This window comes from Cebidichthys violaceus, unplaced genomic scaffold, assembly GCF_023349555.1.
Source record: "Cebidichthys violaceus isolate CVI_PGR_0920_01 unplaced genomic scaffold, fCebVio1.0.p SCAF_42, whole genome shotgun sequence".
Classification (NCBI taxonomy): domain Eukaryota; kingdom Metazoa; phylum Chordata; class Actinopteri; order Perciformes; family Stichaeidae; genus Cebidichthys; species Cebidichthys violaceus.
The window spans coordinates 1,650,455-1,722,357 of record NW_027176617.1 but is presented as its reverse complement, the minus strand read 5'-3'; the positions used below and the strand labels follow the sequence as shown (position 1 = coordinate 1,722,357).

Here is a 71,903-nt window from a genome sequence, read left to right as displayed (position 1 = left end):
GAGATCAGTAACGTATCTGGAGACCGCACCCTGCTGTCCACTCTGACACAGCAGCTTTTACTGCATGTGTACATGTGAGTGGTGTTATTACAGTCCATCTTGTACATTTAAGCCTCACATCTATGTCAATGTACTTAACCAATTACCGCATGGCTTGGCCCGAGAGTTCAATGCCACTCGATATGAAGAAGTGGAGTGAGAAGCTAAGCAATTAGCCACTAGAGGCCCGCAGAGCTGACGAGGCTTTGTTAGTGACAAACAAAGGCTCAAAGGTAACTCACTGCTGTTATGAAAAGAAAAGTGATGATAATGATGACATTCTCCTGCTAAGCAATATATTTCTGATTGAGTAATGTTTTTGAGATGACACATTAGCTCTGAGCTAATTATTATCTCGTCATTTCAATCAAATTAATGCATTTATTGCTTATTTTGCAGCACCTTTTGAATGTGATGCAGCCGTTTGTCCCTTTGGTCCTGTGTGATTCACGTTATAGCTTCTATGTGATTGATGAACTAGTCTGTGGGTGTATTGGAGCAGGTGTAACGTCATCTCTTCTGTACAGATGATCAGTGCAGAGGCTCCGGTCCTGTTCGCCAAGGCAGCTCAGATCTTCATCACAGAGCTCACCCTCAGAGCGTGGATCCACACCGAGGACAACAAGAGACGCACGCTACAGGTCAGAGACACTCATAGAGACGTATGAACCACGTATGACACACGTATGTATGACACATGTTTCACCTCGAACAGATTAGGCTTCAGTTGAGCAAACCAAATGTCAACCTTTGTCCTCTTTCTCCTTTGTCTTCTTCCATCTCCATCTATTGTAATAATTACATAACCTCTGTCTTTCTTTCGTACATTTCTTTTTTAACTCCTCTCCAACACCCTTGCATCATTTGGGTGTCTCTGGTTTGTTGCTGTCTGTTCACTGGGTGCCCATGTCTGTGTGCGTATACAAGCAGAGGCCCCCGTACCAGAGTCCCCTTGAGGACTTTTCCTCTGTGTAGTTCTTTCTCCCTCCACTGACTTTGAAAGCACAGCCAGGCGGGTGTCCGTGACCCACTTTTCCCCTGCGGTGCCATTTTGGCTGCTCTGCTGTCCCGAAGTTGAATAAGATGGACTCTGGAATGATGTGAGGGAGGGAAAAAAGGGGCGCCGAGAACGTGAGAACGCCGATGGGAACAGTTGGGGAAGATCAAGACGAGAGTCTCACCTGGATGTCAAGAGGGGAGAATGCTGGAGCAGAACATGAAAGCCCTTAAGTCTACTTTATCCATTCACATACCTCTGAGAGATTAGCAGCCCATGGATATATGTGTGTGTGTGTGTGTGTGTGTGTGTGTATGCCAACGCAGGTAGAAAAAGAGACGGTGTAATCACCCTCATCGTAGTTGAGTCTTAAATTGAAGACCTACTTTGGAAGTTTGTTCACTTTGCTGTTGTCTTGGCTAATCTTGGCTAGTCCTTTTTTTAGCATGAAACTCTCAGGTGTAAGAACTCCACACTGCATGCTTTAAATAGAAACTTAATTTACTGTGCAGGTTTACATGTTAATTACATTTTGCACCACGGATAGCTACGTGTGACGGTTGAACCTCGTAGATGTGACTTTCTTGTCCCTAACTGGTGAAAAAACGGCATCCTCCATTTCCACATGTTTAAACACAAGCGCACACACACGCAGCGCCCTAATCCTATTGTTAAGAGGGCCGCCAATAGGTCACCATAGCAACGCTCATCAATAGAACAAGTGTAGATGTGACCCGGTGTTACCAGATATTAATCAAGCTTCTATTAATAGCCTCTAGTGAAGGGAGGGCCACAATGGGGGGTCCTGACAGCCAATATCCTGTGGAAAATTCCACAGAGACAGCACACTGCTGCTGTTATAGGGAAGCGTATAGCTGCAGAGCCTCAGCTTATGAGGGCAGGAAAGCGTCATTCCTGTTAATTTTCCACCCATCACACATTGTTTTTTTATTGTTTTTTGTGAATTAATTTACCTTTTAATGACTGTTGGGGTAAAAAACAAACTTGTTGAATTACAAATCCTCACACTTCAGAAGCTGGAACAGGCAGATGTTTGGCATCTTTACATGAAAGTGACAAATAATGAATCGATTATCAAAATAGTTAGTAGTGGATTTAGCTCTAAACTCATCCTCTCTTCCTTTGAGCTCAGTTATCTCAGCTAATACCTGTTCGAATATGACTGGGAGCTTAATTTCCTTTCCACAGCAGCCTCTTGTGTGGCTATTTTGGGGGAGTTGACCGTAGGCCTTGAGGCATGTTTATACATAGCTCGCTGCATATATTGAATTAGCATAATGTAAGTCTGACCTCATCGCTTGACCCTCTGTGTCTGTTTATGTTTTCAGAGGAATGACATTGCCATGGCAATAACAAAGTTTGACCAGTTTGACTTCCTGATTGACATCGTGCCCCGGGACGACCTGAAGCCCCCCAAACGACAGGTACGGAGTCGCACGCTGCACAAAAGCAGATGTCTCCAAAGGTGTTCAGATTTGTAAAGATAGCAGATCTTCATCTCAGGTGCTTTTCCATTGTTGGCAACCTGGAGGTGCTGTAAACATCCTTGACTGGAAGCTGGGGTTTTGACAGCAAGGGCTTTCAGTCGGATGTTTGCAGCATCTTATTGCCTCTGACAGCCAACCGTAACTCCAGCGATGGCAGTAGTTTGAACAGTTAGAAACTTCATCAGGCCTTTGAATATGTCCTCTACCTGAGGGACCAATTCAGTAAGGATCATATCAATTGCAATCTCTTACAGAAAACGGCACGTTGCACTGAAGTTTTACTCAAGCAAGAGATACAAATCTAGGATACCAGATGGAAGAGTGAGATATTTAAATTAGTTGTCAAGTAGACTGTCTCCAGGCATGTAAACATCCTACACTCTCAGCTGTGTTGTCATGGAGCTGGGAGAAGGGTGTTTACTCTTCTGGTGATGGAGAAACCTCATTGAGATGAAGCCCCGCTCATTATCAAGCAGAATGACACAGGTCGGGGTCTACTGATAATTTGATTCATAATTGTTAAAACTGGCTCCAAGCCCCCATGTCAGCGAGCATCTAACCTGCTGAACTGTGCTAAATCGGTTACTGTCACAGTCACTTTATTAGTTCTACTAAAACAATATTACAGTAGAGTCACAAATGGTTAAAGGTTGTTTTTGTTGGTGTAAATAGTTCTGGACGATACCTCCGGGCCTTCAGTCAATGCTATCGACCAGTGTGATGCTCGTAATGGATCTCACGTCCAGATTACGTCACTCTTCTCCAGCCACATCCCATCAGTTATTAATCAGACCTCTACCGTTACACCTGCAAAAATAATTAATGGAGATGTAATGGACTGATAGGCCTTCTTCGTGTGTGTGTGTGTGTGTGTGTGTGTGTGTGTGTGTGTGTGTGTGTGTGTGTGTGTGTGTGTGTGTGGTTGTGTGTGGTTGTGTGTGGTTGTGTGTGGTTGTTTCATCATCAGGAGGAGATGCGTCAGTCAGTAGCTCCAGCAGAGCCGGTGCAGTACTACTTCACTTTGGCCCAGCAGCCTGGAGCCGTACAGGTGCAGAGCACACAACAGGGCCAGCAGCAAGGCGCACAAACAGCCACCACCATCCAGCCCGGACAGATCATCATCGCTCAGCCGCAGCAAGGACAGGTAGTACTAACGCCTTGTTTGAAGAGCTTAGAACGCCGTTTGCCACTTAAGTAGTCGCACCAAGATTTAAATAAACTGCAACACCTAAATGAAAACACAGCCGGGTGTGAGGATTTTAGGCCATAATAATGGCTATGTGGAGAAGCACACGGACTACAGCTGATAGGCTTAACTGCTGCCACAGACGCAGAAAATACCAGTTAATGAAGCCTTCACTGAACTTTAAGAAAGTGTGTGTGTGTGTGTGTGTGTGTGTGTGTGTGTGTGTGTTTTTCTGTGGATGTGTAAAACATGAAGGATTATGTAGCAAATTCTACACTCCACCTCGTCTTTTGAATCATGCTGCAAAAGGCTTGTTTCTCAAGTCAACACACCTGACTTTATTATACCATTATACCATTAGCCTGAGCTCACATTCAGTAGCTGACCGCCAGCAGGATTATCTGAACCTCAGAACACACCCAGGCCACATAACTAACGGCACACATCATCTGAAACCCTGCAGAGGAAACATTTGATCTGAACAGTTATTTACTTATATGAATTACAATGAAAATCAAATGAAATGTTTCTAAATGTTCTGTAACTGATTACTTGAAATGTGTTTATTTGTGTTCCTTGTCTATTTTTGCAATATCATAGCCAAACTTTACACATATACGTACAGTGAGAATCATGGTTGACTTTCTGAAATCATATAGTTAGTAGTGTACGCTTTGCACACAGCAAAAAAGAGAAAAACCATTGACAATTTCATTATCACAGACACATTTTTACTGTTTTTTTTTGACGTTTCTCATCCTAACTAGTGCTGTTTGTATTGGCTACAGAGAAATGAGCTAAAAGAAACAAAAACTGGGAATCAATAGATGTTTCTTACGGCAGCCTAATAGGTCCATTGTAGGTTAAAAGCATTACAGAGCTTGGTAGTGGTTAATATTCCGAGAATAAAATCTGAATTTACGAGCAAAAAGCTTGGATATTCTCTGAAGTTTAAGTGGTTAACTTACGAAAGAAAAAAAAAATCACAAATATATGAGAAAAAAACACGTTTCCAAAATGCCGTCGTAGTTCGTTAATGGTCTCTAGAGCACACACCCATACAAAAACACACGGTCTCTCTCTCTCTCTCTCTCTCTCTCTCTCTCTCTCTCTCTCTCTCTCTCTCTCTCTCTCTCTCTCTCTCTCTCTCTCTCTCTCACACTCTCTCACACTCTCTCACACTCTCACAGGAAGAACATGAAAGAAATATCTTTTGGGACCTTCACCTCATCTTTTAGAGAGGACATTGGAAACGTTTTTTTTTTAGGATTTATTTGATAACCCATCAAAATACAATGTCCACCGTGGCTGGTGTTTCTACGGTTTTGCCCAATTCCTTGTTTTTTCTTGCAAATTTATGACCTTATAATCTCAGATAATCAAGTTTTTTCTCGTAAATTAACAAATTTAATCCTGGGAATTGTGAGTGTTTTCTTTGAATATTACCACACTTCCCCAACTCTACATTTCAATTTATTTATTTTTTTATCTACAATGGCTCTAAAATGCCGTCGTAGTTCGTTAATGGTCTCTAGAGCACACATGCATACAAAAACACACGGTTTCTCTCTCTCTCTCACTCACTCACTCACTCACTCACTCACACTCACACTCACACACACACACACACACACACACACACACACACACACACACACACACACACACACACACACACGTACGTGCTCATGAGTATTGGGGAGAGTGTGTTTCCAACTCTGGATCACATTTTCTCATTCTATTCTGTCGGGCCATCAGATGCTGCAAGGTGCCACCATGCAGCAGTTACAGCAATTGCAGGTGCAGTCACAGGGTACACCAATCACACCCATTTTCAACAGTCAGTAAGAGAATAAACATGCATATTTTGGGACAACTTTCAATTGTCTTTCTATCTAATTACCGTATTCCTACTTTTGCTGCTGAGCTCTCTCTCTCTCTCGCTCGCTCTCGCTCCCCCCCCCCCCAATTCTCCCTCCCTCCAGCTTTGTCGCTGCATGTCATGTAGCCGTGCTGCTTCATGCTGCTTCAGCAGACTGCCTTTAGCTGAGCTGTCATGCTCGTTTAGACCGGGCCTGATTCACTGGCACTGCTAGTGCTGCAGTCCCCGCTGAGAGCAGGGAGGTCACAGTGTGACACTCGCCTTACGTAGACTCCATTGTAGGCTATTTACAAGGTAGCGCTTTAAAAGGTGGGCCTTGAGGGAATAAGTGAAAGTTGAACATTTGACTCTCCCAAAACAGGTATTTGGTTTGTTGATGTGCTTTTGAGGTTAAAAACTTCTCTATGAAGCTTCATCACAATCCCTCTGCCATTGCAACCTGCTTATTCTAAATTATTTCCCCCAGTTTTGCGTATAATACGTAGGGTATATGTTTTGTTGTATACCACCTGTTCCTCTTGGAGGTTAGGGTTTGACGGACACATTCATGTTTTTTGGAGTAAAACAGAGCTGGTTAGGTTTTCACCACCTACCAGGCATGTTTGGTACAACAGATTTGGTCTATGGAGTAAAGTGTTGGCAGGAAATACTTAACAATTAATATTTTATTTATTTATGCCTCTGTGTGTCTGTGTGCAGAGCTTTCGATGTCACTAGTTGTCTCTGTTGTACCAATTCTCTTTTCTTAGGTCACCAACTCTCTCACAATTTCTTATGAAACCACAGCTGACATTACTTAAGCTGCTGTAAATGTCACTGTGATGTATATGCATTTTTCTAAATCTGTCCAAACTTCCCCCATTATTTATTTTTTTCCTCTTTCTGACTTTCACCTCAGCTTCTTTATCATTCATAAGCATGTCATTAAATGTCATTTGCCACTTGTATGTCACTGTTTTGCTGCTCTTAACATTTTAAGCGTTCAACGCACACACACTCCACACATGCTTACAGCCACGTGTTAAGTTGTTTCAATCGCTGCTTTTCTCACTGTGTGTCTTTCTCTCATTTTCTCATTCTATTCTGTCGGGCCATCAGATGCTGCAAGGTGCGACCATGCAGCAGTTACAGCATGTGCAGGTGCAGTCACAGGGCACACCCATCACGGTAAACACACATGCACATTTGCATTTCTATGTACACACACACACACACACACACACACACACACACACACACACACACACACACACACACACACACACACACACACACACACACAGAGGCTTGTGCCCTGTAGGTGACTGCTGTCTACAAGCTCCGTACTGCTCAGGTGACTGAGGCTTGTAGGGGTGAGATCAGGTGACCTCTCCTAGATTGTGTGACAGGCGGAGGACAAAGGGAGGTCTGCGTTGTCACCTCACGTCCCCACATCTTTTGTGCCTGCCTGATAATCTTTTACAGACTTTTAAAAAATATTCAAGAATACACAAGTTTCATGGTGCTGGTTAACATCTTATTCTAGGGAAGTTAGTGATTTCCTGATACTTTGCTTTGTGTCAATCATAAACTACATGCCCGTAATGCGTTACTTCTGTCTCCTTCTGTCCGTGTTTTTTCTTTTTTTCTCTCTTTTCTCTCTGTTAGAGTGCTCCTGTGGCGATGCAGGTGGGTGAGGGCCAACAGGTACAAATTGTCCAGGCTGCCCAGGGTCAAGCTCAGACAGCTCAAGCCCAAGGCCAGACCATGCAGGTCATGCAGCAGATCATAACCAACACAGGAGAGATCCAGCAAATCCCGGTAAGAGAGAACGTTCAACGGGGGAAAAAAAGCGATGGGAATCAGTGGAGGGAGTTGTGATGGAGCAAAGAAGCTAAAACAGTGAATGAAATGGCTAAAATTGCTTTGTGTTTGCTGCATGTTTGACATTGTAGTACTGCACAAACACAGTGTTCTAGTGAGTTATCCATCCGTCACTGTTTGATGGGAATTACGTTTTACAAAGTGAATGATTCTCGCTGCGGTTCTCCAGAGAAGTAAAATGGCTGTGACCGCTGGGTTTGAATGACCTTTGCTCCAAACCAAACGTTGTCTCCCTCTTGTGTTGGTATTGTGTAGGTGCAGCTAAACACGGGCCAGCTCCAATACATCCGTCTAGCCCAGCCTGTGTCTGGAGCTCAAGTGGTCCAAGGACAGATCCAGACTCTTGCCAATGCTCAGCAGGTAAGCACATTAGCAACAAGAATAGCATCCATAAAACAAATTATGTAATTCCCAAACATTTAAATTCTTTGTGTGTGTTTAATTTAACTTTCAGATCACGCAAGCAGAGGTACAGCAAGGACAGCAGCAATTCAACCAGTTTACTGACGGACAGGTAACGAATGCAATGAATGTGTCCAGTGTGTTAAAGTTGTTACAATGAGTGACTTTTTAACGGAATGTTTTTTCATTTCACTCACTGTCCTTATTTCTGGCTTGTCAACATTGTTAAAATGCACACATTTTGCTATGAACCAGCTGACAAAAAATTAACTTAACCTCAAATTAGACCAGTAAAGCTTTATTTAGTTAAAAATGTCTTTTTCAAGACTGTACTGGCTAAGAAAGTCAACAATAACTGAGTTACAGACAAATAACATCAGACAGAAAACACAAAATGTGTCAGAAATGTGTTTATTAAATCATGAATAAAAGTTTAAAACGGCCAGAGCACCTTGTACCCTGTGTAAAACCATGTAGTTAGCTGTCATTGCACTTAAATCCAACAACCCACAGACCTTCAGCCTCTCTCTTTTCTCTCTGTTTTACAGCAGTTGTATCAGATTCAGCAGGTGACGATGCCAGCAGGACAGGAGCTGACCCAACCCATGTTCATTCAGTCCACCAACCAGACAGTCGACGCACAGGTCACGCAGGTCAGCACCGAGTGAGCCCGACAAGGAACCTTTTCTCCACACACACAACACGCATACCAGCCCAACAGATGCCACCAAGACAAAGGACGCTTGACAAACTTCAATTATAAGCACTGCTCATCTAGACGAGGGACCTGACATCTTAGAACACTCTTTGTAATAAATTTAGTACACTGGATTAAAAACATCAACACCAACAAAGGGACCCGGATTGACTCTCTCAAAATGACATGTTAAGTTGCATCCATGCTTAGACAGGGTTGACTTTTTGTACTTCTGTCACCGACCATTTGTAGAGAAAATATGCATCCACTGCCACCACAGCAGTCTTTCCGCTGACCGACTCAACTATACTTCCATGTCAAAACTTCAAAGGTTTTTCAAACATGAGTGTTTTATTCCTGGCGCCTTCCTTTCTGCTCTTTCTTTGGAAGTGAATTGAGAAAGTGTCCGTCTCTCTCTACACACGCGACATGCTCCTGGTGTATCTGTGGTTGAAAGTAGCCGTGAGATCCTTCACCTCCTGAATCATACCCTCTTTATTGTTTTCCATATCGTTGATGTATGAAGTGAAGCCATATACCTCAGATATCACTTTTTAATGAACGTTAATCTAAGGGATCTTGAGAAGAGGTTGTAAGTTTCAATGATTTCATGTAGTTTCTCTCTTGTTTTTCCACATTGTCGATGGAGCATGACTTTATGTTGTAAGGGGCTTCAAACTGTAGAGGGTGTGTGTGTGTGTGTGTGTGTGTGTGTGTGTGTGTGTGTGTGTGTGTGTGTGTGTGTGTGTGTGTGTGTGTGTGTGTGTGTGTGTGTGTGAGTGTGACGGTCGTCTTTACTCTTCCATGTTGTTCCTTTCATTCACTCTGTCTTCAGAGCAGGGAAGCTCTTCTCTGCCTCTATGCAGCTTCACTCAACCCTCTTTAGAGCAAAAACAAAAAGAAACCTTTTCATAGAACTCCCCTTTTTTCAATACAATTGTTTTTCTTTTGGTTTTGAGATGATGTTTGGCCTCATATCCTCCTGCTCATTTTTTGTACAGTAATGATTATTGTCAATGTTCTTATTATTGTTGTTTTTGCATGTAGTTCAAACTGCCAGCATGACATGCAATAGATAGGTACACTTTTTATTTTTGATGTTCCTTTTTGTAAACAAACTTTGTTTGTGAGAAAAAAAATAAAAAAAACATAACTTGTCTAAGAGTCCTGTTTTCATATTGTTTTTCTGAGTCTGTCCTCAAGTACTAATCTTTGTTTTTATTTGTTTTATTTTAGGTGAATTAAGCACTTTAGTAGTGTGTGGACTGTAGGCAGAGAGACAGGAGAGAAATGCAACAGCACGCCAAGAGATAAGACTTGAACCAACCAGTCAGCATCCTACTGTGTTTCCAGGTAGACACAACCCTCGCAAGAGCCACCAAAATATCAGTGAATTATTAATTGTTGCTTTTATAGTAACAAGTATCTAATAGGCAAACAAAAAGCATTTTAAATTGAAGAAAATTGGTGGTTTCAACAGTGTTGGTGTGATGCTTGTGTTGTTTTCCCAAATGGCCATAAGAGGGCAGCACTGATCAAACAAACCGTAAATGCCTCTGATATCCCGTGTTAGGGCACCTGATTTATTGCTGAACAAGGGGTTAACAATTTTTCACCGAGAGCATTGTTTAAGAAGCATAGACACTAGCACAAATGTGCAATCAATATGTGCCCACGTTGCACCCAAACCACCAATCACCAAACTATATGAACACTGCCGCCGGCCCTCCTCGAGTGCAGGGAAAGCTTCATGTGCTACAAAGGACAAGCGGTTAACAATAGAGTCACGAGTTATTTGGCTGGAGACTGCTCAGCTCCTGGGAGATCAGACTGCATTCCTTGTCCAACCTAAATCTTGAAAGGAAGAGAAGTACTAATTAGATAGGCAGCGAGATCAAGATGTCCCACTTAACACCAAGTAAAATGTCTCACATTTAACGATGTGTCAGCTCAAAAGTTGCAAGTATCACTTTAAAGGTATTTTCCCCCTTCTTCTCTAGTTAAGCCACAGTAGTCGGAGCCACACGCAAACATTAGTCAAACCAGAGGGCCCTTTCTTAATCGACTTAATCACTGAACAATAACGGCATTAATGAGTGCAGACTCATGCTCGGCTCTTTCTAATAAGAGCAGCGAGGATTGTGAGAATGTTCAAGCTTAAGTCGAGCATGAATCGGATTGTCTGGTGGTATTTTTCTTGGCCGGCTCATCTGGTCAGATCAAGGCAACCTTGGCGAGATGAATTAGGGCAGACTTGCCTTGGCTGCAGTCTGGACCTTGTGATTGGGCCACAACGCCCGTTGGTCTCACCGAGTCACAGACGAATCCCTAACAGGAGTGGACGTCCACTTTGTGTTTGATCCACTTTTCTGCCTTGCTGAGGTGTCGGGAGAGTTTCTTTTAATCACTATCAAAACCACGATGCAAGCTTTTCCCAGGTCCTGACATTTCAGTGTTGTGTAAGAGTAATGTCCAGTGATCCACGTAGTGAAATCCTCTTTGTATGCGTCTCCCTTCACAAGGAGCAGCAACAGACCGGTGATGTAGACGCACAACAAGTGCATCAATTAGTGCAATGAATTCGAGAGAAAAAATGTATTCCTTAAATCAAATTATAATCCTTGAAGTTTGTTTACAAGGTTATTAAATGGTTTGATTCTCGACTAAAAAGGACTGACTATACGTCCATGTATTCAGTCTGAATTGATTTTAAAAAAACTATTCCTATTATTTGCACAATGATAAATGATGATAAAACTACAGCTGCTGACATGGAGCCTTGAAGGTGAGTCGAACAGTTGAACTGTGGCCTTCTTAATACACCACAGCCTGAATCATTCAGGTTAATTCAGGACAATTAAGAAACATTGTGTTCATAAAGCAAAAGCCGCCCCAAATTAATCCTTCAGGAGGATTTACACTGTAGGAGTTGAGTAACTTTCGGCTCTGAACTCTTTCGTAATCTCTCTTCTGTTGGCTTCAGATCTAATACAATAATCTAGCCTCACTCCATAGACAGACCTTTTCACCCTGTAGACCTTGACCTTTTAGGTCATCTGAACCCTGAATCTTTTGAAATCAACCCGGTTGTAACATACTGCTGCTTGTGCGTGTTGGCTCTATCTTTTTATAGCTCAGAGTTGTGTGGGTTACTATTGTTGCCTGACAGAAGTGAGGTAGTGTCTAACCTGCAGGTTAACAACACGCTGCATGCTCTGTCACTGCTGTAAAAGCCCTCAGAGTGGTACATTACATTACATTATATTACATTACATTACAGTCATTTAGCAGATGCTTTTATCCAAAGCGACTTACAATAAGTGCATTCAACATTGGTAATCAAAAGAACTACTAGTCACCAGAAGTCATAAGTACATTTCCTTTTCCAAACAAGCATCTAAGAGCATGAAGCAGAGCATAACTCAGAGCCAAAGTACAGGGCAGAAACAAGAAAAACAGTTAGTGCTATAAGTAATACGAATACAATAAGTGCAACAAGCTAGTATGAAAACAATAAGTGATAAGTGGAAGGCTCAGGGTAGCACTTCCTGAAGAGGTGGGTTTTCAGCCTGCGCCGAAAGATGGGCAGCGACTCCGCTGTCCTGACGTCAGTGGGAAGTTCATTCCACCACTGTGGGGCCAGGACAGAAAACAGCCGTGACCGGGTCGATCGGCCGCCAGGACCTCTGAGCGACGGGGCAACCAATCGCCCCGAGGCAGCAGAGCGAAGTGGTCGGGCGGGGGTGTATGGCTTGACCATGGCCTGGAGATAGGAAGGAGGTGCTCCTTTCACTGCCCTGTAGGCTAGCACCAGAGTCTTAAACTGGATGCGAGCTCTTACAGGTAGCCAGTGTAGAGAACGGAGGTTACAAAGGATCCTTTGACTGGTCATGAATGAGCCACTGAGGGAACTAGTGTAATTTCCTGACTCACTCACTGGATGTAGTGGTTGACACTTAATATATTCATGAAGCAGAATAGCAGGTTGATTAACACAGGAACACTGCCTCACGTCAGTTGACATTTATACAGCGTCTACATGGCGGTTGGAGTGCGTTGTTCAACGGGGAGGGATTCTTGCTCCAAACACAGTACTGTTTGACACAATGTCATCATTTCATCTCTCCTGAGACTATAACCAGACGTATCACAACAACATAAACCCAACACAACAGACACTATATCAACAATTCAGTCCTCCTCTCTTAGTCCCTCTGATGTTTTCCATGTAGAAAATCTGTTAAAGGGGAGGAAACTGATAAAAGAAAGAAGAGAAAGAAGATTAAATAAAGGCAAACAAGAGTGTGGTCTGGGAAAGCCATTAAGTGGCGTAAATAAACGTCCAAGTGCACAGCGGAAACAAAAGGTTGGTGGGGTCGGACGCAGCGAGTTTGTACTGTACTATGTGTAGCTCACAATTGCTGATGCGAGTATTTTTAAGTTCCCATAGATTCCCTGAGTGGCTGTCAAGTCCTGTAGCTCAGCTGGCTCTTTGGGGCGTGAGTGAATGCTCGGAGTGAGAAGTGCATGTGGAAAAACAACAGCAAGGGGAAAAGGTGGGCGTGAAGGGAACACAACAGCCGCCTGCTAACACTGGGCCCCTGTAGTCTGCCCTCAGTCATCCCCGAATATAATTCCACCCAGACTACCTTCAAATCTGTGTATATGAGAGTTTGCGCCCTTCCTTATGGTCTGGTTGTATACATTTGTACATCCAGCCACCCGTTCCACATTCACATTTTACAGTCTGACCTTGCTCAGCTGTTGTGTGTTGTCACTGGGCGGCCGTTATCCCAAAGGCCACGTTGGATACTCTGCCCATCCCAGAGTGTTGATTACTGGGTGAAAGCAACACTGCAGCAGGGCTGGTACTGTAATAGAAAGAGGGGGTGCATGTTTTTTTGCCTCGGTGGAGCTTTGATGTAAATCCCTGAGGGTAAGAGCAGGGCCGACCTGTCCGTCGGCACCTTCCTCCCCTGGCCTGGTTTGGACTGCGTAGTGGAGAGGAAACCAAGCTGAGGGAGAGGGAGCTGTAGCGGGAGATTCCCAGTACAGGATGCCGTTGTGTTGATGTTTAGATAGGACCTCCTTCTTTCATCACTGGGTGGTTAGGCTCCACAAGACTCTACTATTAGATGACCTTCTCAAATTAGATCCCCAGTCCCTTATATTTCTTAATGTATCTCATTTACATTATATTACTATTCTAGGTAAAAAAAACAACTTTGTTTACACCTGTAGGTGTGAAATGCACCTTTGCTTAAAGGTCCAGTCCTTAATTTCCCCCCCATGTAAATTACACCCTAATTCACTACTAAGTAAAGAGTTCTATTTATAGATTCAATATCAGCAGTGTATGTGCTTTTCAACTGATCATAATCCAAAATACAAGATGGTTTCACTGATATATTTCCTAACACCCTTCAAATAAACCTCTTAGCAACACCAGAACTAGAGTCAGGTTGATTCAGTTGTCGTCCAGAACAAACAATAAGTTTGGGCTTGATAGCTTGGTTCGATTGTTGTCATTTCACTTTTGGCGACATATCCTGATAATCATTTAATTTATGCAATTGGCACTCAGGACTTTAACATACTCTGCTTCCCTCATCGGTAGTCAAGTTTAGTAAACTGAAACAACTATACAATTAATCTATTTGTTACGATTGTCATAAAATTACTTAATAGTGATTGATTCATTGTTATTCAAGCTAAAATGACAAACATTATGTGGTTCCAGCTTCTCAAATGTGAGGATTTATTGCTTTTATCTGTTTTATGTCATGGTAAATTGAGCATCTTTGGGTTTTGGACTGTTGGTCTGATAAAACAAGACATTTTTAAAACGTCACCTTGAAAAGGACAATTTTCACTACGGGCGGACATTTTCACCCTTGAATTTTGTTACGTTGGATCAATAACATTGAAGTATTTTAGTGACTCTTATTGAAATCTTCTATCTATGTTATGAAAATGAATATTAGTTGCAGCTGAAGTCTGCTCAAATACTGTGTTTTTATATACAAACAAACAAAACAACAGTTAACATGGATATATACTTTCAATACACACTATCCATTTGTAAAATGTCGCCTCACATTTCAGACTGATTTGTCATGTTAACCAGTCTGAAAACCGTATTGAAACATTGCTGTTAGAAGCACAGCTGTCAACAGTTGATTCCATTTTATAGGCACCAGTGAGTCCATCAGTCAATATGTGTGACTCTAAGTAAAGAGTTAAGGATTAGTGATGTTAAGTTATGTAATGGCTGCGGGCCCTGGGAATAATGTGTAGGTTAGTGACTTATGAGAGACTCCCGCTGCATTCCCCTAGCCATTCCACAGACCTGCATGATCCATAAGCAGCAGCAGCAATGAACGCACATAGTTAGCATGAGTGACCTTCCTGTTGTTGTGCAACACTGTAAAACGTTAACGCTGAACGCATGTCTATGATAGGACTGTTTCTCTGTTTGATGCATGCAATAATGTGTATTTATATTCAGCAATTACTTTCATATATTCTGTTTAAATATCAAGACAGTGATTTCATTGAATAATGAGTCACTCGAGTGCGGGGACCAGAGATGTGAGCGATGAGGTGCTGGAAACAGAGAGCAGGTTTGTTCCTCTGAACTCCTCATTTCTTTTCCTCGTTAGGAATTTACACTTTCAGTACCTCCAGGTTTACATTTGAGTGGGTCTGTTTTTATCTGAAAAGAGACATTGGCTCAAAGACACGCATAATTGTGAATTACCTTTGGCATTTGCTGATGTCACTTTTGGTGGTCAGATGATACACTGAGGCCAGCGGGAGTTTAGGGGACCACCTTAACAATGCATTCCTCGGAGGCCCTCCTAACAGGTGATCTATCTGCAGGGCACAGTGCTCCATAATGCTCGTATTTGTGTCATAACCACAAGCCTCTGTGTGTGTCACAGTCATAGATTTAGAAAGCTCCGTCCACTGAGGTGCTGTCGCTGTGTCCCCCTGCACCTGTCTCTGCTGCCCAAAACGAATGTAGCCATCGAGCCCCCTTCCACAATAAACACATTTCTGACATTGTCATTTCACAAATTAAACTTTTATTCTTAAAATCCCCGACCCTTAAAAAGTATGTTTTGGAAAAATTAAAGAAGGTAGCTAAGGCGCTTGGATGCTCCCTAGATCATTTGTAATGTAAGCATTTAGGTATGCACAAGCAGCAGTTCTTATGATAGTTATCAGTTCTACCAGAAACCTCATTCTTCCGGCAAAGCTTCAAAAGACAATCACCGTCCGGCCATCCTCTCCCCGTCGCTACGTGCCTCCCACGCGTATACCCATCACGTCCTCGCCTCTCGCTAGCGCTTCTGTTTCTGAACCTCAACTCACCAGAGAGAGAGAGAGAGAGAGAGAGAGAGAGAGAGAGAGACTTTTCCTATTTGTAAGCGTTTACAAACCACATGCGAACACCGGCAAGCGTTTATTTGTCCTTTTCAACAGAGTTTTTAAGAGTTGGTCCTCTGCGATTCTTTGACATCATGCTGATGGTCTTCACTTCTGCGCGCTCCACCCCGCCTGCCGGAGCGCACGAGCGCTGGACCAGAGAGACGCACCAGGAGGGGAGAGCAGGCTGATGTATTAGCGACTGGGCGAGTCTCAAGAACAGCTCAGACCAACTTAATGAAAGACTTGGACACAGTTGGTTTTTGGCGGACACCGATTCACCGCATGAGCATTGCGCTCACCTGCTCTGTGGCTTTTTTAGTGATTTATGACTGCACGTTCCAAGTGTATTTATGGTAATGCGCGTTACTTGATTGGGTCCAGTTTGGGCTACTTCTGCAAAGGGGTGACAGGTCTTTCACTCTGTTCTCGGAGTTAGTGCATGCGTAAATACTCGTCTGCACACCGCTGATTACCGCTCACATTTGACTCTACAATGGTCGCTGAAGGTCACGTTTTAGTGCGACGCACTTATTTAAGTAATATGCATCTGTTCTTTTGCAACCGTGACTTGATTTACAGATAACTTTTACATCTGAAGTAATTAAACCAAGACAGCAGGGGATGGTATTCACTCATGTGTTTTGACCAGCAGAGTAGTTTTAGTCCACTTTATAGGCAAGGCAAACCGGACTATGACTTGGTCAAAACTTTGCTCTGCGCTCCTGCAGATAATCCAGTGAAAAGTGTCAAATCCTACTGGATAGTTTAATCGTGCCAGGCTGAGGATGTTAGGAAGTCCGTCAAACAACGGCGGCATCAGAATGCTGGTGCCCCCGGCTTCGAACGACGACAGGCGGGTAGAGTTTGTGGCTCTCGCCGCCGTCCACACGGAGAGAAGCGAACCGTCCAGCCCGGAGCGCGGACACGCGTCTCACCGCACGGGTCTGCTGGGCACCCCATTGCCCGGGCCGCCCGGACCCCGGGCCAACACCCACGCTTCAAACAAACGCTTCAGAAAGTTGCAAAACTGCCTGTACAACGTGCTGGAAAGACCGAGAGGATGGGCTTTCATCTACCATGCGTTCATGTAAGTGTGCCATCATCGTCATCGTTTGTTGTTATTGGTGAGTGACCAAATGAAGCGCATGTCAAACTCAATATTTGGCTTTTTATCGGCTAAAAACTTTATAAAGATTGTTAAAGTCAGTGATCGAAGCCACGTGCTGCAAGTTAGGCGACATTACACTAGTTTCCAATCATGTGTTTTGATCAGTATGCGCCAGCAGTCATTTGATGTATTTACCAATTAACCAGGCAGAGTTGCTTATGCGGCAGTTAGCACAGTTACATGTCATTCATCATCACAACACGGGGTCTCCTGTTTAATTTCCCCTCTTCTGTGTCTGATTAAATCATCAGGAAGACAATGGATAAACTGAATTTGAAAGTGAAAACTAACAGTGTTCTCATTGTAAGTGTGGTTAAAAACTTTATTTAGACTGAACTTGTTTCTTGCAGCATTTTTATGAACAGGTGAAGTAAATAATGCATTAGGACAAAAAAAATACTTGAATTCATTCTGAATGAATTATTACATGACAGCTTTTTAACTATATGAAGAATAATCTTGCTCTAAACAGAGCTCAAACTGAAGCAACTCCTCCACTGTAGAAAGTATTCTGTCACTGACACTTAACCCAAGTTGCTCCCGTAGCTGTGTATGAATGGGTATGAATGTTAGTTAGTCCTGATGGGCAGGTGGCACCTTGCATGGTAGCCCCTGCCATCAGTGCATGAATAGGTGTGAAAGACATGTAGTGTTGAAGCGCTTTGAGTGGTCGGAAGACTAGAAAACCGCAAAACAAGTACAGTCCATTTACCATTTAAAGTACCCGTGTGCCATATGCTCCATAATGTATACAACATGTAAACACTGGAAAAGTATGAGCTCACTGGCAGCGATGGCTGTTCCCAACAGCCCAGGACTAATATGTGAAACACGTATTTGTCCAAACCAAACTGTACTGAATTGTCATTGGGTTGAATGTTCACCCGTGTCAGATTTAAATGTAACCTCTTTAATAACTTAATCGAAAAATCTGGTAGTGTTGACAAATTTATAGTTCAGTCCGTGATTATTTACAGTTTTCTTAGAGTGTCAGTGTATGCCGCTGTCTTTTCAAGTGAAGCCCAGGACAGTTGTGCCCCAGCAGCTGTCCTCCAGTTGCATCTGGCACATATAGTGGACAGAGCATTATGTGTGGGAGCTCCTTGGACCGGGCCGTGCTTTCACCGTCATTGTTTAGAAAAGAGCAGCAGTCTCCCTGCCAATGCCAGCATGTGTTTACAACAGGGAAATCCCACTGCAGAACATCTCATACGTGTTCTCGTCATACAACGTTGCTGCATTAGTGAGTGTAGATCAGCAAAGGCTAGCCTTGCGCTGCCCTTCAGCTCTTTCACTTCTCTCTATTTGTTTCTGCCTTTTCCATTCCTGTGGGACTGCAAACATGTCTGCACACACAACAGAAGTACCAAGTCTGTGTGTTTCTCATTAAGAGCCGTGGCCTTTGCAGGGTAGTTGCGGGTGACATTCTCACTGATGTTACTGGGTGTCAAAGTGGATGGCAGCCATGCCATTATTGTTACAGTATTTCTCTGTCAGAGAGGCAGGGCAGGCCCTTCTGAGGTGCCCAGATCATGTTTCAGATGCCACGGCCTCAAAGATGGAGCTGGACTGACTTTGGAAGTGAGCCGCCTCTGTGATGTCCTGTTTTATGTTGCCGTCTTAACAGATTGCAAAATGTACCTTCGACTAAAATCTTACCCTGTATTTCAAAAATCCTTCCACTTTGACATGATGTGTGTTGAGTGCACATATGTCTAACAGAGTGCATCATTCCCATGATACAGTATCATCCTGAGCTGTGCACTTGTTTTGATTAATTACATGTGAGGCGCTCGCTGTGCTGAGAGCTGTACCATGTGTGGGGAAAATTAATTGTACGATGAAGCTCAATTAAGGCGGCGTTGATCTATTGTAATTAAATTAAGCCGTACACTGCTGTGTGTAGGGCGCTTTGCTAACTTCCACTGAACCTTTAATTAGTCCTGCAGTGTAATGGGGGACGCTGAAACAGATGCGTTGCCTCCAGAAAAGCTCTCGTCACAGGTGTGTGTTGGAGCGTGTATGGGGAAAGGGGTGAAGTAGCTCTCCACTGTAATGTCTCTCCACGGGCACCCACTCAGGTCCCACCACACTCCTCACCCCTCCATGTTGCTGTCACAGCTGCACACAAGATGCATCCTCATAGAGACAGATTTCCCCTCTAGGTAAAGATCTTGGGTAACTTTCACATCCTGCTCTCTAAACGGCTCAGGTTGCATTATTGTAAACTGTTTTACATCTGTATTTCAACTGGCTGCTGTGGAAGAGACACTTCTTCAAACACTTGCTCCTGCAAATGTAACAACTGTATGCTAATTCAGTTTCTCTGCTCCTCTCATTTCCTCTCCTCTCCCCTCCTTTCCTGGAAACTTGGTATTAGTTAGATGAACAGACTCATGTAAAAAACTAAGAAAGAAAGGAATGGAGGAATTCTAAGGTTGCAGTAACTTGTTAAAAGAGACAGTAGTGTTCCTGGAAATCTCTGTGAATAAGAATTCCTCTTTTCACCAACCCGATCCGTTGCTAGACGACAGTGCAGGTTCTTGCGTTTGCCGTGGCTCTGGTTCAAATGGTGTGTTAAATGTTAAGTGCCGCTTGTCTTGTTATGGTCCCTTCGCTCACTCACAGTAAAATAACTCTTTGTCACCTTTGAATCACTTCTTTTTGTTACACCTCCTGTAAAACTACAACATCAGCAGGAGGGTTGGTCTGTTTGTGTGAGCTGGTTCAGCCAACAGCGGCCCAGAAAGAAAGTTTGGATCTCTAAAGTTAGGACACATACCTCATGGTATTGTTTTTGATTTGTCAACACTATCTGTGTGGATTTCGGAGGAGCTGTGGGTAAACCTACAGATGAGCTTGGCAGATGAGCGACTACATTCAGAGGGATCGGTTTCAGTGTTTCCCCTCACCTTTCACCTCTAACCCATTTCCACCATTGGCAGTGCCACATATAGACCATCACATGAGGCCCCCTGTTTTTGCCCGTAATAATTCATCCCAGCAGCAGGTCCTTTGGGGCCGTGGAACTCCAGTCCACCAGACTACCAGTCCCCAATCAGGTCCCACTGCATTGTGCCAACTAATGCTAGTACTGTGGAAACTCCAACAAGCCATGTCATGTCTTGATCTTTGCTGTCACACTCCATCTTAGTACCCCCAGCCTGAAATAGTCAGTAATAGTGCATGTGGACGGACAGGAAAATGAAGACCGAGCACTGATCAGCCAGAGTGATTGATGGTTCTAAGGAGGGTGAAAATATACCGGTCATGTATTATTTAGCGTTTTTAGACTTGACCTCGAGCATCAGTATTAGTGAGGTGGAGAGAAATGTCTTTACAAGTCGTTGTTTTATAAGGAGCTCTGTGCTGACCCTCCTGCCAGGCTAATTGAGACGTTTTTGAGGGCTTTGTCGCTTGGAAGTAAACACATGTCATTTTGATGACGTGCTAAAATGGTTAATTTTGATGTTTTTCCAAGGATAACAGTCTCCAGAAAACCTGCATTCTAGAAAGCGTAGCATCAAGTGTTCATGGAGCTTTACCCAAACCAGGGACAAGAAGTGAGGATATCTTCAGCCTCCACTGCTTCGGTTTTGGTCTTTCTCTTTTAAATTTCTCTCTTGCAACTTCAATACTAAACCACTTTAAGGTGTCTTTCTTGCAAGCTGCACATTTGGTTGTAAACTTAAACAAACACACATCACTCTGCAGTAATTGAATGAATGACAGAACACTTTAATCTGTTGCAGCTTTTACTAATGCGTTGTTTATGCCTATAAAGAAATTATCATTAATCTGACAGGGAAGCGGAAACCGACTTCTATTTTTCTCCCTCCCTTTGATCTGAACAGTAGCTTCACAAAGTAAACTTCTCGTGACTCTTTGCCAGATGAAGCCTTCTGTCTCCATGACGTGTGGGAATCCCTTCACTTTAACCTTGTAGGGCACAAGCACCAGTGATGGTTTCTGTTTATGAAAGCTTGAGCCTAAAGCCACATTATTTATAGATGTGGAGGGAGATACCCACAACAGGACTCACAGCCTAATGCTCCCCATAACCTTTCTACTGATGGTTTGAGCGATCTCCTGAAAATACTGTTTGAAATATCTACTGTATATGGCCATGGTTCATTCTTCACACATCCTTTGTTGCTGCACACAGAATGCAGCTTGCAAGCTTTACATAAAAGGTGAATTGCCTTTTTGACATTATGAAACTCATTTGGCCCAGGCAGCTTGTTTATTGAATGTGTTCCCTCTATCCTTGCAGTTTTCCTTCCCTCTGAACCCGGTCTAAGTCAGCTAATCTGCTTTCTCACCTCGGTCATGCAAACAGTCTGGTCTGCTTTTCCTGGATTTCAACCACGCGACACAAAACCCACTAAAATCCCTCGCTTTGGCATCCTCCGAAAACCACTGACGCATTTGGTGTTGAAGTTTTTTAATTATTGATGGTCTAAGTAGCGTCCAAAAATAGCTTTTTGTTTTGTTGTTTGTTTGCTTATTCAGTCAGCGCATAAATGTGTTTTCATTGATGACTAAGAAAGAAGGGTGGAGTGGAGCGGGAGGTGGCATCATAAAACGATGAAGGGTGAAAGCCACTCGGCACATTGTGCGGGTTTTTAACCTGCTCAGGACTGCAGATTAGATGCTTGTTGTTCAATTACCGCGGCTGTTTTTTTTATCTGTTCACCTCAGCAGGTTGTGTAAATTCTGCTCCATTAAGAATCCTTTATGGCCCAAATGCCTTTGGCTCCTCCATCGTTCCCTCCATCACTTTCCTCCTGAGTGGGAATATAATCTCTCATTTGTTTAATTGACTTCCCCTCCCTCACTGCCACTCTATCTCTTTCCCTCTCTTCCTCTCAGTCCTGATTGGCTGGTCATGTCTTTTCTTAAAAGGGTTTTGTGTGTGTGTGTGTGAGAGAGGTAAGATCAGCTATGCCTTTAAAATGTGGAGGATTGAAACTAAAAATAGATAAATAGGTAAGTATTTAGAGTCTTAGGGACTCTCCAGTAGTGCCCTGCTAATTCTTCGTCAATAGAGCATTTTTGGCCTTTCCTTTGATTTGACTGAAGGAGGAACCAACGTCCAGTTGAGCTGATAAAGAGATTTATTCCAGAGTGACTGGATTGAGCAGGAACTCAAGAGAAGATGATTTTGTCTATGCTCTTGAGATTTTAAAGACATCATTTTGGATACAGACACAAGGTCATTTTTGAGTCAAGATGTGTTGATGTCTTGGTGCTGCTGCTTCCTGTGAGGACAACAGTTCATCAGAGACATAATAAAATATATAAAAGTTGTTTATAAGGTGTATGTCTTGTATATGTTTTAGGGTCTTTCCCGCTCTTTTACACCTGGCCTGTGTGATTGTCACAGTCCAGCTGAATGTCTCATGTCATGTCACGTCTGCTTTAACCTCCTTGCCTGCCCTGCTGTGGCTTTATTTTTCCATAGAGTGGCTTGCTTCCTGCCAACACCAAAGTGTGACACAGAGGACAAACAGAAGAAGGAGGAAGGAGTAGGAGGGAGCTTGAATTTGCTAAGGATGAATGATAAACATGATAATGTGATACTCTATCGATCCCTGTCGGAAAATTCTCTTTCCGTTTGTCCCCTACCGCAACAGCAGCCCCGAAGCTGGAAGGGATCCAGTGTCTTGCTCAAGGGCATTGCAGTAGGGCAGATGTTTGCTAATGGGGATTGAAAGGTAGTCTCTTGAAAGTCAACAGGGAGAGAAAAAGGTGGGAGGAAATGTCAGGAGCATACGGTATGTCCAGAAACGGTAAAGAAAACATCCGTTTTGGAGGTGTTGACGGCCCCGTTGTCCCGCAAAGGAGGGAAGGGCTTATAACAGGGCAAGTGAATTGTGTGTGCATGTGGGAGAAGGTTAGGAGAGGGGAATAGGAGTAAGATGGAGAGAGGGGAGAGTCGAGGTTAGTTGGTGTATTAATTTCTCCTTTCGGGGCAAAATATGTCTCCCTGGAGAGGAGACTGTCTGTCCTGGGATGGCTGATCAGGCATCAGGTTTCCCCCAATATCCAGTCCTGCTCTCTCTGCTCACGTTCATACAGGAAACGGACATGCACACACACGTATATCCACACACACAAACGCACACCATTATCATGATGTTGTTTATTTACTTGACAGTGCAGAACAAATATAAAAGACTGAAGGTGAAACATGTAAAAACACACACACATTCAGCAGAGACCCTGAGCCACAGACAATGGTCTTGTTTCATTCTCCTGCTGATGGGTGATCAGTGGCGGTGTTGACACCATCTAATCTGCAGTAATCTGTGTTTATGTAATGTTATTGTCACTGAGGCGGGCCAGGAATACTGTGGCATGTGCTCGGGAGGGTCCAAAGGAAATGCCAAGAGTTTATTTTGACTAGGCAAGACCCTCTAAACATCAGGTCTACTTTCACTGCCAGAAAAATCCAGAAGCAGTGTCCCAGCTCCCTTGCACTGTATATCTTATTATTACATCTCTCTGTCTCTCTGCAATATATAGCATCTGCGATTTATGCAGAGGTGGCGATTCTGCTCAAGTAGATGCACAACAGGAGCTGCAAATACTGACAAATTGTTGTGTCATTTCCTTGTAGCAGTCATTCATTTAAACAAAATACCGTTGGTGGGGGATTTTAGTAAATTTTTGGGGAATTTTGCCAGCGTGTTCTCAGGAGACAATATTGTTCAAACTACACGTTCCTCTTAGCTGCTGCCACATTTCCTTGTATACAGTGATGCTGAGGAGGTGGGATAACTTCAGTTTTAGGATACAAATAAACAACTACTGCAAACATTTGTGCTGCCATACGTTGCATGTGGTGGGAATGATTTGTTTCTATGACAGAAATGCTAAAAGTTAAATGCTAAAACACCAAAATGTCAGAACCTGTTTTCAGAAATTTTGGTTCTAATTCATAAATTCTTTAATAGAAGTGTTCTTTGACAATCAAGATGAATGAAACACAATTACACATGCAAAAAAATATTTTTATATCATTAATGTTAAAACACAAAAGAGAGACTAAACTAAACAACAGGCTTCATTTTTTCACTCAAAAGTTGTAAAAATGGCAGATAAAAAACCCCTGTATGTCAGTATCCTCACTGCTCTGCTAATTTAGTGAGAGTTTTTCTTCACTTTCTGTCCAAAACAAACCAAATTTAGTTGCTTCCTTGCATTACACTTTCTCTTTAGACACCTCTCAATTGGAAAAAATCTGTGCGTTCGCAACATCAAGGCTGAAAGTGCAAAAAAAGCGAGACATCGTCAGACAAGATTTCACTGAGCACGTTCAATCTTGATTTGTTTTGATTGATCAACATTACCTTCCCTTTATTTTTTAACTGCAAAATTTCATCAGACACCTCTCTGTCCGGCTGATCTGTGAGCTTTCTCTTGAAACACTTTACTGCGCTGCCACCGATTTGGTTCTCACACTGCCCTGCTTTAAATCAATGTTACAGTGGACTGTCGAAACCCTGCAGCCCAGCTGTTAGGTAAAACAAGACAATTAGGACTTGGGCGACGACAGACGGCCCTGCCAGTAAAGTCTGACTATCTTGTGACTGGAAATGTATTGTGTCACAAGCCATGGGAAGGCTGCTATTTAACATCACCCTCTGTAAATGCTTCTCTATTTAATCTTACAATTCCAGAGAACTGTAAAGAGCACACTGTCACCATCTGCACAGTAAACATCCCCGACAGTATCCACGCAACATTAGGATGATTTTCTCCAGCGTCCACAATCAGTTGAGATGATCCACGTCCATCGTTTGCTTTTATTTTCAGTGATAAGAAGTATCAGGGCTTGAATGAATAGGGTAAGCAGGATGTATGTGTTCATCAAGATGATCATTAGTGAGTAAGAGGACTTGGGAAGCAGGGTCTGTGTGTCGCCAGCAGCTGCGAAAACCAAAAGGGACATGCAGAAATAAATCAATAACTCTAGCCTTGCCATTATCTTTCAGCAGCACACTTAAGACCTGACCCTAATGGGCGTCTGCACCTGCATACCGCCGATTATAAGCAGATGCTGAATAATGTGGAAACTAACTGTATAGGCGCTGATAAGGAATTACCACGTTAGTTTATACATATGTGGGAAAGCCCGCTTCTTCTTGTCTCATTCACCGGTCTACTCGACAATGACTCTGAGGCATTAACGTGATGATGAATCAAAAGGAAACGAGTCGAGCTACTGATGCAGGACGCAGATAGAAATCTAAATATGATCAAAAGCCACAGAAAATGTTGTTATTAAAGAAGTCTCCAGAGACAATATAAGAGTTTAAGTAAGTTGTAATGCAACCATTTTTTTGTCAGTAGGAGGGAGATAAGCAATATGGATAAAATCCTCTACCAGGATGTATGTTATTTCATACCTTCTACATGATATATATATATATATATATGTATATATTGTGGTATTGTTAACTTTATGGAAAATCAATTGAGAAATTGTCCGTCTGCTTTTAGCCAGACCAGCAAATAAAGTACCTGACAAATAAAATGTACTTTATTACATTGATGCAAAAATCTTAAAAATCCTACAATGTCATAAATTAGTCCTGCTCATTGATCTCCTCACAATGGTCTAATATACCAAGACGTGCTAAATGGAGAGCTTTGGGATTAGTGTTATGGCAAAATTTCTAACAGTAGATAGATAGATAGATAGATAGATACTAACTTTATTGATCGCGCGAGGGGAAATTATTTTGTTACAAGCAGCAATAGGTTACAGAGCAGCAATAGGTCACAGGTAAAAAAATCTTAATATTATATAAAAAGAAAAATACAAGAAAGATACACATGTCACAATATATACAGTTATAATATAGTAAAGATGTTATATAAAAAATGCACACTATATACACAGTGAATAGAACAGAATAATATTAAATCAACTAAATAAACAGTAGTGCAGAGGTTTAACGATTTGATTTGGCCCGAGGTGATTTATTGTACAGTCTTATAGCAGTAGGCAGGAATGTTCTCCTGTACCTGTCCTTATGACAGTGGAGCTGGATCAGTCTGTTGGAGAAAGTGCTCCGCTGTCCCTGCAGTAGGTGGTGGAGAGGGTGGTCCTGGTTATCCAATATGGATGATAGTTTCTTCAGTGTCCTCCTCTCCACCACCTGTTCCAGACTGTCCAGTTTACAGCCGATGATGGAGCCGGCCTTCTTAACCAGTTTGTTAAGTCTGTTGGTGTCTCCGGCTCCAATGCTGCTCCCCCAGCAGACTACGGCGAAGTACAGTGCACTGGCCACAACAGACTGGTAGAACATCTCCAACATCTTGCTGCACACGTTGAAGGATCGAAGTTTCCTCAAGAAAAAGAGTCGACTCATCCCCTTCTTGTACACAGCGTTGATGTTGGCCTTCCAGCTCAGTCTGCTGTCGATGGAGACACCCAGGTACTTGTACTCCATCACCATGTCCACCTCCTCTCCCAGAACTCTCAGTGGCTGTGGAGCCGTCGTCCTCCTCCTGAAGTCGACCACCATCTCTCTGGTCTTGGCCACGTTCAGAAGCAGGTGATTTCTACCGGCCCACTCCACAAAGTCATCCACTACTGCCATGTACTCCTCCTCCCGTCCGTCCCTTATACACCCGACCACTGCAGAGTCATCAGAGAACTTCTGCAGATGGCATGACCCTGAGTTGTACTGGAAGTCAGTGGTGTACAGGGTGAACAGGAAGGGAGACAGAACAGTTCCCTGTGGGGCTCCAGTATCACTGACCACCGTATCAGACAGCACACGGCCCAGTCGGACAAACTGTGGTCTGCCTGTGAGGTAGTCAGTGATCCAGGAGACAGTGGACGCGTTAACCCCCACCTCCCGCAGCTTCTCACTCAGTAGCACTGTTTGGATGGTGTTAAATGCACTGGAGAAGTCAAAGAAAGTGATTCTCACAGAGCCACCGGTTCCATCCAGGTGCGACTGAGCTCGTTGCAGCAGGTAGATGATGGCGTCGTCCACTCCCACATGAGGCTGGTATGCAAATTGCAGAGGGTCCAGTGATGATTTCACCTGCGGTCGGAGGTGGGCCAAGACCAGCCTCTCCAGCACCTTCATCACATGGGATGTGAGGGCAACTGGTCGGTAGTCATTGAGGCCAGATGGTGTCGTCTTCTTTGGAACAGGAACCAGGCACGATGTCTTCCACAGCACCGGGACTTCCTCCTGCTTCAGGCTCAGGTTGTAGAGGTGTTGTAGGACATCAGACAGCTGGATGGCGCAGGTCTTCAGGACCCTGGGGCTGATGCCATCAGGTTCCTCAGCCTTTCCTTGGTGGAGTCTCTCCAGCTGTCTTCTAACCTGGCCAGTCGTCACAGAGAGGGGGGGGAGGGTGGTCATGGTGTCGGTGGTGGAAGAGCCCTTTGAAGTAGAGGGCTCATTGTCCGTGCCGCTCACCAGGGGGGACACAGGGGGGAGGGGAGGAGGCAGCCGAGGTGTTTGACACATTAATATGGTCCCCCTGGTGTATGTACTGTATATGGTTACATCGCTCAGCACCAATTATTTTGGGCTTGTGAAAACAAATAGACATGTATATTTAAGCTGTTGTAAAATTTTACGATATAAGCTTGAAAGCTATATAAAAGTGCATATCTCTGCAGAGGCTGGCCAGTCTCTCTGACGTGGCCAACTTCTGTACATCACAATGTGTCTCTTTGGTTTTTTCTGGTTTTGGATTTTATTCTCTGTCCAAGTGTTTGTAACTTTACCCCATCCGGCACGTGAGGGCTCTGCATATAGTTTTCAGGATGAGGAGGCTGCATGACTGTGCAGGCAGAGCTGATTTGTATTGCCTGATTGAAAGAGGCATCCTCAGGTTTTTCAATATACCTTTGTCAAGAGCTGCTTTACATCTTACTTGCAGTTTGGAGCAAACCTTGTTCTTTCTTTCTCTCTCCCAGTTGTCTTCCTGCTCTTTCTGCTTGTTGTCTGTCTCTGTCTCTTGTCTCTCTAGATCCTGGGATAGCCTCGGTCTCTGTGTCTTTCTCCTGTTGTCCCTGCCTGGCTGCACCAGCATGCAAGGCCCATCTTAAGTGTTGTTAAGATCATTTTAATTTATAACGGCAGTCACTATAAACATGTGAGGAAGCAGCACCATGGAGACAGAGCTCAAACAAAATCACAATGTGGGATTGTATTAATAAGGTCTGCCTCGACTGCAGAAAGCGCTTTGCAATGTGTGTGAATATACGTGTGTGTGTGTGTGTGTGTGTGTGTGTGTGTGTATGTATGTCATTGCTCATGTGGCTGAGTGTGCATGCTGTCAGGTAAGGTCTTGATTGGCGTGCGCACATTTGCAAAATGTGTGTGCATTCATGCATGTGTAGGTTTATGGAGATTATGTGTGTGTGTAAATGCCTGGCCAGTTGCATCGTGGGCAGAGCATAAACAATAATCAAATGTTAACGACGGAGCCATAATTACTCTCGCTTTAAGATTGTTTTTGTCTGCACTCCGTCCCCTCCTCCTCCTGTGAAGGCCTTATGCTCACGATTGCTTCTCTTGAGCCGGTGTCATTTCCTCTATTCCTGTGTGACGGTTACTTTTCAGTTCCTTTTGCTGTAATCTGCTTCTCTGCTCTGTTTCCTCCGTCTATTTACATCAAAACGTCTCTTAGTTTCATCTGTTTCTCTGTTTTCTACATGTTGTTCTGTTTCCTTCTGGTTTTTCTTTCTCCTTGTATTCCTCTTCATACCTTTATTCGTTCTCTTCATCTTTATCCTGGTTGCTCACTACATGAAGTCAACAGGCTTTACTATAACGAGAGGAGGAGGGAGAGAAACTTTGTCCAAAAGTCATCCTGCCCCTGTCCCTCATGTCCCCTACATCTGCTGCTGCTTCTGTTGCAGCTCTGGCCTCACATCTCACTAATTCACTCCTTTTTACAACAGATGTTGAATGTAAGAAACGGTCATTGGGAATGAAAAGGTTTCAGTCGATGTCAAAACATCGTGTCAAAACTCATGTCCTGTGTTTTTTGATTCTTTTGTTAAAAACACTAAATTTATTTCAGCCAAGTATGAAATACAAACATAAACATAAACCTGCCACATCAAACTGTCCTCATTTTTGTATGTTATGATGTCATGCAGGAGTTCTGCCTGACTTTTAGATTGTTTCATTTTTATTCCCTTCGCAAGAAACCCAGCTGCTAACGCTGCTCCATACACACAGTAAATCTGTTCCCACATGCTGGCAACCATGTTCACTCTGCAACAGTATGTGTGTATGTGTGTGTGTGTGTGTGTGTGTGTGTGTGTGTGTGTGTGTGTGTGTGTGTGTGTGTGTGTGTGTGTGTGTGTGTGTGTGTGTATGTGTGTGTGTCGGTGGGCCTTCTAGTCTTCTCTTGGCCCCGAGATTAAAGCATTGTCAGCAAGTGTGTGATGAGACCTCACAGACGATACCTCATCTCTTGCTCTTTTCCATTCTGGCTCTCCTCGTCTCACTGTACCCCTCGTCTGTCCAATACATTATTCAACCACTTCTTTCTGTCGCTTGTCCACCATTTTCATTATCTATCTGTGTCTGACTGATACTCACTCCTTGTGCTCATTGCTACTTTTGTCTTTTCTACCTATACATCTACCGTAATACTGTATATCTATTCCCCCTCTCTCTTCCTCTGTCTCTTCTAAACGCTCTCTGTCTTTCTTTCTTTCTCTCTCTTTCTCTATTTGCTAAATATCACCACTCAATCCATCATTCTAGCCCCCGGCTGCCAGACCTTGTGGTGTCCTGTGATGTCTAAACAACGTCTTGTGTCCCAGAATGCACCTTAGACAAGGCCAATGCAACTGAAATTAGCAGTAAGGAAGACATTCTGTTCTGTTACAATCAAGTAGTACAGTAACAGAATGTAATGATTAGGGCTAAGTATCGTTTCAAAAATGATGATGCCATTGCCAATACCAGTACCTTTAAAGTGATACAGAGTACTTCATGATACCTATCATGTGAATGGAAGCTGTGTGTGTGTCCCACTGGCTAGCAAATCACCGCAGCATATAACGCTGTCCCAAGCGTACTGCCAGATAAAAGCTTGCCATATCCAAGTCCAGTAATGTTGCTTACGAGTGAAAATAATGTGCGTTTACACCTGCGGGTTTGTTAGTAAAGATCTTTGTCCACACTGAAATTTGATCAAATAATTTTTTTTTTACAATTGGCAAGTCATTTAACAAATACCATAAATACATCTCAATGACACTTAAATGACTGATCACAGAGTTGGTGACAGCAAGTTGGCCTCCTTACTTTTCTGACTTACAGTTGCCAACTGTGTCTGAACAGGCCTTTTCCTCGTCCACACTACAACACATAGCTGCCGTTTTCAGTGCTCAGGAGAGTTTTTAGAAAGCTTTTATCAGTTGCGAGAAATATCAGTTTAGTGTTGATAGGAGGCAAACAAAGAGATAAATGATTTTAAAAATGGAATCAGCCTTGCTTGACGATGTTTGCACAGTGTCTAAAACCCCATTACAGATGCTGGAATTGGGGGCTGCATAGGACAAACTCGGCCCACCCTGGAATGTGACCATTCAGAAAACACTTTTGCTCTTAAAGGTGGTTGAACACTTTGTACAAACTAGTTCTTTTTAAAGCATACTCTGGCCTTTAGTGTGGAAGTAGTCTATAATAAAGAGTCAAGTAAGAGACTGGATGGACAGTAGAGAGAATAGCAAGAAGAAGATCTAAGACGTCTGGGCAGAGAGAGAGAGAGAGAGAGATCAGGAAGTACGACGAGAGGGATGAATAATTCAGCAGAGTGTTATCTCTCCTTCCTCTCCCTGGCCTGTCAACTAATTGGCTATAATGAGTTAAAGAGGGGAGAGCGCCATTCTGATCCTGGCTCTCCTTAAAGAAAGGAGGAGGAGGAGAGGACACAATGGGAGAAGAAAGGAGAGAAGTTAGGGTGAAAATAGGACAGTAAGTGTAAGACAGGAAACAATTTAACAACAGTGATTTGAGTGGAGTAAATGGGTCAAAGGTACATTATCTCTATGTAATTTAGTCATAATCTCCACATAATCAGTTGTTGTGATACTAGTATCTTGAAAGCACATGTTGACGTCTGCAGTCTTGTGTGGTAGGCACTGAGTTATGTTTGAGTATCCAATCCAGTAACACAAAGTAAGGACTTGGTATGAGGAGAGAAAGTGTAAACTTAACGATGCTTGCTTCATGCTTTGGTTTTCCCACAAGGGGATGTGTGTCAGAGGGGAATAAAATAACACGACACTGCTCATAGATGAGATATTTATGACCCAAAATGTAGGCAAACAGAAGGCCATGTCCAAGCTTCAAAAACGTACTTCCTGTGCCTATATTCAGTCAGTGAACAAGGGTCAACAGAGTGATATAGTTGGTGCAGTTTGATAAAAAAAATTGCTACGTGTTATCTGTGCTCTTTTGCACACTGTTTTAGATGTTGTGCAATGTTCAAGGAATAAAAGCAAAAACCAGCTCCCCAACCTTAAATCCTCAGTATTGGCCTACAGGTTGTAAGTAGTCAGGGCTCAGCCCAGACCTATAGTGGTCCGGGGGCAGATATTTTCCCATATACAACAACTATATGCAATTTCAAGCCATTTGATAATTGTATGCCTAAAACATCCTATTTTGTGTCTAATAGTTCTTCAACTGTCTTCATCATTCTGAAACCATAAGACAACAAATGTGTGCAAAAATGGTCTGATGTTACTATCTTTAAGTTACATAACATACATAGGTAGGGTAGGTATTTGGCGTACACAGAATTACTAATGTTGAAACTTATTTTATACTGTGTTAGAGTTCACAGAATGAATGTTTGTCTGACAATTGTGCTTCGTTTGAATCAAATCTAATGCAAATCAAGGATCCGCACCAATTCCAAGTTAATGTGGTCTTCAATACACTGAATTAAATATTAGAAGAACATTTACTTCTATAGAGAAAAGTGTAGTATTAGTATTAGTAGTATAGAACAACCCTCATGACAATGTTAAGGCAGACATAGATGGCAAAATATATTTTTTTTAGAAAACAACTGGTCGTGCTGTAGGTGGTGGTGTTTGCAGGGGTTCTCTGGGTGATGTAAGCCTTTCTCACGTGGCTCTGGACTCTGTCTTATAAATACACATAACATAAAGACACTGACAGTTCCACAAAGACACGCAGGGACAGACACTCAAACAGTTGGTCTGACAGGGAGGGATAGCATGCAGCATAGACACCGGACCGAGGAGTAACACAGTGCAGCCCCTCCATGTGACGTGACCTGGGTACCAGTGTTTGACTGTAATCACAGCAGAGATAACGTCAACGGACAGATAACGAGGCACAGAAGACACCACCCCTATAGCTACTGCATATCTGTCCCATACCAACTGACGGTTCACCATCAAAGAAGGAGCTCCAGCTTTAGGGTCATGGGGTCGTTGCAATGGTTACCAACAACAGAGTCATAGTACTGCAGAGATGCTTTTCTTTTTTTTAAGAGATTACAAAATCCCTATATAGTGCATTTTATCTACCCTCCACCAGTTCATTTTAATTTATTTGATCCATTATATACTAACCTTGTTCACTCTATTTACTGTTGAATAAAGAGAAAACAAAAAAAAAAGAGTACAATGTTCGCTGTCCTCGGGAACAAATTAAGACTTTTGCTGCGCATGTAGCCTTGTTTACTAACTGTTGGTCCTCACAAGCCATTAAGATTAAGTATTTTTCCAGTGAACACAATGGGAAGAGTCAGACTGTTTAGGTATTAATAGTTAATGTTTGTGTAGCAGTTAGATAAAGGCACAGACCACTGAGGATCTTTTGACTGACTGTTAAACTGCCTGGCCAATATATCAGTAGATATTCACTGTCCTTGTGGTCTGGGACGTGTGCCATTTCGACGCAACGTCCATGATGTTACGGGACCTGTTCTCTATCAAATGCAAAAAAAAATGTTTAAAAAAGCGTTGCACTACAGTGATTTTGAAACATTGTCAGAGATAAATATTTTTTAACTTTCAAATTCTAATATTGATATCCATTATCGGTCTGTCTTTATTGTCCACTGTCTCAAACAAAACTGTCTCTATAGAATGACCTTAAAATATGTGGCATTTTAACTGCATGTGTTGGCCAGAGATTGTTTTGGCATGGTTTATTAAATGCCCTCAAACCTCGGTATTAGTAACAGTGGCCTTAGCATTACCACAACCATTGTTTCCTCTGTAAATCAGATCTGCTGACCACCAGGTTTGTGTGTGACCCCGGCTCACTTTCTCACACCCCTTGCCTCAAACTGGTGATCCCAATCCCATTAACCCAGAGTTGAAATGTTAGAGTCACCGCTTTCCTTTTGTTGTTTCTCAATCCTCGAGAGACGCCCCTGACCCTCTGCAATCCATCACTGGAGATCCACGCTGCTATGGTAACAAGATTAGAACTGCAGAGTAATGATGATTGGCCTGGGGGGGGGGGGGGGGGGGGGGTAACAGAGTTTTGGATTGGGGTGGGTTCCACTTCCAATAAACCTTTGGCAAGTCACATGGTGGGTCTGCTGGTATGTCTTCAAGTAGAAGTTTTTCAATTAGTGCAAAATACTTTGATAGAGATACACCATTATAGTCAGAGGGGCCAAGAATTCTGTCTGCTTCCTATTTGGTCTCAACAAAGACCCGTCCCCAACCTCCAGCCCTGCTGATCCAAGCTGTGTGAAGGTTGAGCTCACTCACTGGTTCAATGGGGAAATGTCAGCGCTGTACAAGCACACTGGTGTGTAAAGTGTGGGCCCATACACCTACTAAAAGGTCTGAAGACTCTGTGCTAATTGGCTAGCTGGGGCTAACAATACCGCAGCTAAATGTCAGAGCTCTCTCAGCACTTCTCCTCCACCCTGGTCGCATCTCTGAGGCAGCTCTGTACAGTACAATTCACTGAAGACAAGTCCATAAGTAGCAAAGAGCAGAAGTTTAAAAAAAAAGCATCAGAAACAATGGAGTGCATCTGTTTGATTTGTGTTGGGCTGTAGTGGGAGGATGTGTGTGTGTGCGTGGGTCGTTGCTTATGCCTGATTATAAGGTCTTTACGATGGACACCATTTCTTCCAGCTTAGTGGACAACTGATGTCAATATAGGGCAAATAAATCAAAGGGTGTCATTTTCCCAGCCTCTCTTTCCGTAATCACACACATTTTCTATAATTTATGTGGACAATTTCACACTGAATTGTCCTGATGTCATAAACTGTCCCCATCTGATACTCCCACCAGGTCACAGCAGCACCAATCAGCAAGAAATTGTGTGTAATTATTATTAATCCAGTTCCCGTTAGACACACACACACACACACCCATGAAACCTTCCCCACATTATGGATTTATCCTTCCTCTGTGGTTACACTTTAATTTCGCCCCATTTACTGGTTAGATATAAGATTTCCTCAGCCTCTAACCATCTGTACCACATATTTGAGTCATGTCACTGAGGCACGGGAAACCACCAGTGACAAGAACACTCCTTCTTACAATGAGTGTGCTCCGTGAATCTATATTATACATTTATTTGTGTGTGTAAGCAGCTTCTGCACAGATACAAACTTGGAGTGTACATGTAGAAGCTATGAAATGCTGCTTGATTATGATGCATAAATCCAGCTGATGATGAGAGGAGGGCTTTATGATATTCATGATGCAGATATAAGAGATACAATAACTCCTTGTCATTTTTGAGGCTGTAGTTTGTGGTGTAGTACTTTTTTACTAAATGACATTACAGTATATAAGTGTGCACAGAATCACAAATCATGTTCCTGAATACACATTTTACTTATTTACAACTCCTGTCATGTTGAGCTGAGTCTCTATATTCCTTTTTTCCAATGAAAGATAATGTCTCCAGTTTGCACATCTGTTTTTCTTACAAGATGTTCTTAATACTTGTGGACTGACGTTCTACATTCCAAGGTAGTTGTTACTTGTTTCCGTTCCTGTTCTCAGTCCCAGGCCGTCAAATACCGACGCTTTGTCACACCCTCCGCATGTGATACCAACGCACAAGGTATCCTTTAGTGTCTGCATGAGAGGCTTTCAAGTAACTACAATGTAAACCCATCCGCGTCATTATTAGATGCTCAGAGAAAATGTTCCGGAAGTGTGATGACGGAGTATAAAAACTGAAAAAAATCTACACCGTGACGGTCAAACAAACACAAGCCTATCAACCAGGAGACCGGTGTTAGAGACCGGTGTTTACTTAGTTTATGTTTTAACTGTAACTGTTTTTTGTTCAAATCCACGTTAATCAGAGCTTACTGCGACTGTGCGTTAGAAAGTGTCGCCACGGTGTTGTTCTTTGTAGCCTCAACGCAATAAATAGCAATGAGATATGGATGCAGACTGTCTTTCATGGTTTTACAAAAAGTAATTGTGTGGATGAAAAAAATTCCTGAGAGAAAAATTCAAACCCTTGCCTTATTTTCACGTCTCCACTCACCTGGCCCCCCATGATCGTAATGGATGAAGTTTCTGATGGAGATATTTTTGTCAAGGTGTCCCACGTGATTATGTTTGTTCTCAACATTGAAATGTATATTTTATACTGTTGTTTACAAATATTCAGCTGGAGGTGGATGGGTGGTGTGGCGTTAATGGGTTGGGGTTTCTAAACGCCTGGCTAAGGCACTGACTGCAGTGGAAAAAAGTGAAATAATTTTCACTGGTTTCTTGATTAACATATTTTAAAGACTCTATTTTTAAGAAAATTTAAGAAAATAGTGTTTTCTGTCCTGCTTGTGGTCTAATTATTCCAAAATGATTGCATTTGGAATAATGCCTTGTAAACAGCCAGATCCAAAAGAGACCATTAAAATAGTGTTATTGGAAATTGGAACACTTGGAATTCATAGATTGTTTAGCGTAATTAAGCCTCATTCTCTGGAAAAGAGTCGCTGAAATGTTTCTTTGTACTGGTTGAAGGCACCGATAAATCACTGAAATCCTCACAGCTGCTTAAAAGACTCCAGGAACTTCGTTTTGCAGCACTGCAGTCTTAATCCATTGTGTGTGATTCTTCAATATCACAGTGTGCGAGGGTCAGGAACCAATACTCAACGAGCCAAAGAAGCCTTCTGTTTACCTGGTGTTTTATGCAACTAAAGGATTAGTTTCAAGAATCAAAAGCAGGGAACAAAGGACTCAATTATGATGTGATGTAACATTGGCTGACTGTTTGCAGGGACTGTGTGTGTGTGTGTGTGTGTGTGTGTGTGTAGATTGGCACTCTGTTTGAAATGCATCATCTGCAGACAGACGATGGAACAGCGTGGCAGTCTGTGGCTCTTTGGTGAGTGTGTGAATATGTGTGTGTGTGTGTGTGTGTGTGAGAGATTGTCTGGCTGAACAGTAGTAGTGTGCCTGCGATGGAGAGCATGTGGAACTTTTGTGGCGTGTGAAGAGCCTGTTTATGTAATAAAGCAAATTATTTGTGTGAAAGTGTGTGGCGTGCTTAGCGTTTGTGATGCAAACTGCCAATGCTGCACCTTTGTGACACTACGCTGTTTCTCTCAGTTATGTAAATAATTGATCTATTCACGTAATATTCCTGAAGTTGTGGCATTCAGAGGAAAACACACTCATTCCTCTCATTTTTACACAACATTCTCATGTCAGGTTCTCCCCCCCCTCCTCTTTCTCTTCCCGGGGAATGCGCCAGTACTAGAGCCCCTGAATCGCTCACTCAGCTTCTTTCCTTGTGAAAAAGCACTTTTCGTGTCGTATTTGTTTGTGTGTTGGGTTTTTGTTCCTGCCGTGAAAAGTTTGCTGTCCCAGAAGAAGAATGAGGAGGGGGGGGGACTAACGGGCCGGGAGACTGGCCTGTTCTGAGCTGTGCTGCGATGTGCTCTGCAGCTACCTGCGCACATTTTGCCTGCAGTCGCTATTTAAAGAGAGAGAAACGCTATTAATACCTTTATACTGTTTCCACCTTTCTCCTCTCTTTCTCCTCTCCCTCCCTCCCCTCTCTCTGCTCACGACATACTCACTCGTCGTCCTCACTCTCCGCTTACTCACCTCTTTCCTCCCTTTCCTCCCTCTCCGGACAGAGCTCAATAGTTCCTCTCTTTATGGCTTGTTTGTTAGCGCTTAGCCGCTGTTAGCATTGTGAAAGGAAGTGTGTGTGTGTGTGTGTGTGTGTGTGTGTGTGTGTGTGTGTGTGTGTGTGTGTGTGTGTGTGTGTGTGTGTGTGTGTGTGTGTGTGTGTGTGTGTATGTGTGTGTGTGTTGCACTTTTGTAAACACAGTCAGGGTGTGAAGTTCGGCATCTCCAAGGTGACATTTGACATAGGTTTGTATACATATGTCTTTCAGCCTCTGGTATAAATAAAGCTCATGTTCTAATTGAGCTTTTTTGCTATGTTTGTTTTCCTGTGTGTGTCCTTGTGGAAGGTGTCACTGCAAGTGTGAGTTCAATAACTGGACTGCGTGCGTGTTTTCTTTTTGTTTGCGTGTTTGTGCAACTGCAGTGTGTGCTCAGATGGGGGATCAATTCCTGAATTCCCTGAAAGCGGTCGTGAGAGCCTCATTGATCAGGGCTGGCGCCGCACATACACGTACACATGCACTTTCACGTACATGTAAAGGTACAGGTAAAGCAGACATGACCCCATGCAGGGCTCTTTCACTTCATGTGGAACTTCATCCCTCACCTGCTCTTTCTTTTCTCTGATGTTCTTTTTTTACTCTTTTCATGGCATCATTCTTTCTTTCTCTTTGAATCGTCAACCATCTGTCGTCACATCTTTCTCCTTCAGTTTCCTCTGTTTCTCTGCGTCTCCCCTCTCAGTCTTCTTCGTCACCCTTTCCTCTCCCTCTGCCTCCTCTGTTGTGTGTAACTGATAGCTGCTTTATCATCCAGTGGTGATTGAATCAAAGGTGCACTCTCCCACAGCCCAGCTCCGCTTCACCGGCATGGAAACACATACAGGAACACACACTGTGTGATGCAGCAATACACAATGTCATATATGTTTATTAGCACTGGTTATGCCTATTTATCTCACTAAAATATTTTCACAGTCCAGTCTAAGTAATGTGAGATCTGCCGTCTCACTTATGTATGCTGACAGGAAAACAGCAGTAAAAGCACCCAGCCTCGCTTCCATTAAAAGCAATCTGGCTGCCCTGTTAGGCTGCTGTACATTTATTTGTTGTCTGCCCCACCAGCCGCCCTCTGGAGCTTCACAGGCCGTGAGCCAAGTTCTATGCACTTTATACATACAGAGTCTTGTGGTGTGTAACAGTGATCGGTTAGAGTAGATACTGTATCTGGAATGTGAATGAGTAACAATTGTACAGTACAGATGAAGACTTATGTGTTCTGTTTCTTTCTTTCTGTCTCACTGTGCTTGCACTTTTCCTGATTCTCCACAGTATCCATGAGACAAATTACACTCGGCCGGCTTTTTGGAGAAAAGTCAGATATTCTGTGTATATAGCAGAGCATGCATTATTCTTTCTAAAAGTTCTGGAGCAATTACTAATGCCGACAGCCTTACAGTAAACCTCTTGAGCGGCTTGGTTATTTTATTCATTGTATCATGACAGCCTTTTTTGATTCGCTACATGACCAGTGGTGCATCCTCACATCAACATGTCCATTTAAAATGTGTATAAAGACACAGGCTTTTACTTCACTTTACCCTCCCTTTACTCCAGGTTGGATCACATGGTCAGGCCAGTTGTAACGGATGAGACCCTGTATCTTGTGTTGAATAGGCAGAGCCAAGGCATCGTGATATTTATCTCTAAATAGATATTCAATGATTTATTTTATTGTCTTGGCCATGAGAGCAATATTTATGCTGATATTTAAGTTCTCTCATCTCTAAATCCTGAATTGGGAATCCTTTCCAGATGTCTTTATTGAGATATTTCAATATGAATATATTTTGTTGAGGCCCGTCAGTAAAGCACTCAGGGCTGAGCAGATTTTTTTCCGATGTACCTATGAGACCAACCTTGCTGATTTGGTGGATTTCGACTGATGCTTTGCTTTTAATTGACATTTCCCTGAAAGGAGGGAGGGATGGCAGATGGGGGTGCTGGGGTGAAAGTGTGCCCTCAGCAGAAATGTGACTCCCTCTTCGGATGCATTGGCCTAAATGTCTCCTCATCCGTTTAATTTATTTATCTATTTATTTATTAATGTTTTTTATTTGTACATCTTGGCAGATGTTCCCAGGTCACTGAACTGCATTCGGTATGAGGAGCTTCAGCGGAACACTTACGACAACGTGATCAAAGGGGACAACATATGTGGATGTCCATTCATAAATGATGTATGCTTTAAACAATAATTAATATTAGGTTATGTCTTGTGCTTAGATGATGTTTTCAGTAGCAACCAATCCTTAGGGCTGAGAGCCACAAGCCAGGACAATTTGAAGTAAGGAGAGATGGATTAACACATTGTTGAATTGTAGAATACAACCCGCCTTGTTCCAGAAATACCATATCAATAATCATCAGTCATCTTTGATATACTCTCAGTGTCACTTTAAACGACACCGGACACTGACATGTACTTGGTTGGAGGACTTCAACATAAATAGTGGTATTTTGCAGCCACATGTGAGTTTGGCAGAGATTTGAGGCCTGCCTGTGGCTTGTGGTCTGAATGAGATGAGGTTTGAGGGGTTGGTTAAACGACACCCAGCAGATTTCTACATTGTGATTATGCAAACTGGCTGCATAAACAGATATTATGACCCGTACTGGCAGTAACTCATTGCGGTGAGTTACTGTAAGTAAGCGGGAAAATGTAGAGTTGCTTTCATAACTTATTTCTACGGGAATGTTGTGTCTGCATTTTGTAAAAGCCAAGCTGTCGATCCGGCTATCTGTCCTGTGACTTGTTTCCTGTCATAAAGCACAAGTGAAAGAAACCACCTGAGATGCTGCCCCAACTAATCACCTCCTTATGGAAATCCACACAGCGCTTTAAGTTAATTGAGAGGAAAAAGACAGACAGTTTAGTCAGCACATTACTCAGTTGATGAACGACCAAAATGCATTTTGTTGCAGAGAGTTTTTTTACAAACTAACTCCGCTGTGGCTGAAACACAAAGCCTCCTCCGGGCATGCATCCCTGGGCTGAGAAATATACAGTAGTAATTTGGGGGTGTCTGTTTATTCACGCTTGGTGTAAGGTGTCTTTCTAGCTGTCTAAGATCTACTTTCTCTTTTTATTTGTGTCTTGCCATCTGGAAACTGTGGTTGCTCATTCACTGACTCCTCACTCCTGACTGTGATGACCAAACACTGTTTTTGGATGCTGTTAAGATGAAACAATCAAAATGCAGGCTTTTAAGACTGACTGTATCTGGAAAATGGGGAGTAGCTCATTTTCACTGTTTTTTTAATTCACTCTAGAAGAAGAGTGACTATTCTGATCAAAGGTTTCACTTTCTCCTCGGTTTTCTCCTCAACTGTTGACAAACACAATTCTGGTCTTAATCATATCTAACAACCAAAATCTTTTCAGATGAAGGTCCCTGAAGAGAAATCTTATCAAATGGGGGTCCGTGACCTAATGTGCATCAATTTAGGGGTGTCTCGAAAACGTTTGAGAACCCAGTTTTAGACCCTCACGGCTTTAGTCTGAGAGGAAGTAAGCTTTCTTTTTGTTTTCTCGTCTTCTAAATGATTGCTGATGGATGTATTATTTTGTTTGTGAGTTGCAAGTTTCCCTTCTGGTTTTTATGTCACTTTTAGATTTCGTCTATGGGAATTTGTCTGGGAATTTTATAGATTACATACAGTCCAGTATTTGTTTGTTTCACACACATTTTTAAAGCAGCTTTTTTAATGCAAGTGCTTAAAATACATTTTATTTCACACACATTAGCCCTTGCTGATCAAGACTGTCCTCCCCCCAAAAAACAAGCCCATACTTTGTTTGTACAAGCACCTTATTACGACCCATATTTACGTTTATTGTTTGCCGATGACTTCTAGTGGCTGTAGCAATTATGACAGGAGCAAAGGAGGGAGTCAGGTGATTTAGTATTAGTACAAAGAGCGACAAAGTCCACCAAAGAAGGAGATCGAGTTTGAGGAAAGTAGGTCTATATGCGGCTGCATAGTGCTACAAGACACACCTACATGATACGCCCTCGAACAGTCACAGTTTGGTTAAGTACATACGTTAACCTACGTGATGTTAGTTAAGTACCTGATAAAAGTTAAGCATGTGACGTAAGTTAACTTAGGTGTGTAGGTTAAAATAACTCAACGTTGACATTTGGTCCAACTTCAAAACATGACACACCAACCTTTCTACAAGACACACACTTTACTTCACAACACACCAACTCCACTAGACGACACACTCACTACTGCAAGAGACACACCCTGAGATAACTTCTGGGATTATATTCATACACTTTTAACCCAAACCACGATCTTTTCCAAAATATAACCAACCATTTTTTTCCCTTAAACCTAACCAAATCAAAGTTTCCCAACGTTAGCCACATGTTTAAAACTTGAGCACATGTAAATGAGACATTTACATGTGCTCCTGCCACTGGTGGAGAAGCATATTTAGGAAACGCTTCTGTGGGTCGTATTAGGGTGGGAACAAACAAGTAATGGTAAGTCGATCGCTTTACTAATCGCAGAGAAAGGGCACCATTGTGCGAGACCATGAGAATTGGTTTAGCGTCCAACAAGTGTTCTCTAACTTTGGGCTCTGACATCTAGACCAGCTGGACCAGCAGCTGCCACCTGCTAATCCTGCCTTGCTCTTAGCTATTCACACGGTACAGAAGGCGGGAAGTGCTGCTGTGTGTTTGTGTGCGACTCCCTTCCCTCTCTCAGCTCTTGTTCTTTTTAGCCAACATGTTGTCATACCACAGTACTCTGGTCACAGATATGTTGTTAAGCTGCTTCGGTCCTTGTCAAACATTGTTGGGATGACCAACACTACAGTATACAATATGTTAGTGTTCTGACAGCTAATCTCAACGAAAGCGAACGGAAGTCCTCTCGTTTTGTAACCGTGTTTTTAGTAACAAAAGAAAAGGTTTTGTAGATGCAACTATAAGGTAATGCCATTATACAAAATATAGGAAATACAGAACGATATCTACCTGCTACTGCATTATTACCACAGGAAGCACATACATACTTTGATATTTATTATCTGTTTTTCTATTTTTGTTTTTCTATTTTTTAATGCTGGTTGTTTTCAGGTATCTCTTGATCTTAATGAGACCACCTGATTAAATAATGTTGCCGTGTCACTTACAGTAATATTAAGTTGTTGTTTTTTTTCACACCAATTAGCCCCATTATTGTTCTCCAGGCTACCCTCAGTGATCTTTTCTTTAAGGTCAACCCCTCCTTCTCACTTCCTACAAACTACCAGCCATCATTGCACATGATTCTCACAAAAGTTGATGAGATAAATAACACAGAACAATAATAACACCATAAATAAAAGAACAAGTTCTAAAAACTAACAGAAAATAACACAAATGATATCTTTGTTGACAGAAAAAATACAATGTGGGCTTTACATCCTAACTGTTTGAAATCAAATTCCTCCTGCAGAAACCTCTCTGCTGTCTGGTACCTCTTAATCTCGCTGTCAACAGCTTGTCTGAAACATCTCACAATAACTTTTTCCACTGTTTAAGTGGGACAGAGTGTGGCGGTTGCCACATAAGTGCCAACATTTTTCTTTTCAGCAGCTCACTATTTCCAACGTAAATGTTTTAACTTTGAAGTTATACTTAATGCATCATCCTTAGTTTATTTGAGGTAGGTCTGTAACCTGTTCCTAAAAAGATTTGACCACAAGGGAACCTGCGCATCTTTCACATCATGGATGTAATAGCTGTACGTGAGAATTGCACTATGAACTAGAAAGGTATGTGATAATAGTTTTGGCAATTTAAAGAGATGTTGACAAGTGTGTTCCTTAACTGAAACAAAAGTATTGTAATGTACGTTGTTTTGAACCCGAGCTAATGATGAAGATTGTCTAGTCGAGACTTCCCTCTTCTCCTGTGTCTTGAAAGAGACAAAGTGTTTGTACTAACATGAAAGTACCTCCAACATAAGACACATTTTACCAGAATTGATGTTGTGTTTTATTCTGGAGTAGTTCTCTAACTGAAGTGGCCATTACGTATGTGGGACAGTCATTTTTGGCCCAGCAGAGCTGCAGGGTCCCAGTCTTCCTGGGAAAGAAGTACTGGTCATCTCCATATTGCTATTGTTCATTTTAACAGACATCCTGCTTAACACTTTCAAAAGTAAATTGCTTCAGTACAACTATAGATGCTGCCTTTCATCCAGTCATGTGTATCCAGCAAAAACAAGATAATTTGATATTCAGTCACATAAAACAACCAAACTTGGTTACGTTGTTCTGATTCTCGTGGACTGACCATATTTGACTAGTGTGCTGTGCTTGTATTAAGTAACGGATCAACAAATCTTTTCCTGCTTATCTGCAATTTTGTTTTTCTCTGTTGGTTAATCACTCAGAGTGAACAAAGCATATTTTAAGGAGTTTTATTTAGTCCATTTGTTTTTCCCCTGCAGGGATTTAATAAACCCAGGATTGTTATTTATCATGTGTGTGTTTTGAAATGTGTTTTCTGACCAGTGTGTGACTCTGTGTTTCAGTTTTCTGCTGGTGTTCAGCTGCTTGGTGTTATCTGTGTTCTCCACCATCCCCGACCACCAGAAGTTTGCCAACCAAGGCCTCTTCATCCTGGTACGACCTTTTCGCACGCACACGACTTCAGCATCCATACACCTTCCTTTTATACACGCCACCTCACTTCCTGCAGTGCATTCATATGTGCTTGCGTACGTGTTGCTTTGTTTGCCAGTGGAGGCACAGACAGCCATGTAAGCAGGTGGGAGGATTCAGGTGTTGTTGACTGCGCAGGAAATCACAGACACACACACACTAATCTTAATAGCTATCCCATAAATCCCCCTCTTACTCCGTGCTCCAGTTACTTTCATGAAAGATAATGGACACTCGCTTCCTCCTTCTTAACCTGACCCCCCCCCCCCCCCCCCCCCCATTAGTGGACTTTACTTACACGAACATTGGCCCTAATGACAGATTGGTTCAGTGCACCGTAAACTGCCCGCACAGTGGAGAAACCTGAAAGTAAGAAAGACAAGGAGATATTGACAAATACTAACAGAGAGGTGTGTTAATTGGCTGGGAGTCTTTTATCAAATAGCATAAATTACGTGCTTTGTAACATTTTAACCTTTATTTTACCAGCCAGGTCAAATGATGTTATGACAAAGGTTTGATAAATAGAGCATAGCACGTGAACATCACGTAAAAATTTACCTTTTAACTTTTTATTCTGCCATATTCACATAAATGTTTGCTTCATAAACACCAATATGATGCTTTGAATATAATTAATAACTTGAATGTATTGTTTAAGGGGACACTTTTCTGTTGAGAAATTGATACACATGCTAAACAACTGAGACATACATCCAAAAAAAGGTTCATGGGTAAGTGGAGGAACATTTGTTTGGGTGATCTGTCAAACTCTACGCTCACTTGACAGCTGCATGTCACTGACCTGTGTGTGCGTGTGTGTGTTTTTGTGTGTGTGGTTTGTAGGAGTTTGTGATGATCGTGGTGTTTGGGTTGGAGTACTTCATCAGGATCTGGGCAGCTGGCTGTTGCTGCAGATACCGTGGATGGCAGGGACGGCTGAGATTTGCCAGGAAGCCCTTCTGTGTCATAGGTCGGTTGTGTGTGTGTGTGTGTGTGTGTGTGTGTGTGTGTGTGTGGGCAGTACACAAACCCACGTCAAAGTTCTGTGTGTGTGTTCTTTAGAAAGTTTTGTCTTCACCTTATCACTCTTGTGTTTCCTTTCTGAACATTTTCACAGACTTCATAGTATTTGTGGCATCGTTGGCAGTGATAGCAGCTGGGACGCAGGGCAACATCTTCGCCACGTCAGCACTGCGCAGCATGCGCTTCCTGCAGATCTTGCGTATGGTTCGTATGGACCGTCGGGGAGGCACCTGGAAACTACTGGGCTCAGTGGTTTACGCTCACAGCAAGGTGGGAATGACAGCCTGCTAAATATAGTCCTCCTTTTACACATGCTCTACTACAAAGACACACTTTCTGAGGTTTATGTTACTGACCTACATTTAAAGACACTGGTTAGTAAACATATAAATAAAGTATGATTTTTCATGGTAGCCGCATGCTGTACAGCTTTATGGATTATTATAAGAGCAGGAAGGAGAGTGTTATTAAAAGGCTGAGGATGATGGTCATGATGGTTACTAATGGGATAAATAACTCTCAGTGTTGAGGAATATGTGGTGCGTCTGCTGATGACCAGCTGTAACTTGATTACTCTCACTGCCCTCTAACACCAAACTCTCCTTTAGCTGCTCATTTTAGGCAATTAGTTGTTGGTTTTTTTGCTGACCTAAACACCTGACACCCTCCGGTCAGCTGCAGAATTCAGTTAGAGCGACAGTGGTGATGATGATGAATTGATGCATCAGCGGTCTAAGCAGAACTATGCAGCCAAGTCAAAAGTAGATTCCAAATGCGATGATGACGGGGAATTTAGCCAATAATGATGATAGTGACACGGTAATGACAGCAGGGATTATGATGGTAAACATGCTGTTGCTGCTGACAGATGATTGATTCCTTCTCTGTGTGTCTCTCTCAGGAGTTGATTACCGCCTGGTACATAGGTTTCCTGGTCCTGATCTTTGCCTCCTTTCTCGTGTACCTGGCAGAGAAAGACATCAATTCAGACTTCAACACATATGCAGACTCCCTCTGGTGGGGGACTGTGAGTACCGCATAATACACACAGGATCCTTGAGGCTGAAGGTCATCAAAATTGTCTTATTAACAAAAAGCGAGGTCGACAAACAATGCAAATATAGAGATGCATATAATATGCATAAGTCGTCTGGGAATAGTACAACCAAACAATAACACTGTAGATCACATTTGTATTATAGTCCTTGACAACTGTATATGATGTCCACTCGGAGAGATTACAGGCGTCAACAGTACAATGTTGTTCAGTGTTGTTGTCAAGCTTTCCAGATGTACTTCATTGTCCGTGTGGTAAAATATATATAGGTTAAACATCCTGTTCCCTTAAAGAACGTATCACTGAACATAGGAGCTCCATTAAGAGGAATGAAGACCTGTTGCAAGACATTTCAATGAAAAGCAGCACCACATTTCATCTTTAGTTTTTATATGCATAGAGGTGATTAAGTCCAGCCAAAGGGGTGGTAATGTCAATTTTCCCAGGAAAAAGAGAGAAACATTTTGGATTTTCTATTTTAAAAGTTTATTTCCAAGGAGCATGAATGAGGACTTTCAGGTGTTTTTATAGTGGTTCTTTAATATCTCTCACTTACATGGTTTAGTAATAGCTATTTATATTTTTTATATCTTGTAGTTCTTCCTACTCTTTCTATTTTTAACACTGTATTAAAAGTATGTAGTACCACATTGAATTGGCACATTTTGGGTTAAGGCCTCTTTTGTACAAACTAAGGTTAGGCATTTTTTTTTACTTTATTTGATTGTGGTAGTAAATAAATACAAACAGGAAATATGGGAAGAAACCTCTTATGATTGTTTTCTGTTGTATAAACTTCAGAATCATCAAGGAGTCGCAGTCAAGGAGAAGGATTATAGAACATTTTCAGAAGATCCGCTAACACAAATTTACAGGAACATGATTTTAAGAATTGACGACCCCCAGACACTCACAAAATATGTGATGAATTATTCCCGTAGAATTAAAACGATTCAAAGCACAGGTGTGAATCTGTTGTTGTTTCATACAAAATGCCCACAGACCAATCACATTTTTTCACCCCGCCAGATTACTCTAACAACCATTGGCTACGGTGACAAGACCCCTCGTACTTGGCAAGGACGGCTCCTAGCTGCTGGCTTCGCTCTTCTGGGAGTGTCCTTCTTTGCCCTGCCTGCTGTAAGTCCCCTGTATGTTCACATCTATATATTTACTCACAGCCCTGTCAGTGGCGCCTCTCAGCCCGGCTACGGTCCTGACTCTGATTTGACCTCTGATCCTCAGGGAATTCTGGGGTCAGGCTTTGCCTTGAAGGTTCAAGAGCAACATCGACAGAAGCACTTTGAGAAGAGGAGGATGCCTGCTGCCAACCTGATACAGGTAATAGCCACAGTGAGTAGTTTATACCATGGTAATATGTCACACACAAGTACAGAGTTTCACTTGATGTTTGTGTGTATTTGTGTAATTCTTTAGGCTGCATGGCGTCTCTACTCTACAGATGCCAAACACTCCTATCTGACAGCTACATGGTACTTCTATGACAGCATGTTGCCTTCGTTCAGGTGAGTCCTCACATCCGTCTACATGCTCAGAGCTGAGTGGATTCAACCAGCAGATATCAGTTGTTGTCTTTGGTCAATTGTTTGACGTGTTGTAATAAAAGCAGACAGCGATTTCAGAGTAGCATCACATAACAGGGAATTGTGTACAATAAGTAGTGTTTTTTGTTCCTGCTCATACATTTGTAATATTATTAAAACACACAACAAATATCAGAAATGTGACCTTTTGTCCATAAAGAACCCCATTCAGTTAGATTTGTGCTGTGATCGTTTAAAGGGGACATATTATGAAAAACTTTCTTTTTCAGTGCTTGTGCACATACAGTTGTGGTCAAAAGTTTACATACACTTGTAAAGAACATAATGTCATGGCTCTCTTGAGTTTTCAGTTATTTCTACAACTCTGATTTTTCTCTGATAGAGTGATTGGAACAGATACTTCTTTGTTACAAAAAACATTCATGAAGTTTGGTTCTTTCATGACTTTATTATGGGTTAACAGAAAAAGTGACAAAATCTGCTGGGTCAAAAATATACATACAGCAACATGAATTAGCAATTTTGGTGACTTAGAAAGTTGTGTCAATGAAATGAGCTTCATAGCATGGCCTCTTAACTTCTTGTGAGTGATTATGAGTGACTACAGCTGGTGACTTCTCTGAGGCCATTTAAATAGGGCTCATTGGATACAAACGCCCACAAACGCTACAATGGGAAAGTCAAAGGAGCTCAGCATGGATCTGAAAAAGCGAATCATTGACTTGAACAAGTCAGGAAAGTCACTTGGAGCCATTTCAAAGCAGCTGCAGGTCCCAAGAGCAACAGTGCAAACAATTGTTTGTAAGTATAAAGTGCATGGCACTATTTTGTCACTGCCACGATCAGGAAGAAAACGCAAGCTATCACCTGCTGCTGAGAGAAAATTGGTCAGGAGGGTGAAGAGTCAACCGAGAACCACCAAAAAGCAGATCTGCCAAGAATTAGAAGCTGCTGGAACACAGGTGTCAGTGTCCACAGTCGAGCGTGTTTTGCATCTCCATGGACCGAGAGGCTGCCGTGCAAGAAGGAAGCCCTTGCTCCAAAAGCGGCACCTTAAGGCTCGACTGAAGTTTGCTGCTGATCACGTGGACAAAGATAAGACCTTCTGGAGGAAAGTTCTGTGGTCAGACGAAACAAAAATCGAGCTGTTTGGCCACAATGCCCAGCAATATGTTTGGAGGAGAAAAGGTGAGGCCTTTAACCCCAAGAACACCATGCCTACCGTCAAGCACGGTGGTGGTAGTATTATGCTGTGGGGCTGTTTTGCTGCCAATGGAACTGGTGCTTTACAGAGAGTAAATGGGATAATGAAGAAGGAGGATTACCTTCAAATTCTTCAAGATAACCTAAAATCATCAGCCCGAAGGTTGGGTCTTGGGCGCAGTTGGGTGTTCCAACAGGACAATGACCCCAAACACACATCAAAAGTGGTAATGGAATGGCTAAATCAGGCTAGAATTAGGGTTTTAGAATGGCCTTCCCAAAGTCCTGACTTAAATCCCATTGAGAACATGTGGACAATGCTGAAGAAACAAGTCCATGTCAGAAAGCCATCAAATTTAACTGAACTGCACCAATTCTGTCAAGAGGAGTGGTCAAAGATTCAACGAGAAGCTTGCCAGAAGCTTGTGGATGGCTACCAAAAGCGTCTAATTGAAGTGAAAATGGCCAAGGGACATGTAACCAAATATTAGCACTGCTGTATGTATATTTTTGACCCAGCAGATTTGATCACTTTTTCTGTTAACCCATAATAAAGTCATGAAAGAACCAAACTTCATGAATGTTTTTTGTGACAAAGAAGTATCTGTTCCAATCACTCTATCAGAGAAAAATCAGAGTTCTAGAAATAACGGGGAAACTCAAGAGAGCCATGACATTATGTTCTTTACAAGTGTATGTAAACTTTTGACCAGAACTGTACATGTGGGTATCTGGAGTGCCAACCACCCACAAACTGTGAAATAAGACAACCCAGTCAGTTGTATGGGCTGCCTAGATCAGCAAACATATGATTCAACAAACTATTAAGATTTGACTCCTTATGTCACATGCATGCGCATTAGAATATACTGTCCCCAACTGAGTGTGTCCATCCACGGCTTGAGGACTACCTTTAACGGAGCGTTTCAGACAAAGGGACAGCATGAGAATAATAATGTGTTTTTTGAACATTCAAAAATGTAAACATATTAAAACACCCCAAAACAAGTTTGAACCTGAAAATGAGCATGATATGTCCCCTTTAAGTAAACAGGAATGGTATTTCCTCTAATTTCTAAATGATAATTTTTAATTAATTCTGGGCCATGCCCTTTAAATGCTTCTGCCACCTCTATTCAATTAGATTTTCATTACTTTTGTTCTACGCAGTGGTTTCTTATATTTTGCATTCATGTATTAATTTCACTAATTTGTATTTGCTTAAAAGGAGGGGAACATGAGAAACTCAAACAGAAACATCTCTTTTCATCAAGTCAAAACTTTCACATTTCAATATTTTGAATAAAAAAATCTTCACATGTTATATTCCTCTCAAGTATCCCTCTTCTTTTGAGCGTTTGGACCATTGATTTGGCCTTTTTGTGAGTTTTTCCATATGTTGTTGTTTTTTGTTCATTTGTCATGTTTTTTTGTTTTGTTTATTTGTGCATATGGGGGTGTCAGAGAACTGACACTACTGTTCAGTCACCTCCAGCGACAGGGTAACACCAAGAAGGTCCTCCACAACTCCTACCACACGCTGCTGTCTGGGCTGCGGCCCTACAGCCTCCCCTACCTGTCAGGGGACAGGTATGCACCCCTCCACCTCTTACAGCCTCACAGCACATACAGACAGGTGGCCGAATGTCTGCCTACACTCGTGCTCACACACAGACACCCAAACACACTCAAAACAGTAACAACAGGGACTTACAGAAGAACACATTCAGCGGGTTTACAAAGAGAATCAACGTTGACTGCTTTTGGAGCTTTCTGCATGGATGAGTTGTGTATCTAACAATGGTTCACTAATGCTGATTTGAGACCACTGTGTTGCAGGCCCCCCCCCTTCTCTGCATCTTTGTCTGCTTAGCTCAAACTCTTCTCCACCGCCTCCCGCTGTTCACTCACTGGTTGCCTCTTCCTGTCTTCCTTTCTTTCCCTTTATTTCCATTGTGTCTTTTCCATGCCATCCATCCTTCATCTGTTCTCAGGAAGGCAGAAGTTCCATGCAGGTTTGTTCTTCAAGTCATGAGCTGTGCTTGCGGGTTAAAGGGTATTCATAGTTAGAGTGGATTTGCTGCATTTGATTCATAACATCTTTAGTATAGACCTTAAACAAAAGCCTAGATAGTAAAGGGCTGATTATATCAATTGTATGTATTGGACTTGTGCATGGATTAGATTAGAGAAGCACCTGAATAATAAAAGTTTAGCTGGTAGAAAATGTCTTCGATTTGAGGAGCTGCTGTCACACCATTATGTTTAATGGGCTGTCTTGATGAATATACTCCGTTGAAACATTACCCACTACCTTTGCTTGAATCTTCCCCACCTACTGTTTCAAACCCACCTCTTCACTTCCCACCGACTCTGTCTCCATAATCCAAAACTGCCTCTCAGAAGTACATTTTTCAGTTTTAGGTAAAGGAACTAGATCAGGAAGGAAAAGGGCTGTTTGGATTATTGAGATCTCACACTTCACCCCTCCACCTCACCCTCTCTCCCTGGTTTTCTGCTTTACAACATTTTATCCTCACGGGTTCACCTCATACCCAGGTTGTGTCCCACAACTTCTCGTCCTCCTTCACCCCTCCCCCCTCCCTCCCTCCTTCCACTCCTCTCCTCCCCTCACCCTCTCTCCCTCTGCCTTGTGTGTTTCCTCAGTCAACTCCTTTCTAAAAAACGGGGTCTCTTCCGGATTCACGCTGGCCGCAAGCAGAGGTATCCATGGCAACAAGCCTGTGCACGGGGCACGCTAAAAATCGATAACACTACTGTTACTCATTTAACGCACATCCTCCACACCTCGCCTGAAACACTCAAAAATTTGTGGACTGGTGCAGCGGCTTGCTAAATGTTTTGTTACTGTTGTTTTACTTTTAACGACATCCTGCACTTATCCATTAAATACTTTAAACAGGCACTATACTCTGGTCCACAAATGCTTGAGTGAATCCTCCGCTATGAAGAAATGCTGTGATCCTCTTTTCTGCTAGGATGTTACTCCAGTTAAGACTTTCCTGCTGGAGAAACTAGGGCTGATTTTGCTTGGTTTGGCTTGACAGTCAGGATAAACCATGTGTTGAAAACACAACGGAAGTCCTCAATAGTTTATGACAATGTGACAAAAACACCTGTTCCTAGTTAGCTAACAACAAACGTTACATCTAGCCAAAGAATTGCCCTGCTCTTGACTTGCTTTATGTTTTCAATTCAGTCGTTTGGATCATTTATAGGGCCTTCTTGGAGAGAAGGTTTAAATGATTCAGAATGCTTTCCTATTTGAGATTAGTCATGTAACCTTTCAATAAAATCAGTATGTTTGTGTGCTGTATTTTTAAAAGGTTTTTTAAGTGCTAAAATGTTTCTGTTTGCATGCGATATTCTTTCAACGTTTTGGAAAGATTCTGTGAAGTTCATGGTCCTGAATGCATCCAAATCATTTGCTTGCTCTCCCAACAGCATGCAAAGCTCTTTCTCTCTATCTTCTCCTCCAGTCTACTTGAAACATTTCAGCTTGCTTGTATGAAATGCTGTTCCCACTAACCCCCCATAACTATTTAAATTTTAATTTAAATGGACACACACGCACAACAAAGAGTATATCATCGTAAACATGTGGGGGTGAACGACCGGGCTGGAATTGCTCTGTGGTGCATGTTGTTTGACTTGCCTTATGGATCCGTGACAGTGTGCAACATGAAAGTGGCTGCAGAGAAGGAGTGCTCTCAAGAGCATGCTATAACAGCCGCGTTAGGAGTCAATCTGTTGGAAAGAATGGGTGCCAAATAGCTTTCCTCCTGTAAATAGATGACATCACATACCGGCCTGCGTTAGGTTGTTGTGAGTGGTACAGAGTACTTAATGAGAGACACCTTCTGCACGGCTGCACTTTGAAGCCGATGTTTTGATGCTTTTTCACTCTGTTGAAGGGATTAAGAAAGCATGTCTTTATTGTGATGGTGGTTGGAACATTTTCCGCCGGCCCAGCACTACTGCAAGTCTTGAATCAGGTTTCAATCAGATTTTGCTGAATCAGGTGCTATGATAGGCACATTAAATTAGCAAATCTGCAGGGCAGAATCAGTTTTTTAGCAATATTGCGTGGTCCCTGTGGTCAAACTGCCTTCATGATAAGTCAGCTAGTCTGTCCTTCTTTGAGACAATATGTAAATGTCTGTTTGTGTCCCTGTTTTGTCTGTTTGTGGAGTTTCTCTGATGATTTTTGTAAAAGTCAGAGGCCATGTTTTGTTATGTCACTTTAACTAACTAACTCTTTTCTAACAAGCTCAGGCTGCCGTTCAGCTGCTCCACTAAACTAACAGCTTAGTTTTCCATTAAGGTCAAAGGCATGGACATTGTGATCATTGAGAAAAACCTAAATTGATCCAAAAAGAATAATGCGCCTACAGATGTTTGACGATATAATCTTCACTGTCAGCAGTAAAATGGGCTTTCGGGATCGGATCAGGATGAACAATTCACGATCATCCCAAACCATTAGGAGCAAGGCGTCACCGCTGCCCCCGGGCTCCAGTGTCCGAAGCTCTCCCAGCCAGGAGAACGTTCCCGAGGCCACCAGCCCCGGGAAGGTCCAGAAGAGCTGGAGCTTTAATGACCGCACACGCTTTCGCACCTCCCTTCGCCTCAAACCACGTCCACCTGTTGATGGTAGGCAATGCACACATATCCAAACACGTTCCACTCACAAGGATCATTCCTGCATGATAATGTTTCTCCTTCTGTCTTGGCTCAGTGGAGGGGGTTGGGGAGGACAGTGTAGAAGACAAACCATATTGTGACGTGTCCATGGAGGAGGTAATCCCAGCAGTGAAGACGCTCATACGGGCTGTCAGGTGAGTCCTGCCATCAACAGTATATTAGTTATACCTGCAGTGGAAATCCTACAATTGTTATTGTTATAATGGTGTCCATGTTCACTGGTCCTTCTGCTACCCTGTAATGGTCCCACCCAATTAAAAGCAATGGAAAAATGTTTTTCACATTTCTTAGTTCCTTTGGGCACTATTAAAACATTTTCTTCCTCAACAGTTGAGGCCTGTTATTAAAATAGTAGTTCAAGTGATATAATAAAAACTGTATGGCCATGGCAATGTCTAAAATCCAATAGATACAACTTTTTACATTTTACACATGAAACATAAATAAAACTAGTTTAACTAGAGTTAACTACAACACATATATAGATAAATACAATTGTAACTCTACCAAATAGAGTATTGTACAATTAAAAGCTTCAATTGTATATACATGTGAAAACCGCTAGCAGAGGACTTTTTGGGCAGTAAAAGCTAGTGTCTTCATTTTTGCGCACTAAGCTCCTTAAGGTGCAAGCTGGAGCTGCTGAGCCTCTGGTTATTGATAGAATAAGGTCACTTTGGTCAGATGAACAACCCATGCATGTGTATTCAGACATGGGCACTTCTCGTGGAATTTGACTGCCTGCAATATTTGGTGAACATGCGGCACCTCCATTTAGGTGCTGGCGTGAGCAGATTCGGCTGACGGAGTAGAAATGTCCACTTAGGAGAGGTAACTGAGCCCTCCTGCAGGCAGGGTTAGTTCCCTTGTGTGACTTTGTCACTCAGCAAGCACAGCTCATTCAGACCGGACATGTGGCGTGATAGTAAAGTACACACACACATACATACAGATGGAGGATCACAGTACATTACGACTGTGTAGACACCAATGATATTGTACAGTTTAGACAAGGACAGCTGTAATAACAATTGATTAAGAGCATTGCTGATGTTGATTGCTGTCATTGTGTCATCTCTTTATCAACTACAATCTTTGATGTAATGTCGCAGTAGTATGTCAGAGATGGATGTCCTTACACAATGTGTGCTTAGACACTTTAAATTAATTCAGCGTACAGTCATGAAGAAAAGCAAAAACTTTGCACATATAAACTAGGTACTCAATCATGGACAGTGTGTGAGTGAAGAAATGGTCTGTTGGCAAATCTATACCTCAATTAAAATAATTAGTAATTACTCAATTATGTGCAAAATGCACAAATACATAACCTTCTGTTCTGAAATGTGCAGATATCCCAACAATATCATGAATGCAGCCTCCACCTACACACACACACACACACACACACACACACACACACACACACACACACACACACACACACACACGCACACATGCATGCACATACTCCCAGAGTAGCAGCTTAGAGTTTTTTTACTGATGGTGGCAGAAACTACAATTGCTAGCAAACATCTGGTGCTGGGGCCAGGCTGGTCTCCAGTGAGGTTTGATGAGAGCGGATTACATAGAGTATCTTCTGGGTCCCTGATGTCAGGGCTGTTCCCTCATAGCATTTCTCATGGTAGCGCTACGCTGTGTGTGTGGCTCCATATGCTCTCTGTGAAGCTCTTGAATGAAGATCGGTTTGTGCCTGGAAATAAACCCTGTGTTGGGCATCCTGGTGTCCAGTGTGCAAACTGTTTCCCCCCCCGCAGTGTCTCTGGGCGCAGAGTAGCAGATGGGGGTCACTCGTTGTGACTCACCGCAAACACAAGAGGTCCTTGAGCATGCAGCTATACCATGCCACCCAAAATATTAGGCAGTTGTAGACAGACACAGAGGTGCACACTCACTCGCTAAGGCATGCACACGACCGATCGCATCATCCTTCTTGTGGAGATAATAAGCATATCTTCCTGTCAGACGGGGAACTGAAGCCGTTCTTTCTATCTATGCTCTCTTCAAAGCCATTTTTGTGGTTTAACCCAAAACCAAACTGAAATCTCTCAGAGTTCATTTCTGTTTTAAAAAAAACAATCAACTTTTTCTATAACCTTAGAAAGAAAGGGCATTTTTGAAATGGGAGAATATTGGAACTGAAAGATCCATATACATCTTTTAGAAATCTCACAAGCAGGATGCTGAGAGCACACTAAGAGGGATTCGTTTTGATAATAAGTATCTCAAACAACCCACTTCAAAGAAATTAGAACTATTACTAATCTTCTTTGTAGATACACGGCCTGATATAATCTTTTGATTTCATTATGCCACTGATAGGGTATTATATGACCTCACCTCTGGTTTGCCCTTGACTCAGCAGATATCTGTGACCTCAGCTGCTCTGCGCTGCAGACAATAGAAGAGAGGGAGTTCCTATAGATAGTGCAGGTGTGTAAACAGCAGGTGCTTCACTGTGGTAACACACACACATGCAGTCGCCTTGGCGAGTTTCATGATTGATGTTTGTGAAACAGAGAATTTCGCAGCAGGCCTTAGTGCTGAGACTTCACCTTGGAGAGGCACACGTGGTTTATCAGTGCCTGGCTGCCCGAATAAATGCATACAGTGTTCTGTTTGTGTACGGAGGGAGCAAGAGAAGACGAAGAAGGGGAGGATGGGAACACAAGGCCTGATATCTCTCGGTGCTCTCTCTACTGTGACTCTCCTCACGCACAAATCCAATACTGCACAAAACACAACAAATTCTGCACGTTTGCAGTCTTGGATGAAGCTCCTATTTTATTAAACAAATAGTTTGGACATGCTTACAATTTATAACCATTTGATCTTTAGTCATCGTCATCAGTTTTTGTATCGTATCAGCTGTAGTATTTTTAAACTCAAATAATGTTTACGTTGTATATTTATCTGCAGGAATGATTTTGTTCTCTTAGCAGGTAGGCAGTTGTATCTGGTGAAGAATCAGACTTGCCCCTGCAGTAGCTCACCCTTCTTGGCCCACCTAGGATTGGTGTCAGCATAACAGTCATTGTTAAGGCACAGATTAAACCCTGCCATTGGAGACTATCAGGGATCCACCTTTGCTGAATTGCAAAAATATTTGCACTAGCTATGCAAGCATTTTTGGGCACAGATGACACTTCCTGTCCCTCCAATCATTGCTGTGTTGTTACGTCTCAACTTCCTTACATTAGGAAGGTATAATATGTGAGTCTTGCCAGCTGTACTGTACTACTGCCACTGACCCTGTTGCACCACAGGTGGAAGTTTTCTGGGGGGAGAGGGGGCCCACACTCAGACCATGTATTATAATAGCTATTTCATTGACTGAGAAAAACAGTCAGCATTTCAAAGAAACCCTTGGAGGATCCAAATCAAAAGTCCCCCAAGCCCCCCCCCCTTCACAGCCTTTCTTTTACCCACACCTGAGACCCACCCTGGCAAAAAAATCTGCATCTACCAGCAAAATAAGAAAAAGACTGCCTGCAAAAATACCCCAAATGCAGGAGTCATCAATAAACAGAGTGCAGCATGTGGGGAAGAGTGTGCTGACGGCTGCTATGCCACCAGCCGAAGACCACCACTCCTCCTCCTCTCGCTCCTCTTCTCCTTCCCTCACACCTTCTCTCCTTCTTTGTTGTAGCACTGGTCACCACACAAAACTGTGCGCTGTACGAGGCTGCAGTAAGTGCAAGCGCTGCAGACCTCAACAAAGGTTACAGTGGTTATTTCAGAAACTGACCCCTCTCTCAAGTTCAGATTTCACTTGCTCCCACTAAGCCCAGGTGTGTGTAGTTGTGTTAGTGTGTACATACTTTTGACCCAGAGTGTGTGTTGGTATAAGCATCTGTGGCATTATTTTGTATGTATTTTTGTGCGTGTGTGCGGTTGTGCACACAGATATGTGTGTGTGTAAGTGTGACGTTTTCTCAGAACAGCTGAGTGCTCCTGATCTTCTGCTTCTCAGACCTTTGATGTGATTTCTTTTCTTCCTCCTGTGAAGGAAAGTGGGAGTATTATAGTGGATTTAGTCCTCTGGCTGTGTGAGATAGGATTTCTTAGTTTAAAAAAATGGCCCTTCCACTCTCCCTCACTCCTCCATCTCCCCCAGCTGTTTTGTAGCACAATCCTTCACAGGGTGAGATGACAGCTTCAGTGTGCATGTTTTGTCTCTCATACATGGTGTTTCCGGTGCTTCTGCGGAGCAAGCATCTCCGAGCTGCCTATCTCATAAGTGATAAGAAGGGAATTGAATGACCCACCCAACACAGAAAGCCAGGGGCACACGCACACACACACGCTTAGACTTTCCTTAGCTCCCTTCCCATTATCTCTTGCACATCCTCCACTCCCTACAGCATGACGCCCAACCAGACATACTCTGGCAAAAGAGGATGTCAGCGATATGTTTTTGCCGGGTGCAGTAGTGCTGGGCCAACATTCCTCGGTGTGATTCCCCCACATTGAAATGTTGGTGGTGATGTGTGCACTGGGAGTAGGAGCAGCTGTGGTCCACCAGTGGCACCAACATGGCTGTCATACTGACAAAAGAGCAGGAACAGGGGAAAGCTCCGATAGAGGTGTGTGTGTGTGTGTGTTACCCATTAGGATTTGTGCTAATTGCTGAAACAGCAAGCACTGATAAGCAACTGTCTCTGGGAGATGTGTCATCATCACAATACATCCACACGGTTAAGTAGGGGGCGACTCTGCTCTCTTTATGGGGCTGTTGGTGAATGATAAGGTCACTCTGACTGTAATTAATCTTGTTATTTTTAGGATCTCCCACATCGTTTGTCCTGCTCTTGCATTTTTCCAAAGGTTTACTGTACATCCATATATGTGGGTGTGCAGTGTGAGGCACTTTAAAGGTGTTCAAAGGAGTGATAAAAGTGGGTATGCTGTGTTTGTGTAGGATCTTAAAGTTCCTTGTGGCCAAGAGGAAGTTTAAGGAGACGCTGCGTCCGTATGATGTGAAGGACGTCATAGAGCAGTACTCAGCTGGACACCTGGATATGCTGGGCCGTATCAAGAGCCTGCAGATGCGGTATGTTTCACGCATGTTACAACTACTGCTCTAAAAAAATAGCTTATGCCAAATCAAAAAATAAATAAATAAATAACAGTTTAAAAAATAACATTGTCCGGTCTAAATCCTCATCATATTGATGGTAATCTGTTTGCTTTCTTTTGTGTGAAAGGGTGGATCAGATAATTGGGCGAGGAGCCGTTCAGACCGATAAGAAAGCACGCAGTGAAAAGGGAGAGAAAACGCCGCCAGAACTGGACCCACTGGATGAGCTGAGCATGATGGGACGTGTTGTCAAGGTGGAGAAACAGGTAACAGAGGAAGAGTTTAATTTATATAGCATTTGTGGAACTGTGTTCTCTTAGTTAAAATCTCACTGGATTGCTTTCATTCACCCTGGTAGATAAAAAACAAAGTACAGGAAGTGAAATAAACTGAGAGCAGGAAATGATGTAATTTACCATTATGTACCAGGGTCCCTGTTCAACTAACACAGTGGATTTTCTTTCATCGGTCTTTCTTTTTTGCCGCTCCCAACAGGATTTAACAGCTGATGGCTAGGACTTATGTCATATGTTTTTAAATGTTGACAAATGACGTGGTGTTCTAATGTTTGTATACTCATTTATTTTAGAACATAAGATAAGATTACAGATAAGAGAGACTATATTGTCATCTGTCTATATACAGTGCATTACAGTACATAAAGGAACACAATTGTCTTTTCCTGGTTCCAAAAATATAATATAGTCCAGTAATATTAAAAATGTACATACGTAGTGTAAATATAAATACCCAAGGACATTTATTGTCATGGACAGAAAACTCCACATGCTTCATCTCATTGGAAAGACTGATGAAATAAGTATTATGAGTAATAATAATACTAATAATAATAATAACAACTTTATTTATATAGCACCTTTAAAAACAGAGTTTACAAAGTGCTTTGACAGACAAAGCAGCAAAAGACAATAATAACAATACCAGAAAGCTCAGTGAGACAGTCGACACGATAAAAATAAACTAGAGTAGCAAAGAAGCTTGACACGTTTATGTGTGTGTTTGTTCAGGTACAGTCTATAGAGAACAAGTTGGACCTCCTGCTCAGCTTCTACTCCCAGTGCCTAAAGAAAGGCTCGTCCCACTTCACCCTGTCCTCCCTCCTGGACCCCGACCTGACGTCTGACTACCACAGCCCCACGGACCAAAGAGACCTCTTCCCCTCCGCCAACACTCTCAACATCTCTGAGAGCGGCAACTTGGAATGACAGTGAGCTGAGCAGTCTCCCAGGGCTGTTCGAACAAAGACACAAAACCCTTTACAGTACGTCTTCCTGCGGCTGAGTCCTCACTCGGAGCATCCGGGCATTAATGTCATCAATCATTTCATATCTGTCCGGGACGATTTTTACCCTTCCATCTCAAATTGGCACCCTCTACTCTTTTTCCCGAAGTGGATGTGTTTCCAGAGCTGATAGAAACAGAGGCCATCAGATGGCTCCACCTGACAAGGAGCCTCAGCCAAAGCTGCTCACCGCACACACCTCTCAACCCACTAGATGAGAAGGAAGATGAAGAGAGGGCACATGACTACTGAACCACTTTCACCCATTCAGTTCATGCTATATGTCTATGCCTCCTTTAAAGCGTCAACTGTAGATAATCAGACTTTAGGCTTTTGTAAATCTTTGGAGAAATCTTGTCTTTTTTTTCCCCCTCATCATTTAGTTTTTTTTCTTGGCTGCCCGAATCAAATGAATGAGAGTCTGCTGACTCAGTCGTCATTAACAGTGCTGCCATGCCAGTCATTTGTCCAGTACCTTAGGATGGCTGTGATGAATGTAATGGGTCCCACCTGCAAATTTCACACCACCAGACAAATGATCGATGGGGCCGCTGACACAGAAATAATCTGCTCCCTCGGACCTGAACGGGTAGACTGGGCTGACACCAAACCTTCACGGTACACCTTCACCCCAAACAAGTTTTAAATGTGTAAATCGTGCTTTAATTTCCCAAACTTGTCACGTGAAAACTGAGCTGGAAGAATGCATTGGAGTGACTGATGTGGAGTGTACATTGTTGTTTGTTTTCATCTTCATTCCCTCTCTCAGAAGTTCTGTCTCCAACAAGCCCACTTGCAAAAAATACCCCCAAAGACATTATTCCCTGTCTGGCTGGCATTTAAGTAAGGAATGCCCCGACTTATTTAAGGATTTGATAGAGCCTTCAAAATCCCATGAAATGTTTTAAAGGTTACTGTATCTCTCTGAGTATTTCAGGAACCTAATGCCCACTTTAAACCTCTCTGTCTTGCAGCCCCCCCCCCCCCCCCCCCCACCAGATATGCATGTTACTGTAGATAAAACCTCACTGATCCCCAATTTAGGCATTCATGTCACATGTTTCTGCATTGCTCCTCATCACTCACATTTAGATTTGGTTTACCATGTCAGCTGGTCCGCCTCTCTTATACAGGATAGTTCTCACTCTCACCGTCACCAGAATGCATGTGATCTCGCAGCAGCTGTGGAGATGATGTAGAAACTTTTTGGCCAGTTTTAAACAACCTGTGAGGTGTCCAGCATGAATTCCAGGCCGTTTTCCTCATGAATGCACGTGTCTTAGGAAATGGTTCCAGCCTCACAGCTTCCCTACAAGCATAGGGTGCAGGTTTGGCACCTACAGGTGTTACTGACTGTCATTGAATGTCCACTTTACTCTCTTCTGTCTTTTCTGGTTCTTTGTTGGAGATGTTTGATGCACAGTTAACGCTCTGTGCTTATGGACAAAACTGGAGTGTGCACAAATGCACATACATACACACATTCAAAATGAAAGCGATTCCTTTACTTAAATACTTTGGCACAGTCTTTTTATCTTTATCTTTGTGTTTTGATTTGATTACTGTAATTATGTTAAAGCACTCGATTTTTTTGTAACCCATAATGGCAGAATGCTGTTTTTTTTTTTTTTTTTAGGATTTTGGTTCTTAAAGTGAATGTATGATTTAAGTTAATATATTTAATTCAGTTAGATACAATCTTTAAATACATGTAGCATTTATGTCAAATCGAATCATGGATGACACAACTGTAACTACACACAGCTGATCAGGTTCACGCTCACCACTCGCAGAGCTCATTATGTATATATTTTTAACGTCATCAGATAATTGCTGCCAGCTTCAACTAAGAAAACATTCACAATACTGTATTCGGCCAGTGAGAACAGTTCTTCCGTCCCTGCAAGTGATTCATTCATTTGTTCCAGTCAAACCAGTTGACTCAGGTGCTCCATTTTTCAACTTCAAACAGTGAATGTACTTCATTGGTCGCTCTATTTAGATCTATTTATGCCATCAGGAATTAAATGGAACATCCTTCTTTGCATTCATTTCATAGATAAGCTTCATTCTAAACTATAGCAGACTTATTAGAGGCATTATTAGGCTGAACAGTGCTGTCACTTCATTGTCACCTATAGAATGTTGAGCTTCACCAATGTGAGACCACTGTATTGCATGTTGTTGTTAGTAGTGGCCCCGGTATTAGAAGAAAAGAAAAACTTAAGGATGTCTCCTGTGAAGTCTTGAGTAAAGACATGAAAGGAAATGACCTGTGCCTTCTATGTCCTCGTTCTGTAACTGATACGGTGCAGCTTTCTGTCTCAAACTTAAATATTAATGCTGCTTTAAAGAAGTGTTTCATAGGCGTATCACATAAGAATAGCAATGCTCTTTTTTTCTCAAAAGCTTGATCTAACTAAAGAAACACCATCAACATTGTTCTGAATATGTAATTTTTAGGGTATTAGTTTTTCATGACTGCTGCAACTTTTGATATATTCTGGGAATTTTACCGTACGCTCAGCATATCATTGTAACTCTGCCCGGACCTCGATCGACACCCTTACTGTATTTTAAAACCAGTCAGATCTGGAGGCATGGACATTCGTATCGTCACAGGAAACTCTGCAGGCATGTGTCCTGTCATAAGCATGTCACGTAGAGAAGTATGGCTTCCACACAACTACCTCTGAGGCCACTAGGGGGCGCTAGTCTAGAAACCCAAGTATGAGAAACAGTAACTGATTGTCTAACTGACTGAATGCTATGCATGACTCAATCTGCACGTTCTCTTTTTCACCCTGTTCTCCTTCACGACTCCCGACCATCCATCATTCACTGACTTGCTGCCATTTGACATTCCAGCTCGTTGCCCTTTAACTGCTCTTAGGTATTGGAACTGTTGTTTAAATGAAACTGATCAAAGCAATAAGAAAAATGCTAAAGCCAACAAAGTCTTCCGATTCCAATTGATGTAGCTACTGGTTGATGAAATATGGCGCTTATGTTATTTTCTAATCAAATGCACACCTCTATTTGATCTTTTAAAGAGATACAAAAATGAGTATCTGCTGAGAATAAAATTAGCTCACTTGACTAACTTATTAATTTATTTGTTTCAATAAAGTTCTTTTGACTGTACATTGACTTTGGCCTCTTTTTGTCTAAACTATTCCAATGAATCAATAGGCCCTTTTCACAGCAGCCATTTTTGACATTTCATTGCAGGGTAAACACAGATGTAGTTAATAACATTAATTATGAGCGGCCGTGACACACAAATTAGATTACATTACAGTCATTTAGCAGAGGCTCTTATACAAAGCGACTTACAATTCAGTAAGTCGTACCGTGTAATGATTGACATTTAAAGTGATAGGCTTCTATTGCTATTGTAGGCGTTGAAATTTATAATATTTGGACATACCCAAGGAATTTATGTTCATAAAATAATGAAAAGAGCATGGAAAATAGTTGATATGCAAGGGGTTAACCCATTTATTGAAATTGGGGTATAATTAAATATGTTCTAAATCATAATTCAAAAGTGAAAAATGAACCACAATCATGACCTTATGTTCAACTGTTTTATTGACATGTTGAGTATTCTAACATTTAGTTTGAGCAGGATGTTAGCTGTTCTAGTACACAATGGGAGAACCAACAAAAGGCTCAACATCATGTAAAGACAGGCATAGAGTCATTTTAAGGCTGTTTAAAAGCCTTTTATTGACATATATTTAAATAGAACAAAATAATGAATCATTCTCTTTTGTAACTCAAACTGGGAATTCATTGTGTCCAGCTAGTTTCTGGATACGGCTCCCAGTCTGAGCTCACTTGTTTGTACATGCCCATGTTCAGAAGAAAACTAAAAAACTCGACTTCCAGTTCTTCTCTATCACAATGTGAAGTTTCCTACACCGTAGCAGTGGTAGAACAAAGTCATGTGTCGTTTGAAGGGGTCGACAATCACATAGGCAAACGTCTGCTCCTCCTCTCGTCTTTGGGGATAACATGGTCCAGACTCATCCTACAGATGATTAATACATTATATGTGTGTAAATAATGAGGACACTTCAAGTAAGCCTCTTTTGTGTGTAAAGGACAGCTGTGAAATGTGCAGTCCAATTTAATCCAATTACATTTGTGCATTTGTATGAAATGCAGGTGGCACAAACAGGCATTCAACCAGTCACTTACATAAGCACAGACTTTGAAGACTGTGGAGACAACGTTGATCTTTTTAGTCTCTGGATTCTTCTGAACACTGCGTAGTAAAGGGCACAATTATAATGTTATTATTAGATTGTGACGTATCTAATAACCTGATCAATAATTGTTAAAAGTGTTTATATTGCTGGACAGAATGGATTCACGTGTGGCAGCAAATGCATGGTAAGAGTCAGCCCACCTGATCAGGTCTTTGTAGATGTGCTTCGTGGTGCTGATGTAAGGCTCGATGGTGTCTTCGTACTGACAGAGCTCTCCCCCGACACACACGTGCTTAAAGAGTCGAAACAGAAACTCTCCTCGCTCCTCCTTCCCAACCACATAGTGGTGCTCAGAGTCCTCCTCCTGCAACATCTAGGAGAGCAGAGGGAGACTTGGACTGACTCCATGTCAAACAAAGATAGAGACAGACAGCCAGACGAGTGGATGAGCAAAGAGAGAGTGACCTGTCTGAGTTCATCATAGTCGGGGTAGACATCATGAAAGCATTTAACTACATGTCCAGAGGGCCTCACGATCCCACAAGAGTAGATTGGGTCAAACAGCTCCATGGAGACTTTAGTGCACCGCACCGGCTCCACGTCAACAGACACCACGGGCTTGTCTACACAACAGATACACACACACACACACACACACACACACACACACACACACACACACACACACACACACACACACACAAGTCAAAAACATTCCACAGAGATTTGACGGCAAATATTGTCCAGCAGATGAGATCCATTTCCTACTATCAGTAATGAAAGGCTTTCTGGAGGTCATGACATACCAAGAGGCACCCAGTCTCCGGCCTCCATCTTTCTCAGACTGGATACCACCTTGGGATCTCTAAAGAAACACTGCATAATACAGAGTGACATCAAAGGCATTCAACAATGATTGAACACACAAAGACTCTTTATCAGGACAGACAACCGGTAATTGATTCAACATCAAATTCCTCATGTAAGAAACATGGTTAAACACATCAATCACAACAGGAAAGATCAGCATCACTGTCAGTCAGTGGTCATGCTGTATAATCATGAAGGGTCTTACCAGTGCAAACGTTTCACTGTTGTATGGGTAGAAGCACTGGTCAAAGCTGTAAGACTGAGCTGAAATCCTCCCCAGCATAGACCTGAAATTATCACACACATCTCTTACACAATCATACAGCCAGGAGCTAACAGACCTACACCACAGCTGCAGTTACTGAACTGACTGAGGAAGGAGAGAACTTGTAAAGTTTTCATGGATTTTAAAAAATACTTCACCATTTCATTAAGAGTTTTAAAACGTCTCGGTCCTGTAGGAAGGACAGCTTCTTGGAGGGAAGATGATTAAAAGAAAACGTTTGCTCAAACGCCCACTTTTCGCCTGCCATGTTTTAACTCTGTCTCTGTTAACCCCATAAAAAAAAACAGTGAAGACTCACTCGTGGTCGCAAATACGCAGACAGTTGTAGGCGTTCACAGGCCAATCAGCAGCAGGTGTGCTCACTAACAGCCAATCAGCGTCTTGTCTGGACGATTTGTGCCGGTGCCACGAGAATGCTGGCGGAGTGGTGGCCTTTCTTCTCCTCCTATCTCAGAAGATTCGTGTACTTGTTGCTTAGACAACGGACGCTTTTGGCCGCAAACAGTCAAAGCGCACGTGTCTTCACAGCCACCAGAGAGCGACCTTGTCCTGCTTTAGAAACTCACTGCTTTTACTAGCTGCAGTGTTTCTGGTTTGTTGTTGTTGTTTTTTTCCTCACGCTTTCCAATTCTCACACAGCAGGGATTGTGTCATAATGTGAGTTAGATATCCTGCCAAGGTGGTGATTAGTTGATATATATAAAAGACAAAACCCACCCAAACACAACCTGGTCACCCTGTTGCTGTATCAGCAGATGCACCACCAGACCTCAATACAGCTTCTTTCCTCTTGCTGTGAGACTCCTCGACTCATCCTCCACCCTCCATTACATAATATAGTGTTTTTTGTTGTTGTTTGTTTTCTTTCCTATCGCACATTGGGACTACAGTCTAAATTCTGTTGTGCAACCTTGTCGTACAATGAGAAATAAAAACCCTTGTTACCCCTTGTAATTAGGACATAAGCTGCTCAGCTATAAGGATATCACATTTTGTTCAAGAAACAATTGTTGACAAAACAATATCAACTCAAGGTCAACTGGCTTCCTTGTTCTGGATGATGACACAGTCGAAAGCACCAACATGAGAGGTCCAACTATTGATGTGCTCAGAAAAGTTTGAACAGTTCACAAGACGATTCGAGTAAGAGGAGCTTGATTTGAGATTATTTTGTTACAGGCTATTAATGCTTTATTCATGTGCTAATTCCTCTAATTATTAAGCATTTGTCCACTCTATCAGCCCCGCTGTCTCACAGCCTCTCCTTTTTCTTACATCAATTCTCAGTCAGTTTTGGCTAATGTGTACTTTTTTTATCTTAGCTGCCTGAAGTGAAGCACAGATTTATCTTCAGGAGCTTTTTTTTACCAACCCCTTGCTTTACATTTGCCTCAGATGACTAAATGTTCTCTTGTAAATTTTGTTCAATCTCACAAGAACACCTGCGCTTCATGAGCAAAAAGGTCAGTCATAGATTATTGTTTTCTTTCCCCATCATGTCCAAAGGGCACTGTGTCTTCTGCAGCCTCTCACCAGTTCAGGATGATAGGCTGCAAACGCTTCAGTGCTTGAACATCATACATGTGTTTACCCCCCTCCCCCACTACTTCTTGTAACTCCCTACAGATTCCTACACATATTATTATTCATCCTGGCTCAAATACTCATTTCATTCCAAACATTCCAGGATGGTGGAGGATGTTGGATCCTTTTGATCCACATTCCAGCATAGGACGTCCAGACCCTGATATTCCCCATGAGGAGGGACAAGAATATCCGGCGTGGACACCCTGAAGTCATGATAATATAACCATGTTGTGTTGTCTCTTTAATTGAATTGCCTTTGGTCTTGTCATGTAATGGTTAAAGTTGCAGGTTGTAGATGTTGAAATGTAATACTGTCCCTGACTGACTAGACTCATAACAGGTATTATGATGTAAGACCATTGCATATTAGCCATATTAGACCATCCTCAAAATGCTGATGATAATTGGAGAAATAAATTGTATTTAAATGCTATACTCTCATAATAAAAACAGACAGTGTGGGATAATGTAGTCTGTCTAGACGGTGACAAGCCTAATGCAGAGGATGTATGACGGGCCAAAGATGGGGCCAAATCCAGCTGTCACAGCCCAAAGATGGAATTGAAGGGAGAGAAAATTGTGCCAAATTGATGTTTTGATACCGTACAGCCAGGCTATAACCTGACATAATTGAGTCAAATCATTCAAGCAAAAGTGTTATTCGTCATTGTCTGCAGATGGCTATGTGGTAATTGCACTTGATTCATGCTCATTAGATCTCTTAGATCAAAACAGAAAAACGTGGCGGGCCGGAAGGCGAGGCAGGTGAGACGACGTAACAGCTGAGGAATGTTTGCTCTCTGTGATCATATGTTTCCATGACAGTTATACAGATTGAAAAGCAGATATTGAACCTCTTCCAAATACTATGTAAACCTTTGTTGAATGATGACTATTGCATGCTGGGAGCATCTCTGCCTCATGTCCGTTACTAGTGTCTGTCCAGATAATCTCCACGGCCAGTGTAGAGGATCCTTTGCACCACAAGAAAAGAAACAAATAAAGGAGTCCGTATTTTCATGCCTAAATTGTGTATTCCTGGGTTTAAAACAAAATATTTACGCTTTCTTTTTGGAGTCTGGTTAGAGTTTTCTGAGAGGGTTTGGGTTTGTGTTAGGGGAACATTATGTCTTCACTATTTCTAAGATCCAGCCTACGGCCCCAAGCTTGGGATTTGTAGTTTTATAAAACTTTCAATAAATTGTTGGATTTGCAATTCATTATCATTAAAACTAAATTATTCATTGTAGAATTTTTACATGCTGAGAGGCACATAATTGTCAAGCTGTTTGCATAATCAAATCGTCTTGTCATAATATACTAAACCCATACAAAAAAGGGGCAATAGTTTCACACATGTAGGGGATAATAAAGGAAGAAACATGCAGAAAAAAAAGACATTAACACATGAGCAAAGCTGCTAATAATGTTAAAGGCTCACTCCAAATTCCTTCCCAAGAGCTTTCATAATCAGCAGAAATTGCTTGTGTAGGGACTTGACTGAAATGTCTTCTTCTATCTCTGCATCACTGCAGACCAGCACAAGAGATTATGTCATTACCCATGATCACCTGTGCCTCTGCAGGATGAAGGTGTTTTGTTTTGTTTGAAAAATGAGATAATGGGAAAAAGAAAGTGAAAGATTGAAAAGAAAATATCAAGGTGCTGTGAGTGATAACAATATTTAGGTAAAATAACTCTCAGGTTGAGAGGGCCTGCGGCAGCAGAGCACTCTGTCACATTGGTGTGACTCCAGGTTGGTAAGTGCTGCATTGATCATGTTTCCAGGCCCAATGTCATTATCTGACCTGGACTGTCAGTGCAGGCTGTGCTTCGTTTTCCCAAATGTCACTCAAACAAGAGGGTTAAGGTGGCTCCAGTTCACAACATCCCCACCCAGAAAAGCCTTCAGGAGGACCATTTCAAGCCATGTCATCATCTCCACCACTGAGTTCAGTTCAGATTGAGACAATAACGCAAAAGGAGAATAACACTTTAAAGAGAGAAATGTGTAAACATTTGTCTTAAAAGCAAATACATTTACTCTCATTATTGTAACAAAGTCGTATTTTAAAAAATATATGATTTTATTTTGTAGGCCTTACACATGCGCAGTACAATCTGGTCTGCATTTGCCGAAACGGTGTCTAGCTGGTGCACGATTTAACACAAGCATGTGTGTTTCGTTTTACTGGTGCGTGCGCAGAGAAGGTGTCATAGTAGCCTACTGTAACGGTTTATTTTACCCCCAAATGTGAGCTTTTCCTAGACCTAACCAAGTTAGTTACTTGCCTAAACCTAAGAGGTCTCTGGCAGAAAGCCATGAAGGCAAACGTATCCCATTTACGACTTCACGTACAACACTCCGGAAGAAATGCAAGTTAATTGTGTTTGATGGCAGTCATCAGCAGGTGTACTGTGACTGGCTACTAAATGCTAAAATGCTCACGGTGAATTTTCTCACTAAAGAACTTAAACCTTCCTTTAGTTGTGTAAGGACTTTCTGCTGTTTGTGATGTGACTGCAGAGCGTCATTCAGCTCAAACATTAAAACCATTGAACATAGAGAAAGAGTGGACAGATCATATACACAATGATCGGAGCTGATGGTGGAGGACTTCGCATAGGACGCACAGAATGACATGCTAACAGGTGAGTACAGGAAGCGGTGTGTGTGTGTGATGACTATGCAGTTGTAATATGTGTGTCTGCAGCTGATGTGGAGGTTATGTGCATCTCTGTATTATTGCTTTGGTGACGTTTACCTGCCGCGACAGTGTGTGGCTGGTTTCGTTTTTACCTTACGTGTGTGTGCGTGTGTGTGTGTGTGTGTGCGTGTGTGTGTGCCCCTGGCTTTCTGTGTTGGGTGGGTCATCAATTCCCTTCGTATCACACCAACTGTAGCGGTAGCAACCACAGAAGCACTTTTCAGTACTTTGCCAGTGTTTATATATCTGTCTGTGGACAGATTTTGGGACAGTGTATTGAGATCAATATGAAGGCTGAGCCACGCCCCTTTTGTCTACAGTGGGGTTAGGGTTCAGGTGATGGGTTAATACGCGATAGCTGCAGTGTGATGAGCTAAAGGGTCTCAGCCGGACCCTTCTCCACTTTACACCGTGACATGATTTGGCGATGCTGCTGGTGTACAGTGAATTATAAAAAGCATCAGACTATGTGGTCGTTGCTTATTGCTTGTTGCAGCTGTAGTGTACATAGACTTTTTATTTATTACTGGTAAATTTGGCTTATCCGTTTCGGTTTTGTTCTCATTTTGGTTAATTCATCAGCTCATGTTGGTCCACTATTGATATTTAATGCAATTTATTTTGTAGGCTAAAGGTGTTCTTTAATTTCAACTTTTAAAAATGTAACTCAGTATTGTTTACCCAGACTACATTTTAACTGACCTACTTTATACTTTTATCTAAGTACATTTAGTTAATGATACTTTTACTTGAGTAAAATATCTTTAAAGAAACAGCACTTTTACTTGAGTACAATATTCCATCCATGCTTAAAAGTAGACTGTACAATATTATACAATATGTTATCTGTTATTGAGAAGAACCGAGGGAAAGAGTGGTGCCCAGACTCGTAGAGCAATGGAAAAATCCTGCTGGAGTGTTTAGATAATGAATGTATCAGAATGTATCTGAAACTTTTCCTCATGAGAGTGAACTTTGCTACTGAGCTCTTTTTATTCTCTTCAGGGTCAGACGGGGCAGGCTGTGGGTCCCAAAGGAAGTTCGGTTATTCTATCACTCTGCGCTCGGCCCCTGCCTTGCCTTTGTATGGCCTATTGTGATATTTTAGAGCGTGTGACGTCAAAATGAAATACAGACCTAAATGCATTGAACCTCTGGTTTATCTTTGTTAAACAGGGGGACGTTGTTCATGTGTTTGCAGTTCTCTTGGTGATGACAACTCTTAGAATCAAAATATTTGCTTTTACACAATGAGAAAATATCTAAATATGATGATGTTGTTTTTTTTGTATGTCCTTCATTCTGTTATTGTTTTGTGTTTGGTTCTCTTCTGATACTTCAGCTTATTTTATTATTAACAATGTTTGTTTTACTGTTTTATTTAACATTTGTATTCATTTAATAGGTACAATGTGAAATATACATACATATTGCAAGTAAATGTAGCTAAACGCTAATCTTCACCACTCCTTGTTTGGTGCCACTAGTGATGCACAGGTTGATTTTCTTAATTAAGCACTTACACTCTTAAGAATGGTGATAAATGATGGATTTATTCAATTATTATTTAGGGATTACTGTTCATTTGATGAAAATCCACTTTCCAAATAATTTGAGAATCATTTTGACTGTTCACCTCCTCATTTGGCTTGTGACTCTTTTAAAATGTAGTGGCTTCCTTGCCTCGTGCACATGAGTTGTTAAAGGAACAGTGTGTAAGTTGTAGTGGCATCTAGTGGTGACGTTGAAGATAGCAAGCAACAACATGAGCTCACCCCTCCATTTCCAAGCATGTAGGAGAACTACGGTGGCCTTCAGGATAGATATCTTTAGGATTTTATTATACTGCAAGGACTTTTATAAAAAAAAAACAAATACATTTAAATAAAGTTAATTTTGATTTCTATATAACTAAATATTGTTTCTAGAGCAGCGACAGTTATGATTACAACAGCAAAGTCACTTTATAAAGTCATTAATATCTCACTGGAAACAAATCCAACATGTCAATAAAATAGATATCATTTCTGAGTGAAATTTATAAATAGTGAAGAACACAGACATTAGATAGTATCAGTCATTCCTCCAGTCCTCCTGTCTGCTTGGTCTTTACAAAAACAAACTAAGATAAACAGACTACAGACAGACGGCTTCTGTTTTAGCTTGTTTGTAAAAAAAAAAGGAGAAGAAAAATGCTTTTGGTCGATCCTGCGTGCTGT

General features: G+C 42.2%; 3 protein-coding genes across 12 annotated transcripts in view; 2 read left to right on the top strand and 1 right to left on the bottom strand.

Annotated features, from left to right (window-relative positions):
• Window positions 1-9,738, top strand: part of nfyc (nuclear transcription factor Y, gamma) — a 22,101-nt gene extending 12,363 nt beyond the window's left edge. For 6 of the 10 annotated variants that reach the window (XM_068728637.1, XM_068728640.1, XM_068728638.1 and 3 more), the window contains exons 4-12: window positions 567-680; window positions 2,386-2,481; window positions 3,512-3,688; window positions 5,489-5,530; window positions 6,711-6,779; window positions 7,260-7,412; window positions 7,731-7,835; window positions 7,930-7,989; window positions 8,426-9,738. In XM_068728637.1, the coding sequence (XP_068584738.1) occupies window positions 567-680; window positions 2,386-2,481; window positions 3,512-3,688; window positions 5,489-5,530; window positions 6,711-6,779; window positions 7,260-7,412; window positions 7,731-7,835; window positions 7,930-7,989; window positions 8,426-8,545 (936 nt within the window). In that variant the 3' untranslated portion in view covers window positions 8,546-9,738. The remainder of the gene's footprint in view (window positions 1-566; window positions 681-2,385; window positions 2,482-3,511; window positions 3,689-5,488; window positions 5,531-6,710; window positions 6,780-7,259; window positions 7,413-7,730; window positions 7,836-7,929; window positions 7,990-8,425) is intronic. The other 4 variants (XM_068728644.1, XM_068728643.1, XM_068728646.1 and 1 more) reach the window with 2 other exon arrangements.
• Window positions 9,739-16,793: 7,055 nt separating this feature from the next.
• On the top strand, window positions 16,794-60,937 carry LOC137886187 (potassium voltage-gated channel subfamily KQT member 4). The gene is made up of 15 exons (XM_068728512.1): window positions 16,794-17,095; window positions 43,907-43,997; window positions 44,883-45,009; window positions 45,157-45,332; window positions 45,964-46,089; window positions 47,149-47,259; window positions 47,365-47,460; window positions 47,557-47,645; window positions 50,352-50,477; window positions 51,555-51,611; window positions 53,332-53,561; window positions 53,647-53,746; window positions 58,555-58,686; window positions 58,841-58,979; window positions 59,742-60,937. The coding sequence occupies exons 1-15, from the start codon at window positions 16,794-16,796 to the stop codon at window positions 59,937-59,939; spliced, it is 2,100 nt and encodes a 699-aa protein (XP_068584613.1). The 3' UTR covers window positions 59,940-60,937.
• A 2,712-nt stretch (window positions 60,938-63,649) lies between these two features.
• Window positions 63,650-65,638, bottom strand: cfap300 (cilia and flagella associated protein 300). Its single transcript, XM_068728586.1, has 7 exons — window positions 65,527-65,638; window positions 65,309-65,390; window positions 65,040-65,109; window positions 64,699-64,856; window positions 64,434-64,606; window positions 64,223-64,289; window positions 63,650-64,052 (listed from the first exon to the last, which is right to left on the bottom strand). Exons 1-7 carry the CDS (start codon window positions 65,634-65,636, stop codon window positions 63,921-63,923), a joined length of 792 nt encoding a protein of 263 aa, XP_068584687.1. The 5' UTR covers window positions 65,637-65,638; the 3' UTR covers window positions 63,650-63,920.
• Between the last annotated feature and the right edge of the window lie 6,265 nt (window positions 65,639-71,903).

Coding starts and splice junctions, on each gene's coding strand:
- cfap300 (XM_068728586.1), bottom strand. CDS start 65,636: ATGGCAGGCGAAAAGTGGGCGTTTGAGCAAACGTTTTCTTTTAATCAT. Junction 64,290..64,433: donor ATCTACAAAGACCTGATCAG/GTGGGCTGACTC, acceptor TTTACTACGCAG/TGTTCAGAAGAATCCAGAGA. Junction 64,053..64,222: donor TCTTCAAAGTCTGTGCTTAT/GTAAGTGACTGG, acceptor AATCATCTGTAG/GATGAGTCTGGACCATGTTA.
- LOC137886187 (XM_068728512.1), top strand. CDS start 16,794: ATGTTAGGAAGTCCGTCAAACAACGGCGGCATCAGAATGCTGGTGCCC. Junction 46,090..47,148: donor ACTCCCTCTGGTGGGGGACT/GTGAGTACCGCA, acceptor TCACCCCGCCAG/ATTACTCTAACAACCATTGG. Junction 58,687..58,840: donor ATCAAGAGCCTGCAGATGCG/GTATGTTTCACG, acceptor TTTGTGTGAAAG/GGTGGATCAGATAATTGGGC.